The 69,992-nt window shown below is 38.1% G+C and overlaps 3 protein-coding genes across 3 annotated transcripts; 1 reads left to right on the plus strand and 2 right to left on the minus strand.

Moving 5' to 3' along the window:
- The first annotated feature begins 9,839 nt into the window (after nt 1-9,839).
- Nucleotides 9,840-37,006, plus strand: LOC118799002 (NACHT, LRR and PYD domains-containing protein 3-like). The gene is made up of 9 exons (XM_036558669.1): nt 9,840-9,963; nt 10,104-10,427; nt 16,246-18,192; nt 21,728-21,901; nt 22,402-22,575; nt 22,858-23,031; nt 29,513-29,686; nt 31,637-31,683; nt 31,831-37,006. The coding sequence occupies exons 1-9, from the start codon at nt 9,917-9,919 to the stop codon at nt 32,370-32,372; spliced, it is 3,603 nt and encodes a 1,200-aa protein (XP_036414562.1). The 5' UTR covers nt 9,840-9,916; the 3' UTR covers nt 32,373-37,006.
- A 6,943-nt stretch (nt 37,007-43,949) lies between these two features.
- LOC118799006 (cerebellin-3-like) lies at nt 43,950-48,682 on the minus strand. Its single transcript, XM_036558676.1, has 4 exons — nt 48,392-48,682; nt 47,558-47,623; nt 44,569-44,700; nt 43,950-44,477 (listed from the first exon to the last, which is right to left on the minus strand). The coding sequence occupies exons 1-4, from the start codon at nt 48,615-48,617 to the stop codon at nt 44,200-44,202; spliced, it is 702 nt and encodes a 233-aa protein (XP_036414569.1). The 5' UTR covers nt 48,618-48,682; the 3' UTR covers nt 43,950-44,199.
- Nucleotides 48,683-55,546: 6,864 nt separating this feature from the next.
- LOC118799005 lies at nt 55,547-62,617 on the minus strand. Its single transcript, XM_036558674.1, has 6 exons — nt 62,281-62,617; nt 60,427-60,492; nt 60,063-60,137; nt 59,700-59,753; nt 56,605-56,736; nt 55,547-55,895 (listed from the first exon to the last, which is right to left on the minus strand). The coding sequence occupies exons 1-6, from the start codon at nt 62,600-62,602 to the stop codon at nt 55,618-55,620; spliced, it is 927 nt and encodes a 308-aa protein (XP_036414567.1). The 5' UTR covers nt 62,603-62,617; the 3' UTR covers nt 55,547-55,617.
- Between the last annotated feature and the right edge of the window lie 7,375 nt (nt 62,618-69,992).

Below are 69,992 nucleotides of genomic sequence, written 5' to 3' on the forward strand. Positions count from 1 at the left end.
ACACTGATTTAACTGACTCTGCTCCTCATTCTTCTTCCTCAGTTCCTCCACTTGACTCTCACTGGCTCTCAGTCTGCTCTCCATGCTGTTCACTGCAGTCGTCGTGTGTCTCTGCTCAACTTTCAGCTCTGCCAGCATAGCGCTCATCTCTCTCAGTACAGAGTGGATGTCCGGCTGGCAGCTTTGTTGGGTGGAGGTTGTGGCTGGACGTTCAGTTCTGGGATCCTCAGCCTGAATCTGGTTGTCTTTGCCTTCATAATGACTCAGAGTGATGTCCTTCACACTGACCGACTGTCCGTCCAAAAAACTGCAGCACAGCAGCACCAGCAGAGAAACAGCTCTCATCCTTAACAGGCTTCCTTTGTCTTATTGGGATTAAGAGGTAGACGCACATATATATAGCATACAGTGGTTAGTCATTAACTATAATATGTTAATGCTGTGTGTTTTGAAATTCACTCTGGAACATGTAAATCTTTAATAACTGATATGTATTATCTCTCTCATCTTGACCTTGAAAACACCAGATAACAAAGTAAATGTGATTTTGTCAGGGTGCAAGCACGTGTTCTTGTGGGACTTTTAAAATCTTAACAGACTTTCAAAACAGAGAGCATCAAGTCAAGTCAAAGTTTATTTATACCGTGCTTTATACAAGAAGCATGGTCACAAAGCAGCTTCACAGAAAAATTGGGGTCCAAGCCTGCATAATGAATCCAGTGGTGACAGTGCCACGAAAAACTCCTTAAGAGCAAGAGGACGAAACCTTCAGAGGAACCAAGACTCAAAGGTAGAACCCATCCTCCTCTGGTCGACACTGGATAGCAAACAATAACACAAGAGCAATATGAACAGAGGATAAGACCATTCTTATCGCACACTTATGCCAATTTCTTGTTATTTTTGATGTGAGGGCGAGTGCACTGGACTCTCTGGAGTTACATTTACTGCATTTGGGAGACACTTCTATCCAGGGTGACTTACACAGACAGGCGAAGGTAGTGTTAGGAGTCTTGCCCAAGGACACTTATAGGTATAGTATAAAGTGTTTGCCCAGGTGGGGGATCAAGCCCCAGTCTAAAATGTAGGGCAAAGGTGTTACCCACTACACTATACCAACCACTCTACATAGTTCTAGATAGCTTCTGCTTTGAGTTACAAGCCTGGACCCTGGTAGCATTGATTGGTCAGGAAGTGTTGGAGTCAGATGAGGGGCAGGGGTCGAGAAGAGAGACTGAAATCCAAGACTCCAAGAGGATCTTCAGGTGCAGATCAGAAGGCATTGGAGAAAGCATAGAAAATCAGGGTTGAATAAAGAGAGGGTGAAGAGAGAGTGGGGAAACAGGTGGATGAAGAGAAATGGGGACAGAGAGAGAGAGAGAAAGAGAGAGAGAGAGAGAGAGAGAGAGAGAGAGAAATTTTGGAAAATGTACACAATTGGAGAAATTACGACTAATCCTTGGAGAGGGGCCCCCCTCGCTGCCAAATACGTAACAACATGCCACCTCATGAGAGACTGTGGGTAACAACCCCCCCATACCCCCACCCTCCTGACCCCCATCCCACATACCCCCACTCTACTTACCCACACCCTCCATACTCCCCACTCCACTTACCCCCACCCTCCATACCCCCACTCTACGGACCCCCCAACATTACACAACTTATTTCTGTTTGCAAAAATTGCAAATGTCATTAGTTTATTAATTAGTATGATTAGAATTATAAACAGTGATAATAATAATACTGTAATATTATGATTATAATAATCTTTTTATCTTATTCTGTTTTCATTATTGTTTTCGTTGTTCACTTCTACTGTTGGGATGCTTTAGCAATACTGTACCTCACAGTCATGCCAATAAAGCTATTCTGAACTGAACTGAGGGAGGGAGAGAGAGAGATTGAAGAGGGAGGTGTGGGATGATGAGGGGAGAAGGGAGGTTAAATTTGACAGTAGAACCTCAGAAGAGAGAAAACGAGAGGTCGGAAGGGAGCAGTCGTGCAACATGACACCAGTTTGGTTCACAACACAATATAAATCTATATCTATAGTTTTAGAAAGATCTGCAGGCAAACAAAGGAAGTTCTCATTATTAATGTCATGGCTAATATCACTTCGGCAGGGAACATGAAGACAGTAAAACTGAATAAAGCATTTTCTTTAAGCAAGTGGCTCATTTAACCGGACAAAACTAGCTACTTAGTTAGGTTTGCTGCATAGACCAGCTGAATGACATGCTAAATCAGATGGTAAATAGAAGGTTGAATGAGTGATTGTCTGCATTTCCCACTAAATAAATGCGAGACATTGGTTCCCCACAGACGTTGCTGGCTTTTGCTTTAAGCGAGAAGGCCAGACCCCCCCTTGAAGAACTAATAGATGTAGAGGTCAGGAGGAACAGAGAGGAGGTGGTGAGTGTGAAAACTTTGTCATGGGAAACAGAAGGTAGAGATGGACCTATGTAGGAAGTTAGATAAGACGGAGGATGAGTTTCAAGCTTTCATCTTTCTTCTAATGTTTAGTTATTTCATAACTCCACTTGTTTCAGCATTACATTTTGCCCTGTAGAGGCTACGAACACATCACCAATCATTATTTGGTCCATAGATCTAGTCCTTGAGGACCACAGTCTTGCACAGTTTTGTTTGACCTGTGTTTAGACAACTTAAAAAGATCTGATACTCAAAACTCTAACATGAGCAGCACTGTAGGATGTTGTTAATCCCTCCATTAAAGTTTAACTGATATTTTAGTATGAAAGATATCTCAGTATTAAGGGAAACACTTTGGCATCTCAGTTCAGGGAAGAAGTGCTATAAAAAACTCAACGGCATTGTTGTAAAACACTTACATTCATTTGAATATGTGACGCATTTGTTTACTAGTGGAGCTAAAGTGCTACAAGGGCATGAACCAACTTTGATCACGTGACAATCCGAAAGTGGAAAATCTCACTGATAACAGAAGTGCAATAACTTCTAGCAGTTACTTTTTAACTCCTGTGTCTTTAGTTAAGATAATCCACCATAACATCACGTTTTACAGTTCGCAAATTCATTTTTTCATATTTTTATGCAATTAGTTTGCCTTTCATAGTAATGCAAACAACTCAAAGGTCAAACTCCTATTTAAAGTTGAGAGATTATGTAGTTTGAAGATGGAAAATGGATACATAGGGAAGTTTACATTTTACTGATTGTGAATTCCTTATTTCCTTCAGTCATGACAACAACAAGACCATAGGCCGACATATAATATCATTTATCCTGCAGAATACATATTTTAAAATACTATCACACATTCACCTGAAGAGTATTCAGCTTTCCAAGAATCAGAAATTAGCTTTCTGTTGTCTGAAAATCAAGGTAAAGAAGAATTAGAAACAAATAAAAAACACCCAAGTAGAAAAATAATCATGAAGAACTGTTTTGCAGTCAGTTGATCATGTTATGAAGAACTGCTCAAACAGAAATAGAGAAAGTATTTGACTAAAGATGCAATGGTGACATGAATGATCATACATCCATGAATTAGCTCTGAGTTTAAAACAAATGGCTACTACAAATCTACTACCAGTGAAACTGCATCGTCGATTTGAGCCAACTTATTACAATATGCTTGCCTTGGCTTTTAGGTATTTCTAATTTAGATGTGCTTTTTTCCACAGTCGATCGCCTTATATCTAAAATGTTTTAACTATATCAAGGTTTAATTCAGCCGCATTAGTGCAATGTATATGTCTTGGCTTTTAAGTGGAGATTAAGATCCTGCTTTTTTTCACAGCCCTCGATCACTTTGTATCTAGAAAAATGGCATTCAAAGTTTAATTTAACCACGTTATTGCAATGTAAATGTCTAGGTTTATATGTGTTTCTCCTTCCTACCTTGCTTTTTTTCCAAAACCGTCGATCGTCTTGCATCTAAATAAATGGTTTTCACCATGGATTTGGGCAACATGATTGTCTTGGCTTTGAGAATTTCTACTTTAGATCCGCTTTTTCCACAGCTGTCAAATGCATCACTTCTAAAATGATGACATTTAAAGTTTAGTTTAGCCTCCTTAGTGCGATGTGTACTTCTTGGCTTTTATGTGGCCATCGATTGCCTCATATCTAAAAAAATGACATTCAAATTTTAATTTATCCACGTTAGTACAATGTATAAGTCTTGTTTTTATGTGTTTTTTTCTTTAGATCATATCTTAAAAATGGTGTTCAGCGTTTAATTTTAGCCACATAAGTGCAATGTATATGATCAGGCTTTTATGTGGTTCTGCTTTAGATCCCTTTTTTCACAGCCGTCGATTTAGAAAAATGGCATTCAAAATGAATTTAGTCATGTTATTGACTAAATTCTTTGCTTGTATCTGGTCTCCTTGCCATCCCACTTTAAACACTGTTCATTCATGAAAAACACACCCACCTACTTATGTAGTGTATCAGTACTGTGTTCTGTGCATACTGTACAAATATGAGCTACAGTGGATAAACACAGGCACACCGTGAGTGGTCTTCATTCTGTTCACACTGAAAACGTGAAGTAGGCAAAGCCAATACAGTCACAACACACTGTTCCACTTTAACCTGTAGTTATTACTATTACTATTACTACTATACTTTATAAATGTAGTTATGTAATTACATACTTAGTTACATAATGAATTATATTTACATTTCAGTTTACATTCTGTATCAACAAGTTGTAAAGAATGGATTTCCTTTCTACACAGCAGTGACACAGGCAGAATTTCATTAAAGGAGGGGCAGCTAGAAAGTGGCTCAGAGAAGTCACTATGGAGAAGCTGACAGCTACCAACTAGCCAACTAGCCCACTTCAGAGTAGCTAAGTCATTAGAAAAGCATTATTACCATAACCAAAGACAAAAAATAAATAAATAAACAAATCATATTGCTGCTGACCTTGCATTTAACTGTAGCTGAAAGCATAGGGTCATCCATATGTTCCCATTGCCCTATATTCCCAGGGCTCAGTGTTTTTAAAATCAATGTTCCCAATGTCCTATGATCCCAGGGCCCTATGTTCCCAAGATCCTACATTCCCAAGGCCCTAAGTTCCCAAGGCCCTATATTCCCAGGGCCCTATGTTGCCATTGCCCTATGTTCCCAGGAACCTGTGTTCCCAGGGCCCTTTGTTCCCAAGATCCTGTGGTTCCATGATCCTATTTTACCAGGGCCCATTTTTCCCAAGATCCTATGATCCCAGGATCCTATATTTCCAGGGCCTTATGTTCCCAAGATCCTATGTTCCCAGGGCCCTAAGTTCCCAAGACCCTATATTCCCAGGGCCCTATGTTGCCATTGCTCTATGCTTCCAGGAACCTATGTTCCCAGGGCCCTTTTTTCCCAAGATCCTATGATCCCAAGATCCTATATTTCCAGGGCCCTATGCTCCCAAGATCCTATGTTCCCAGGGCGCCATGTTCCCAGGAACATAGAAGATTGGCATATAATATAGGAGATTGACATCATAGGACTCTGGGAACACAGCACATTGGGAACAAAGGATCCTAGAAATATAGGGCATATAGGGCAACATAGGACATTGAAAACATAGGGCATTGGGAACATTGACATTAAAAACACTGGGCCCAGCGAACATAGGTACACTCCCATATTATTATTAATATTGTGTGGGATTATCATGCTGCCATTTAGCTAGTCATGTGCAACCTCCAGAGAGACTAAAGTTTAAATGATGGTTCAGTCAAAAATCTAATATATATCATTTTCCCTTTGACCCAAATGAAGTCAATCAGCCAAGATGTTTTCTCTCTGAATCACACAAGCATGTCTATATGAGATTACTTAAAGATGTCAGAGGTTTTTTCAAAAGTTCTGTATAATTCAGTCACTGAGACAGAGTCATTCAGAGAGGTTTGGTGTGGAATGGTTACTTTACCGACTCTGATTTCACTACAGTGGTGGTGAGAGGAACCAGACGTCACAAATATGGCTGTTTAATTCACTATCCAAAACCACCAGTGAATCTACATGTGTCTTCTGATTTTCCCATGTGATGTTGATGATGGTAGAACAGTAGAATCTCTGAAAATGAAGTTTTCTTTGAGGGTGATTTTGCCTCACAACACCCTGCACTGTCTACTATGAATAGATTTTGGATGGCCCAGAACCTTATCACATATCTATCGGAAACCAGTGTGTTTCTCTGTGTGTTTACACTGTTTCCAGACCAGCTTTCTAATATTAAAAACTGATTTTATTATTCATAATAAACACTTAAAGATGAAGTTTTTCACAGATAAGAACCAGATGTTCCCCTGAAAACGCTGCCTGATGTCGGACATGTTGTTGGTCTAAAATATATTTTAAGTCCATTCGTAGAGAATCTCGGGAACAATCAACTTATTGAAATAAATAAAAAATAATATTATTATAATGATCAAAATGTACACAGAGCAGCGGAAACTACGGCATGACAGCAGGGACTAAACGCAAAGCTGAACATTAGGAGGCATCATTATCTCCACTCTCATCTACTGGATATTCAGGGAACAGCAGCCGTTCTGATAAACTAACAGTGTTCCACATTCTGAGCTGATCAGAATGAAGCTGACTTTGACTCTGATTATTGATGGAGTGTAACAAAGCCAGTCACAACGCTCCTCCATCATGTTGTGTGTTTTGTTGTCCGTTATGGAGCTTCTCTTAGCTGCGATTGGCAGGAGAACCAGATGTGGAAAGTGGTTCCCCTAAAAACTCCACATCCGGATAAATATATAGACCATTCCTCAGTCTGTATCACACCAACAACAGATCCAGTTATAATATGTTTCTGGTGGCCGATAAAGCAATAATTATTATGAACGTCATTCTTAATCAGAAGGAAACCTGTCATTTATTCATTTATTTGTTTGCTTGCTTGTTTGTTTGTTTATTTAGACATGGTAAAGCAACTCAATACTGAGATAAACGCGGCATCATTGAGATTTCGTGACATACATTATTTTAATTCCACTAAACAGTAATCAATCGTACTGATCAATACTTTCTGTACTGTTCTTTGCCGATTGGATGAACACAAGCGGCCCTACAAACATTTTTGAACCTATTCGCTCTCCGTAGTTCAGCGTTGGTTGGCGCGCGTGCCCAGTTCAGAAGGAGCTAAATCGCATCAAAGGAGCTAAAGTGAAAGTGAAAGTTGAGCAGCGTCTGTTCAGTGACGAGATCATGAACAGAGAGAGAAAAGCTCAGAGGTAATTACTGAAGATCAACACTCACAGTTTACAGTTAGAACAATGAGAACTCACTAATCTGAGAGAAACAGCTGCTGTGTTCTGTTTTATGTTTTGCTGTAAGTGTCTGTTTGATCAAGTAAGCTAACTGAAGCTGAGCTAAGCTAAGCTAATGCTCAGATAGCCTAGCCAATGAACCCAGTGACATGTGGGAGCCTTTAGAGCATTAGAGCTTATTTCCGTGAGGAGAATGTTTAACTTATGTACAATACCACATTTTGGTAATACATAGTTCGGTATGCGAGCCTTCTTAAAGACTTTTATTCTGGGGGAAGAGACGCTTCATGCTGTACTCGAGCTGTGGACTTGAGCTAACATTAATGTTACTGTTCTTTTTGTTTGTGTTTGTCTGTTTTGTGTTTGTATTATTAATTTGTTTATTAATTTATTACCACTTTTATATTATTGGTATTTTTGTATTTATGTGTGCACGTGTCTCACTTAGTCTGTATGTATAGTATGTAGGACATGACCACTATTGTTCTATGAGCTAAATGACCATGAACAGTCTCATTGGTCCTCCATGGGGGGGGGGGTTAGTGCTCAGTGTCAGTCCCACAAAAATGCAAAAACATCTGAAATGGGAAAGAGCGGTTGTGTGATTGTACAAATAGATTCAGTAAGAATTCGGAGCTCTCTTTATACAGACTGCCGAAAGCTAAAGAAAAGAGTTTTCCACATAAAATTATATGACATACAAATATTTGTACAAACCTGCCCACTTACAGCCAGAATATCCGCTGGTGTTCTTAAGAGATTTTACATTAATAAACTCTTAAATTACAACAATTACAAACAATTTAAACTCCACATTGTATATTATCTATGTTTTCTGCACATATGACTGTATCATTTTCTCCATTGTTATGTTTCAGTCTGATTTAAAGAGAGAGACCAGACTCACCTGATCTCAGCTACGATTTCATGAAGAGCCAGTGATCCAGCCAGAGAGGAGGACGGTTTTACTGAGGTAAAGAGTGTTTAAAGTGTGAATGGTGTAGTGAAGTGTTCCTCACTTCCAGCCTCACCTGATTAACCTCAGCAGGTGGAGCAGAGTAAACTGTGCAGTGCTTGTGGTTCTACAGAACATGGAGAGAGGAGCTTCAGTTCCACACCTGGAACTCCTTTCATCTAGATATCATCAAACTTCATTAATAGAGTTGCAGCAGCATTAGATTTTCACAGTATGATAAGCGTATCAGAAAACGTCCTGGTGTCACAGTGTACGGTACTTCTGGTAGACAGAATGAAACCCCACTCCATCTGGATATATGGATTTCACAGCGCATGAAGCTACGGATGTGCTTTCAACCAAGTGCTGGACATGGATTTTCTGAACGATAAAGTTTCAGCATTACAGCAGGCGAGACTCTCTGTTCGGCTGCATTTCTTTTAAAAACCAGTAATAGGCAAATGTACGTGGTATGATAATCAATTTACATACCATAGTGTCAAATGTGTTCTGAGTTGGAAAGTGGGTTAATTAGAGCAGGTTTGTGTGCCTACTATTAAGGGAATTATGATTTAATTCTACTACAAAGTACTTTTACAGGGAAAAACATACTCAAGTACTGTAGTAAGAGTGAATGTAATTCGTTACTTTCCACTTCTGTCTGCCTGCTAACTGCTCAGTCGTGAGGTGCCGGTTTTAAAAAGGCAGTGAAACAATAGAATTGTCAACAAATTCGAGACAAATCAAATCATGTTCATTGTCACATCACACTTACACAGGTGTCAAGGTGAGTGAAAATCTTGTGTAGCCCTCTTGTAGTACTTAAATATAAAAAAAGAAAAATTATATATATATATATATACACATATTAGACTCTAAATGTATACACATGTCCATGATATACACATTTGTATGCAGTACAAAATATTGCACAGCACTGCACTATTCCAATGTACAGTTTTGTACAGTAATATAAGTTGTGAAATACAAGCTATAATATGTTACATACATTTCCATGTATGCAATTTGTGAGTCTGAGGTAGATGCAGGGTACATAGAGAATAGAATAATTACACACATATATATATATATATATATATATATATATATATATATATCGATAGATGTATATATATATATATATATCGATAGATGTATATATATATATATATATATCGATAGATGTGTGGATAGAAGATGTGCAGGTATAGATTTGCTCAAAGTTAATGTAAGATTGTAGTGAGATGTCTTTTATAATGTTTTGGTGTTTACATTTGGCTGTTCCATTGAAGTTTTTCTTATATCCGATCTCAAAATTCATATTCAAAGTGATCAGTTCTGTGTGATGGACAGTATGAGCTCTATACAGCATTCACTGATAGCAGATTAGTATCATATAATGACTGGTTATAGTTAATAAAGAGTGGTGCAGCAGAATATGCGATGGTGCCAGTAGATTCCTGTATCTGCTTTCACTACCTTTGTAGTAGAATTGGATTATTTTTAATAAGAAAAAAACATCCATTGCCCAAAGCAAATGTTATCTAGCATCATATAACATTATAGTTTAATATGTTCTAGTTATTATAGATATTTATTAACCAGATATTATTTCATGCTTCATTAATGAACTGTTCACAGAGAGCAGCGTCTCCAGTGTCTGTGTGTGAAGAGTAAAACCTCAGTGATGGAGTCTCATCACTCCAGCAGTGGAGAGAGACGCTCTGATTCAAAGTGAGTAACTTTATATCAGCTCTTAACCCAATTTAAGAAAAAGAAAGAGGAAATTGTGACTTATGCTCAAACTAAATGAGTCTTAGTAAAGAACATAATTACTCAGAACTTAAATCTCATTGTGGATTAACTTTTCTCAGAGTGAAGCATGCAGGATCTCCAGAGCCCAGCTGTGTGTCTGTGAAGAGGTTCCGGTCAATTGAGAGCCCTTCTGAATTCAGCAGAGGACGAGAACCCAGTTGTGTGTCGATGAAGAGTGACCAGTGCATAGAGAAACCTCCTGTATTCAGCAGTGGAGGAGAAGGAGAACCCAGCTGTATGTCTATGAAAAGTGGCCAGTCCATGGGGCAACCTCCTTTATTCAGCAGTGGAGGAGGAGAACCCAGTTGTGTGTCTATGAAGAGTGACCAGTCCATGTTGGAGCCAGCACAGTCCAGTGGAGGGAGAGGAACCTCTGACTCATGGTAAATAATTGCTACCAGTAACAGTTGTGACAGTTGTGATAATGAAGCATTTCAAACATATTTCTGAGTTCTGGGCTACATGTTGTAGATCAGTTTGTAAAGACTTGAGTTCTTCGCATATTTAATATTAGCAGGACAGAAACCCAAAAAATGTTTCTCCAGTGTCCAGATGTGTGTAAGAAGAGTGATGGTCCATGCCTGAACATTCAGTCCTGTGACCCACAAAGAGTTAAACATTCAGGACTCTTAAATGTGTCACATACCGGATGCCAGCTTGAGTAGCATTGCATAGCGCCACATAGATGAGCGCTGCTGTAGAATGCTGGCAAGGATAACCCAAAAACACATTCTACTCATATAAACTGAATTAACGAAAGGATTCAGCATCACTGATCCCTCTGAAAAATACAAGCTGAAAAAGGCTAGGCTAGTAGCGTTAGCTGATGCAACTTAACATTAGCATCTGTCTGTTCATCTAAAAGACTGGCTGCATTTCTGTGTAAATTTCAAAATACATGTGATCAACTGTGGCTTTCTGTGCTCTCGATATGGCTTTAATTTAATGTATTAATGGCAAAATGCTGTGTGGCGCACTGTAATGCGCTTAGAAATTGAACAGTGCTTAGTGACAATAGTCACATAGTGCTGCCTTGCATTATCGCTGGTGTGCGCGCAACCATTAAAACCATTAAAAAATAGTTTTAAAATTTTGGACGCTGTGCAATGTGACAGGTCTGCTGTGTGAAAGCCTCTATTTACCTTTTCATTTTATATACCATATATATACTTGGGTCAGCTATAACATTAAAACTATCTCCTTTTATCTACAGCTCAACTGACCGTATAGGAGCACTTTGTAGTTCTACCATTACAGACTGTGGTCCATCTGTTTCTCTGCATACTTTTTTGGCTCCCTTTCACTATGTTCTTTAATGGTCAGGACCCCCATGGACCCTCACAGAGCAGGTATTATTTGGGTGGTGGGTCATTCTCAGCTCTGCAATGACACTGATGCAGTGGTGGTGTGTTATTGTGTGTTACGCTGGTACGAGTTGATCAGACACAGCAGTGCTGCTGGAGTTTTTGGAAGACAGATACGTTTTGGCAAGTGGACTTCCAAAAATGTATCTTTCTTGCACTTATCAAAAATAGCTCATTATACAGTTTCAAATTTCAAAGAAACATTTAAAGTTTTGGCCAATTTGATACAGTATATTGATAATAGTCGTATTTGTCATATCCATATTCACAGCTTGCTGCATACGAAGTAAGAGTTGGAATTATAGAGCTAAAAGAAAATAAAGAGTAGGTTTATAAAATATATGGCACATTTTAATGTTTTGACAGGTTCTGCTAAAGGAAATAAGGTGAGGCAAGGGGGCCCATGCATTTTTCAGAAGGCCCAAACTTCCTTATCTTTGCCCTTTGCACATACTATTGCTATTATTATAAACATATGTTTATTGCAAAGGCAGTTAAGTTCAGATTGCTCCACCATGGAACTGTCACTGTTCACAGACACTCAGGTGGGCACTGGAGACACTGGATTTCAGTTCAGCCAATATTAAGCAGGGTATCAAGGCATCTTGGTGCTACCTGAGCTCTTACAGAACATCAGGGTTTCACAGGCAGGAGCAGAGGAGGCTGTGGTGGATCACATGCTCCGAACCTGGCTATGCTTTTTCCCCTCACACATAAACACACTGATCCTGAAGAACATCTCAATCACACATGGCTGGGTGTTCCTCACAGCTTGATTCTGATTGACCCCGTTCAGGACTTTCTTGTCTGGCAGCAGAGGGGAATAGCAGGCCACCTAGTCTTACAGAAGCTCTGTGTTCTTCATACATATTTTATTCAGACCAGGTGGTAGACACTTCAAAGCCACCAGTGGTGCTGTGTGTATGTGGTGTCATCAAACATATCTATGGCCAGAATATACTTATTTTTTTTAAATCACACAGAATTACTTTTACAAGTACAGTGAATACATTATACATCTGCATACACCAGGTTTTACGTTTTATTTACCTTTATTTTTTGAAGAGATGCAGTTGTGTGATTAGAAATTCATTTACAGTCAGTTAATTTATATCAGAAGAGTTCAAGTGTGAATGAATGGTTAACAGATTATACTAGACCAAAGAATTATTCACATATATTTCTGTCGAAATATAATAGAACAGCGTTTAAAATTCCTTAAACCAACAGTAAATGCTGTTTAGGGATCCGCTTTTGATTATTAGGCCTTGAAGAATTCAATAGGCAGCTGATTGCCTATGTCTGCAAACATCCCAAAGGGGGAGCTCTTACTAGTTTACTCTTCAATAAAATAACGAAGATGAAACACCATGCTTGACTTTCACTAGGAGTGGCAGTAGATTTTTTTTTTTTTTACTGGGGTGGCAAACCAGCTCAAATATGATCTGTAGTTTAAAAAAAACACTTATCTAAATAGTCATTAAGCTTGTTCAGGGGAGGAGCCAAAGAGTGACCAGTACTACTGAAGTATGAAAGGCTACTCATTAGTAACCATTTATCTTTGGCCCCATTAGTGACCTTTTATCGTTAGACCCGTTAGTGATCTTAGTGTTAGTGGAGGGGCCATGTTAAGAACGGCTCAAGTTTTATACTGTTATAGTGGTAGGGGAGGAGTCATGCTAATAATGCTCTAGTGCATCATTGAGCCACGATTTCAAGCCCATCCAAAAAACTCCGCAATTCAGTACTACATAGTTCACAGCTTTTCGACATGTTTTCAGTAATAATTATTTTCTAACATGTATAGTGTGTTTAGAAATAAATCTCTGAATTTATTTTACTGTTAACTTCATTGTCCGTGCTTCTTACCACTCATTTATGATTTAAGCCACTCCATCTTTCATCTTACAATTTAAAACGAAGGTTTTGAAAGAAGTATTATTTAGTAATTGGTACTGAAATATAAGTATCAGTATCGGTATCAGCAGTTTTCCTGCACCACAAGACAAAGTGCTCCACCAGCCTCCTGTACTCTGACTCACCTCCACTTTGAATAAATCCAACAATAAAGGAGACATTAGAGAACTTCTGCAGATGGCATGGGCTGGAGTGGTACTGAAAATTTGATGAGTGCTGGGTGAAGAGGACAGGAGACTGGACAGGTCCCTGGGGTGCTCCAGTGCTGCTTACCAGCAAACTGTAGCCTGTTGTTCAAGTAGTCCATGGTTGTGAGATTTGGAGCTAAAGTTTAATGGGAAATAGAACAGTTATTGAGGAAACAGTACACTATCTCTGTGGGAATTGTTTTATTCACACAAAAATGAATGTAGTCTTTAATACAGTGTTCAGTCAGTGTTCATCTGTGTTCTTCCCTTATGATGAATGTAGCAAATTCCAGTGTGTCTCCATCAGTCCAGCCTGCAGAGCCTCCTCATCCTGGTTTGTCCGTTTTCTCAGAGTCCTGGTAGTAACAGGCAGTCAAGTGAAGTGCAGGTTATCAGTTATCACGTTATCATGTATTACATTTATCACATGTAATCACATAAAACTCATATGATTACACAGGACTACTTGGGGTCACGTAATGCCCTAAATTGCTTACATGCAATTTAGGGCATTAACATTATGTGCAATGCCACATATTGCTCACATGACCACATGTGCTAAATATGTCGGTAACACTTTACATTAAGGGTAGCATATCAAGGACTAGTTATGCTGTTAGTGTTATTTACTACTCAGTATTTATATATTAACATAAAGTTAATTAAGCTTCAGTTATTATTTGGTAACTGATTATGTACTTACTAAATGAATACACTGTTAACTGATTAGTTTGTTATTAGTTCATAGCTTGAGTACTTATTAACTGTGTCCTAACTGCTGCTTATTACACTGATAATGAACAGATAAATTTGTTAAGTCATATAAATGTTACATGAGAATTAAATGATACTCATGTGTTAATGTTAATTATCTGTTCATTAATTTACTGATTTATCGTTATGTTCTTCTTCACTGTGCAGTCAACACAGTCAAGTGGAATACACTGCTTGGGCTTTACAGGACACTTCCCTTCACCTCCTCATATTCAGCTGTCACATTGTCCTCACAGCTTTCTTTACATTTCAACCATTAATTACTCCTTACTTGATTTTACTACTGTTAACTATTACTTTGTGTCCCTCCAAGTAAAGTGATGATCTTCACTACTAATAAACTAATTACTACAAACTCATGATTGAGAGTAGCTTGTACACACTTCACTGTGAATCAGAGTAGAAACTTATGAGAAACACAGGCTGCTAATTCAAAGATGTATGTAGATGGTTGTCCTTATGAGCAACAGAATTAAATATGCAAATATTGACAGTATCTGTCAATAGGGTGGGGGGAAAACATCACGATGTGGACAATTCTGAATCGATTCACAAATGTCAAAAATCGATTTTCTGTATTTTAATTTATAACGTAATGTTGACAGAACACAAAGGGTGGAACTTGGAAGTGCAGAAGTGCAGCGCCCGGACAGTCTGTGACGGCACATAACGAAAACACAACTGGATGAGCCAGACATCCAACCGGCACCCTCTGCATTAAAAGCTAGGTTAGGTCAGGAGTCACAACCCAAATGTTAAGAAGAACTATTTTGTCCTTTCAACAAAAATCAGAAAACCTTGGGAGCCACAACATTTAATGTCCCATATGTCTCAGTATTTGCTGATGTACTAGTATAGGCTAAAAAATATGAACGAAAACGCATATTTACTTTGCTCTGCTTTAAGCTTTAGCTATAGCCGCTTTCCTCCCATCTTTGGCGACTTTTCCTCAAAAGTAGAATAGTTTCTTGTAAAATGTCTCTCAATGTTCGACTGTTTTACGAGGCAGAAGTCGCTTCTTATTCACCAGCTTCTTGTTCAAATTTTCCCATTCCACCTTAAATTATGCGGGAGGTGCCAGAATGTAAATGCAGCACCATTTAAGATAGAACGGGAGAATTCGAAAGAGAGGCTGACTTCATGTTCGCCACTTTGTAGTGTTTGACAGTCTCTTGTGCAGGTTTAACATTCCAGGAAACCAACTGCAGTGCTTATAAATTTGAATAAGTCCATTCATCTCCAAATGTTGGTCTTGAATCTCTCTCTTTGCCTTTTCGTTAGCTACTAGCTAGGGGAGACTGTCTGCGTTGCTATGTGAACTGCAGTCTGCACGCCAGGGGAAAAGGGACCTGGATGAAGCCATACTATATGCAAGTTGTGTCACACTAAACTAAAATATTTTGGAAACAACATATTGATTAATCATATTGATTAATCATATTGCATATTTCCACCCGTTTTCCTACCGGTTGTACTTGCTGACAACCAGAGGACCAGATAAACTAGACTATCAGTTAACAGTGAATTCAGTTACTAATTAGTATGTATTTAATCAGTAACTACTAAATCTTAATGTGTTGACTAATATATAAATAATAATCAACATTATTAGCATATAATTATCATTAAATTAGTGACCCTTACTGTAAAGTGTTACCGATGTGTGTTTATAAAACTCTAACTATGGTCCACATGAATTTCTGCATGTAGAATATTTAGATTTTAGAGTTTAAACTATTAATGCCATATTACAGTTGTCTAGAAATATTTGTTAATATAGTAGTTTTTGACAAAGGAAATCAGGAGTGCAACACATGTAACATTAAGTTAATCTTGGGAACCTGAAGTAAACCATCTACTAAATTAAATATCTCAAATGTAGTATAGTAAATCATGCGAAGATTATTATGGTTATTTTTATTATTGATGTTTGTGTTAATGTGTTTGACCCCAATTAGGCGGCGATCCACAGAAACAGCATTGCAGATAAATGCTCCGGCAGATATTTACCAACCAGTGGATGATGTCCTTCTCAAAATCTTAGAGAGACACAAAACCAGCATGAAGAACAAGCATGAGAGTCTATTTGAGGGAATCAAAACAGAAGAGAATAAAACCCTCCTGAACAGGATTTACACACAGCTCTACATCATAGAGGGAGAGAGTGAAGGAGTGAATGAAGAACATGAGATTTTACAGATGGAGAAAACACCCAGGAAACAGGTACAAGACTTTCCAATCAACTGCTTAGATATCTTTAAACCTCCACAAGGTCCTGAAGGAGAAACACAAGAAGAGAACATTAGAGCTGCGATGGCTGACAGTCTCAGACACAAAGAAGGAAAAGAAGATAACAGACCAAAAGAGCCAGAGCTCAGAAGTGTTCTGACTAAAGGCATCGCTGGCATTGGAAAAACTGTCTCTGTGCAGAAGTTTATTCTGGACTGGGCTGAAGGAAAAGCCAATCAGGATGTCGAGTTCATGTTTGTGCTTCCGTTCCGGGAGTTGAACCTGATTAAAGATGATCAATACAGTCTTCATGGACTTCTGTGTGACTTCCATCCTGAGCTCAAAGATCTGGACCCAAAAATTTATGATCAGCTCAAAGCTGTGTTTTTATTTGATGGTCTGGATGAAAGTAGAATTCCACTGAACTTTGAACAGTGTGAGAAAGTATCTGACATCACCATGACATCATCAGTGTGTGTGTTGCTGACAAATCTCATCAAGGGAGAGCTGCTTCCATCTGCTCGAATCTGGATAACCTCACGACCAGCAGCAGCCAATCAGATCCCTCCTAAATTCATCAACCGTGTGACAGAAATTCAGGGATTCAGTGACCCACAGAAGGAGGAGTACTTCAGGAAGAGGATCAGTGATGAAGACCAAGCCAAGAGAATAATCTCACACATGAAGACAGTGAGGAGCCTCTACATCATGTGCCACATTCCAGTCTTCTGCTGGATCTCAGCCACTGTTCTTCAGCAAATCATAAAACAGCGTAATACAGAAATCCCTAAAACTCTGACTGAAATGTACTCACACTTCCTGCTCACTCAGACAAACATGAAGAATGAGAAGTATAAGGAGAAAGATGAGGGAAACCCAAAGAATCCGCTGGAATCCAACAGAACCATTCTTCTGAAACTGGCTGAACTGGCTTTCAAACAGCTGATGAAGGGCAATGTGGTGTTCTATGAAGAGGACCTGAAAGAGAGCAGCATTGATGTCACTGAGGCCTCAGTGTATTCTGGGATTTTTACTGAGATCTTTAGGGAGGAATGTGTGCTTTACCAGAGGAAGGTCTACTGTTTTGTTCATCTAAGCTTTCAGGAGTTCCTGGCTGCTGTTTATGTGTTTCTGTGCTATGAGATCAAGAACATGGAGGAACTGCAGATGTTTAAACCACTAAACAGAGAGAGATCTGAGAATGTTTCTCTGGATGAGGTGCTAGAAGGAGCAGTGACTGAAGCAGTAAAGAGTCAGAATGGTCATCTGGATCTTTTCCTCCGTTTCCTGGTGGGCATCTCGCTGGAGTCCAATCGGAGACTCCTACAGGGTCTCTTGACACCAACCCAGATCAGCTCAGAGAGGACCAGAAAGTACATCAAGAGATTAATCAAAAGAGAAGATAAACAATATCCCATCTCCACTGAGAGATCCATCAATCTTTTCCTCTGTCTGTCTGAAATGAATGACCAGTCTCTCTCCAGAGAGATTCAGGAGTTTCTAAAATCAGAGAAACACTCAGAGGGGAAGCTTTCTCCTGGACAGTGTTCAGCATTTGCCTGCATGCTTCTGACCTCAGAGGAGGTTCTGGTTGAGCTGGACCTGAAGAAATACAACACATCAGAGGAGGGTTACAGGAGACTGATCCCAGCTCTGGCTGTCTGCAGAAAAGCTCGGTGAGTCTATATCTACATTAATAAAACAGATTAATATTTGATTGTTGATGATTAGGGCTGACCACGTATCAGACAGCCAATTAAAATAAGTTCTATTTAATTATTATAGTTTTAATTATTATGAACTGCTGCATGTACATTACTTGGCCACTTTATTGGAAACCCCTACTTTAGGAGTTATGACTGAATGATATATTGTCAATATTGGTATACTATGATATTGACATTGCGATATAGCTCTACCCGACTGGGTGACCAGGGTTCTTTCTGTGTGGAGTTTGCATGTTCTCCCCATGTCTGCATGGGTTTCTTCGGGGTGCTCTGGTTTACTCCCTCAGTCCAAAGACATGCAGATAGACTGATTGGAGATGCTAAATTGGCCCTACATGTGTGAGTGAGAATGTGTGTGTCTGGGTGTTTGCTCTATGATGGACTGGCGGCCTGTCCAGGGTGTAACATCACATCATCCTTGTTCTGTATCAGTTGCACTGGTTCCGCATTTCCTTATATGCATCCACTTAAACGTTCTTCTGTTGACTTTTAAGGCCCTGAATGGTCTAGCACCCCCATTATACAAGTGGTCTCCTCTTCTATACTCCTGCTCGTACTCTGTAGCAGGCCTCTTGGTGGTCCCTGCCTTTAAATGCTCCACTTTTGGTGGATGACTTTTTTTTTATTTTTTGGCCACTAAACTATGGAACTCTCTGCTATATCTCTACAACTGCTATATCTCTCCTCCTTCAAGGTCTACCTCAAAACCTTCCTGTTTTCTCAGTATCTTCATTATTCTTCAGTCTTTTTTTCTTTGCCTACTGTGATTATGGAAAGTTCTAATTGTAAAGTGGCCTTGGATATGTGAAAGACTTTATATAAATTATTATTATTATTACTATGAATTCTGTAACTCTTTAAACCTGTTTGGATCTGAAGCTAAAGATAAATGACACTTACAAAGCAAGCGAAGACCACAAAAGATATGTAATAATAATAATGTTTATTACTTTTCATGCTGGTGGTAGCTCAAAGTGTTGTACAGACAGGTAATAACACTTAACAGTAATACAAGAAATTCTGAGTACTAATTTAAATATCATATATATATATATATAAAATATAAAAAAATATAAATACTAGGAAATGTAGAATTTTAATTAAATGGTAACTTAGAGAGACATGTTTTTAAATGTTTCTTAAAAGTGCACACTGTGCCCAACTGTCTAATGGAAGGTAGAATTGAGTTCCACAGTATAGCAGCATAATAATGGAAGGAGGCCTCTTCACTTTATCTGTATTTTACAGAAGGTGTTTGCAGAAGTCCAGTATCTGCAGATCTAAGAACACATGTTGGAACATAGACGAACAGACATTCTGTGATGTAAGCAGGTGCTAAGTCATTTAGAGCTTTAAAAACTAGTAGCAGAACTTTAAAATATATCCTGGAAAAAACAGGTAGCCAGTGCAGTGCTTTCAAAATGGGAATGATATGATCTCTCTTTTTTGTTTTTGTTAGAATGCAAGCTGCCGCATTTTGTATATGTTGTAGAAGATGTATTGTTTTCTTAGGAAGTCCAGTAAAAAAAATTACAGTAATTAATTCTGCTTGTAACAAATGCATGAACAAGTTTCTCTAGAAAAAGGCTGAACTTTAGAGATATTTCTCACATGATAAAAAGCTATGTTAGTGACTGCATTTACATGCAGGATAAAACGGAGGTCTAAGATTACACCCAGGTTTTATACTTCAGGTTTAGTGAACTTAATATGATTAAAAACATTCTAAAATGGTGTCTGAAAGGCCTACCCAGTGTTTAAGGCAGTGGATTAGAATCTTGTGGTCCACAGTTTCAAAAGCTGCACTACGAACCAGTAAGACCAGAATAGAAGGATTTTGTTTATCAGTGCTGAGCCTGAGGTCATTCACGAGGCAAACCAGTGCGGTGTCAGTACTGTGGTTAGAACAAAAACCTGGCTGAAACTTCTCATATAACTTGTTTGATATTAGTTATGCATTTGATTGTTGAAAACAACCTTTTTTAGGACTTTACTTACAAAAGGAAGGTTTGAAATTGGTCTATTTGAAATTGGGTTTTATGGATCTAATGACGTTATTGGACCAAGTTCTCCTTTCATAGCTAGCAGAAGCTTTAGACTTATGACAAAGAAAAAGGAGGAATGGTAGACATTGACATGGCATTGTCCATTTCATAAAAAGCACTTGCTTGTCTGCCGCTGTTACTACTTACCCGTCCATTGTGTATTGCCATTATGTCCAGTCAGGCCTGGTGCTGTACCTTCTCTATGTTCTCAGACAGGATGATAGACCCACAGTGGCTTGGATGTAATCCGTCCCTGTGGTAAAATGCCAGTCGCTCCCAGAAAGCACTCCAGTTGCTCACATAACCAAGACTATTGTTCTCGCACCAGCCTTGGAGCCAACAGTGAAGTGTGTAGACCCTGCAGAACACCTTGCTTCCTCTCCTGTAGGTGGGCAGAGGTCCTGAGATGATGATCCTGACCTCTGTCCTCTTTTTAATGCTGTCTAGAAGTAATCCAAAGTGGTCCTTTAGGACTTCACTCTGACAGGATGAGATGATGTTCACCTCTGCGTAAAGTGCTTGGAAATATCCAAGACCTGGGCAGCTGGAAAACAAGAGATAGCTGCATTATCTCTAGAGCCAGCTACTTTCAGATATCTCAAAATGGAATTTCTGATAATTAGAACAATGTCCTGAGTCGTTGTCCGAGGTGCTGAAGCAGGCAGAGAGCTGAGGGCTTTGAACCGGTTACTGGAGGTGATGTCCAACAGAGGAGGAATTGGCGAAGAGCTTCTATTTCCATGGCCACACTGGCGTTCCCGGCCTTGCTCCACTGCGGGCATGAAGTTGAGGAATCCTGGTGTTAGCCATGGATGTAGCACTCTATCTGAAGGGATAGAAGTCACCGCCAGATTTTTTGGACATGAAGCTGCCGTATACAAGGTGTCCCTAGGCTGCTTCCAGATGCATTTTCCACTTGTGGAGCTCGTGCTTCTCTAGGAGAGCCCTGATCTGCCAATCCAACTACTGCAGCTCTGTGCTCTGTATCTGGAGCTCGTGTTCATTTTCTCAGGGAAAAGTAAAGGTTAGTTAAAAACAAGAAAAAAATAGGAAAACTGTTATAAAGAGTTATTAGTGAATTAAGGTAAAAATGAAATATTCAGTGAAAGTTACTTGAAAGATTAAGAACAAGATTAAAAAAGCAAAATATAGCAGTGAACAAGCAAACACAAACATGCAAAATGTGAGACCTGTTTAGTCAGAAATGATGTTAGCACTTCACGTGGGCAGTCCAAAATAAAACTCGACCCAACCACTACCTAAACACTGTTTGTACTTTTCACTGCAACAAAACAGTTGAAAAACCAGAAACATTTTGGAATTAAATACTGTGTTAAGTACTGGGTTGTGTGGCAGCCAGTGGCAGAGTGAGCTGAACTAGTTTGTTCTGATTCATTCTTAGTCTCTTTCTGCATCTGTGCTTTGTTTGTTTTTTGCAGACTAAATTGCTGTTACATCACCAAGGACTGCTGTGACACACTCTGCGCAACTCTACAATCTGTAAACTCCTCTGTGAAAGAGCTGGACCTTAGTAACAATGACTTGCAGGACGCGGGAGTGGAGCTGCTCTCTGCTGGACTGAAGAGTTTACACTGTAAATTGGAGATACTGAGGTAAACTTTCTATGAATTCATTTTGTCATTAAAACATAAAGAACAAACCATAATAAATTGTTACCTTACAAAAAACAGTATTATGTATAACATTAATATTTATTTTGCATGGTTTTAGAATTCTGCTGAATTTCTTTATCTAGCTGTACCTGAAATATAAAAATGTACCATGTAATGCAATGTATCATGTGCTCTCAAAACAACATCTTGTTTTCCTCTTAATCAATTTAGAAATTTTTCTTTCAGTAATTTTGTGTGATATGTTCTAAGTTTAACTTCATCATGTGTTGGCTGGATTGTTGTGGCAGTTAACTTTCTATGCTACTAAACAGAAAAGACAACAGCTAAGTTTGCTGTTTTAAACGGAATCACATGGATGAATTATAAAGCTATGAATATCTAATGTACATATTTCTATTTCTAAAGACAAAGTAGAACATGAAGAGAAAAATAATTTGATTTGATTACACCATGTACTGCATTTACTCTAATTCTTACAGACTAACCAACTGTAGTCTTACCACAAACTCCTGTGAAAATATATCATCAGTTCTACAATCGGTAAATTCTTCTCTGAAAGAGCTAGACCTCAGTAACAATGACCTGCAGGATTCAGGAGTTGAGCTGCTCTCTACTGGACTAAAGAACTCACACTGTAAACTGGAGATACTCAGGTAAACTCTCTGATTTATTCCTGAATTGAAATAAGTTAAGATGACAAGGAACTGTAAACTGTGAATGTAAAATAACAGTTATTACGGTTTCCTGTATTTTGATTTATTTTATTCATATTTATATTTAGAATTTCCTGTGATTTTAGAATTATATTTTTTCTCTCACTCTAACCATAATAGTAATTTTAAAAAATGTAGTGTGTTATCTAAATAATATCAATCACTTTTATGTTATTCTATTCATAAATTCTTCTTTGAGTACATTGTAATTCCTACTTGCAGACTGTACAACTGTAGTCTTGGTAAGAAAGCTTGTGAAAATTTGGGATCAGCTCTACAATCAGCAAATGTCTCACTGAAAGAGCTGGACCTCAGCAACAATGACTTGCAGGATTCAGGAGTGGAGCTGTTCTCTGTTGGACTGAAGAATTCATATTGCAAACTGGAGACACTCAGGTGAGTTTTCTGTGAATTCATTCTCAAATGGAAAAAAACAAAGAATTCAATTCAATAGTGTCTCTTTATTTCCATCCCATGTTCCTTAAATATGGCATATGAATAATCCAGACCCCGTCCCAAACCAGAGAACTAGCCGTATGTCTGGAGAATATACATAAATTTCTTGTGCGCAGGTACCAGACACCTAGCCAGCCTGTAAAACAATGGACTGACACACTTTTATAGCTGGACTGATGCCAAATGACTGGTGTGACAAACATGACCATGTAAGGGAAAACAAAAATAGGCAGCCTAAATACACCTTCAGCATGTGCACACACAGTACTGGGTATAATAATGTATAACACGACACTAAACACATTAAACAATAGTTTCCTTCACATATGTTCTCTGTCATTCAATTCAGAAATTTTATTTGAATATGTTGCAAGAAACTAGATTAAAGGCCAGTAAAAACAAACACAGGGTGTTAGATTTTGTCTGTTTTCCTACTTCCACATTTAAACTCATTGAAGTTACATACAAAAAACATGTAATGTAATAGCTAGTGTTTAGCATATGCTGAGTATGTAATGTTTGCACATGAAACAACTCTTCATTTAGCTGTACAGTGACATGTTTTGGCACTGAAACTTATTAAAACCTACCTCAATTGTGGTAGGAGTAGAGCAGGAATATCTCCATGGATTGAAAATAATAAATGTCAGTCCTGAAGAACATTTGAAGAAGATGTGAAGACACCATTGGCAGCTTTGCTTTTAAGACAAAGAAGTAGATTTTCTAAGGACGTGTTTCACACACTATTTAAACCCACATTGTCATTTATTTATTTATTTATATATATTTTTAAATTTAATTTTTACAAGTTGACAATGTTCCTCAGACATCTCTTGAAAGGGAAGTCCCAGAATATTCATGGTTTTTTTTTATTTTTCATGCTTATAGCCAAAATACATGATGAAGTCACTGTTGAGATGATTGATTATGAAGTTTCAATATTAGATCACACATCAAGTGGGAGATAAAAGTATCTTAGATTGAGAAGTTAGAGTTTTGTATACCACAAGCCTTGCACAATGTTTTTCCAAAATAAATATCTGAACACCATGGACAGTGTGATGCTACTGCAGTTTTGGGGTGAGCCTAGCAGCCTTAGTATATAGTGTTAGAAATTCATCAGGAAGAGTCAGGCTTCAGACGAGATCTTTATCAGTCTGGCACCAGTCCAGTGAATATGTAGTCTGATGTGGCTTGAGTAACGATTTCTATTTATTTCTGTTAATTTTTAAGATCCCCTGCTATCATGATAGCCGCTACTCTTCCTGGGGTCCAGTAGACATACCATACACTACAAAACAGTGCAATAACAATTAATGAAACAAGTCATACAAAAACAAAACAGTAAAAACAAAACAAAAAGAACTGAGAGAAAACAAGACACATGAAAATAGAAAAAACACAGTAGGATCATTTAAAACATACAGTAACAGTAGAAAGACCATGAAACTCCCCATAGTGTTGTTCCAACTGCCAAGGACCTATCTACCTAACAGATCTTTAAATTTGTCAAATAGTTTAAACATTATTTTGCCCTTGATTTTAGGCAGAGAGACCGGTAAGGAATTCCACATCTTTATAAGATGCAAGATTTACCTTTTTACGCTCTGACACACATCCATTATAAAACCCTTTGACTTCAGTACAAGAGATACTGTAACTGTTGATTCTAGCCCATAACAGCCTAGCTTCTTCAATAATAGATCACGATTCAATGCATCAATAGCAGCACTCAGTACTCTAAAAGTACTGCTCCAACAATCTTATTTCCAGTTTTTTTTAACTAGTCATCATTCATCTGTTTTAATGCTGTACATGCCCTTTCCTATAAGCATGCTGAAAATTTGTGATTAAATTGTTTTCTAATAAGTAGCTTTGCAATCTAGATGTCATTACTTTCTCTAACAGTTTGGCTAAAACTGCCAATAAGCTTGTAGGTCGACTGTTGGGTCCACTAAAGGAAGCTTTTTTGTCTTTTGGCAGTGAGATTACTTTCGCTTCCTTCCACAACTTTGCATATAGACCCTTTTGTAAGCTTAAATTGAAGATAAAAGATGGCAATGAGTTATCTTCCTTACAAGATACAATTCAACATCTAGGTGTCCCTATTACCATCTGACACTTTATCCAACATTTCTCCCATCAATTCTAAATAACGGCTGTCGGCTAGGTGGTCTATAGCAGCATCCCACAAGCATAAGTTTCATGTACGGTAGGTGAATTTGAAACCATCAGGCTTAAATATCATTGAAGATCAAGTCCACTCTAATCTGTACAGCAATGTGTGACTTAATGTAGATCATTATGCCACCACCATAGCTATAGTCTAGGTCTGTTTCTGAGACTTTTAAAACAAGAATTTTATATTCCTTCGGCATTTCTAACATTTCATGAACTTTATTTCTTATACTACATACATTCAAGTGTGCTATATTTAGCCCCTTCTTTGGTAGTTTGTTAAAACATCTCATATTAATGTGTTTTTTATTTTTTCATATTATCTGTCTGTGTATGTGTCCTGATTTGTGTATGTATGTCTGGACTCACACCTCTTGTTCTCTGTACATCCTTTAAATTCTTTTTTTTGAGGGAGGATGGACTACTATTTTGTCATACTTGACGTATGCTCTTTCTCTCGCAGCTCTCAGTGCTGGAATAAGTTCTTTCCTCTTTTGACCTACAGCCTCTGTATAGTCCTCACTAATGTAGATACTTTCTTTCAGGTATTTGCAGTTAGTTAAGATGGTTGTTTTGTCTTTGTACCTGATAGACTTTATCACCACAGAACGTGGTCTGACCTCATTGTTTCTGACATCTGACATCTGACATCTTTATTTTGTCCTCTGTTTTCTTTCTCGTTCAGAGTTTCTGGAATGCCATCTATAACCACATTATTCCTTTTAGACTGACCTTCCAAGTAGTCTATCTTCCCTGTCATTGTTAACATGGACTCACGCATGGTTTTATGTCAGATTGCGTCACAAGTCAGTTTTAATATCTTTGGTGTCCTCTGTTTATTTCTTCGATTTCCTTCTTTAACCAGTTAATTGACCCTTTTGTTCAGTTTCCATGACAAGTTGAACAAATCCTTTAAAGTTAATTCCTTGTTGTGGTATAAGCTGTACATAAAAGTCTTTTTGCTGTTGTAACAGTTCTCTCACTTGCTGAAGTGAAACATTTTCCTCACCTGTCATTCCTTGTCCCTTGGGCATGGCCAGAAATTCATACAGTGTACACAGCACATAGTGCAAAGCACAAGTGGCATCTGCAGCTCCCCAGTCAGCCTCAGTGTAGAGCGCGAGCTTTGAAAAAATGCTTTTAAAACAGTGTACCAGTGAACTGGAATACGTTACAGAAAACTCTAAAGCTCTGCTTGCTGGTGTCACTCAACCATTTTAAACTTTAAAACTTAAACTCTAAAATTTAAACCTAAACTCTAACCTCCTCTATTCAGCCTGCTAATGTTTGATTTTAGTTATTTTACTGTTTAGTTACATTTTATTATTATCACTTAATTTGTATAGTCTGCTGTAGATGCCTTTAGATGCTTATCTTGCATTTAACCCTTGTGTGGTGTTGATGTGTGCGGTACTTGGTGGTCTGGTGGACCCACTGCATTATTGTTTTTTTAAATCAATATAGCCGTAACAATTTATGTAAAAATACTAGATGTTTAAAATATCACAAATGTCCAGCGGTGGGGTCCCCTTTTAGCAGCTGTAGCCAGTCAGCAGCCTGTCCATGTTGTCCAAATACAAACACACACACACTAACAGGAGGTCATGTAGGAATGAATCAACAGAGTGAAGGGACACAGCACCTCCACACTTTTATTCCCTGTGGGTTCACCCCAACACTATATGTGTAATACAAATGTGTAGGAGGTGGACAGTGTGAAGGCACTGATAATAATAATAATAAAATCACATATTTTTTTCTTTTGGTAAACATGATGACATAATGAACTTATTAACATACTTTAAACTAATTACCTTATGTTAAACTAAATATCTACTGAATTCACCTTAATCCTCCCTAAAACTAATCCTGGCCCTAACCTTAACCTTAATCTCACCCCAAAACCTGAACTTAACCCTTGCTCTGGTTATAAACTTAACTCTTGTATTAACCCTAACCCAAATCCTAATACTGTTGAGAATCAATGGAGGTGATGAGGGTCTGTGCGAGTCCTTCAGCGATGTATTCTCCGTAGCTTTTTGCCCAGTATTTTTTTATTTACTGTCTGTTCTGTATTTATGTCCTGTTCCACACAGCAGACATTTAAAATACTCTGTTATATTCTAAAAATGCTCCTCACAGTTGCATGTTTGAATAATGTGTGTTTACAGCACCTCTTTAGCAGAATAAATGTGGAACAATTAGGTAAAACATCCTTAATTAAGATCAGAAATTGATTTAATAAAAAAAATGGATGGATTAGCTCTGATCCAAGTAAAGAAATACACACACACTGGCCTCATTCATGAAACCTTTGTAAATAACTAAATTATGAATCCAAAAATGGGTTTATGTTAACATAATCTACACTCATTTAGAAATTAAAAATGATCACCATATAAGGAATCCATCAGACTATCTGACAAAGCTGTATAATAAATTTTCACATTTTTAACACTGTAAAATGATTTGTTGTTTTAATTTGTTAACATGACTGCTCTAAAACTGATTTTATTAAACTTATAATAAAAAGCTAACAATGTAAGATATAAAGTATTGATCTGTAAACTGTTTGAGATTCAGCACACTTAAAAAGGCAGGCAGGATGCTTACTTATGGTAATGTTAAACCCCATTTCAACAGTGTGAAACTGGACAGATCTCTAAAGAAACTGATGGTTGTGCATACATACAGTACTGTAGAAAAGTATTTTCTGATTTCGAAGAACGCAGTTAAAAATAAAACTCTAAAATAAAACTCTTTTTAAGTGATCATTTCATTTACTGAGGAAAAAACAGTGAAAAGGTAATGAATCAATAAATTAACGCAGTTGATATTTGGGATCAAATAAACTAGACACACCCAGGCTTGATTACTGCCAACCCTTACTAATTGTGGAATGGTGTATGCAGCACTGTGAATGTCTCATCAATTGGCACGATTTGTCACAGTCAAAAGAAATTCCAGAAAAGATGAGAATGTTAATGAAACCAGTCTGGAAAGGGACATTTCCAAGGGTCATGGACTCTAGTAAGCCATTCTCTCCAAAATGGAGAAAATTGCCTGCCTACCAAAGCTCCTCCAAGGGCATAATGACAGCTCACCGAGAAGGTCACAGTAGAACCCAGACAAACATCTAAGAAACTGCGGACCTTGGTCACCTCAGATAAGGTTAGCGTACACAATTCCACCATTAGAAAAAGACCAGAAAAAAATGATATGAATGGAGGAGCTGTAAGGCAAAAATCATGGCTAACCAAAAAGACATCTTGATCACCTCCAAGCATTTTGGAATAGTGTCCTGTGAGTTAATGAGTAAAAAGTGCAAAATTGTGGAAGACAGGGGTCCCATACCAATAGCGAAAGGTGGAGATGGAAGTGTGATAGTGTAGGGATGCTTTGTTGCCTGGGAGACTAAATTCATCATTGAAAGAACCATAAATTCTGTTCTTTATCTCAAAATCCTGCAGGAAAATGTCCAGTCATGACTCATGATCTGAAGCTCAGTCTTAATTGGGAAGGGAAATGAAGGGAAATGAACAAACTTAAACATTCTCCAAACAACAGAAACTCAGGGTCATCCAGAGACAGATTCAAACTGTGGAACTACAGTGTCAAAAGCTGCCGTGACACAGGGTAAACTAGAGAGAGCGGCAGAAGAAGTATAGTGTAACATTGTTACACTACAATTCAACAGAAACAGTGAGATTGCTTTTTCCAGGTAGTAATAAGTAATGTAATCCTATATAATTTTGAGAGAAGTAATTAGCAACGTGTACTGTATTATTACTCAAAACACTGGTGGCCATAGAGTTCAATTTTTTTTCATTCATCAGCCAACAGCACTTGATCCCAAAATACCTCTGGTTTATCGAGATGTTATCTAAAATATCTCAGATAGTGACTTGTGATGACATCACAGGTAATGTTTCTTTCTGATTTAGATTCAGTTTACTTTAATGGTATTTCCGTAACTTCCTCCATGCCTATTTCTTTGTAATGATTCCAGGAGGAACATAGATTCTGCTTTGGAGTCTTGGTTCTTCTTCTTCTAATCATGTCCTGGAGCACTGGATTGGAACGAGATTGTTATCATGTTGTAATTAGTAGCATGAAGATGTTAAGTCTGTTTATTGTGTTTTTGTTCCATCTCATTTGATATCAGAGTGTTGAGAATATTTCTGTCGCTGGATTTTGCTGAACACAGATGCCATCTGTCCCTCTTTTTCCTTCCTTTCTGCAGATTATCTGGTTGTATGGTGGCAGATGATGGCTGTTCTTTCCTGGCTTCAGCTCTAAAATCAAACCCCTCCTATTTGAGAGAACTGGATCTGACCTATAATCACCCAGGAGAGTTTGGAATGAAGCTGCTCTCTGATTTACTGGAGGATCCACACTGCACACTGGAGAAACTACAGTGAGTTTCTGACTTACTGTCTCTACACACAGACTGACTTTAATTATATATATTATACACATTACTGACTGTGTTTTACTTTAGATGTGTTTTTCTTTGAATTGTTAGTCTTCTCAACATGACACTGAGGTCCAGAGCTTGGTAGTTTTGGAAGGGAACATTTATCACTTACTCAAGATGCAGTCAAACATCCAAGACATATTCGGTATCTGACATGTTCTTCTTTAGTTTACAACAGGAGTTAGGCTAGTGTTGCTAATAAACTGTAGACTCAGGCTGTCACCAAACTCATCACCATAAATACATGCCCAAAAATGTATATCAACCCACTCAAAATGCACACAGATAGCCATTGTTTCATGCACACTTTGATGTGGTTTAGAATTCATTATGACTTTAATTTATAAAAACAAAAATAAACTTCATTTTAAAGGTTAATGCTGGGCAGCCACTGTGAATAACCTGAAACAGTTTTACCTCAGCACCACTTTATTTCATTTTTAATCAATGTTGTGCTATAACCCAACAGGCCATTGTTTATCCAAAATACACAAAAACTTAAGCAGTAAAATATAGGCATTTATAATAGAAATATTCAAGAAATATTCAAAAATGGCTGTAATTGTGATTTGGAGCAGCAGTGTTCTGTAAACTGGTAATGGAGCTAAAGTGCTTAAATATCTAATGTTAGTTCACTGTATTAATGTGAAGATGGTGATTTAGGGCAGCAGTGTTCTGTAAACTGGAGTTCTGAAACAGAAAGCTGGTTTCAGTAAATGATACAGAGGATTCTGCAGAAACAAGAAAAGCTGAAATAACAGCCCTCAAAACCTCCAAAAAGTAATGACCAACCATGACATTTAACTTTATTCTCTTTTGTAGTGTTTAAACATGATTGTCTCTCATTACAGACAGTCTGTATTACCAGTGTAATAATAATAATAATAATAATAATAATAGTAATAATAATCAAACCCCATTTCCAAAAATGTTGGGACGCTGTGCAAAGTATAAATAAAAACAGAATGATGTGCAAATAATTTAAATTCTATATTTAATGAAAAGATATTGAACACATGATTTCTACTACAGAATCATGTCTGTTATTAATACAGTGCTGCCTGAGGGCCCGAAGATCATGACCAGCCAGTATTGGTTTTCGGTCTTGTCCCTTGCATACATAGATTTCTCCAGAAATCTTTTAATGATATTATGTACTGCAGATAATGCAATCTCCAAGTTCTTTGATGCTTTACATTGAGAAATGTGATTCTCAAATTGTTGCACTATTTACCCATGCAGTCTTTCACAGAGTGGTGAACCCCCCCCCCTCATCTTTACTTCTGAAAGACTCAGACTCTCTGGGATGCTCTTTCCATACCCAATCATGTTACTGACCTGTTGCTAATTAACCTAATTAGTTGTGAGATGGTCCACCAGGTGTTCTTTACCTGGCAACAATCACCTGGGATTCCATAGCAACTGCATAGCAACCATCAGGGATACCATAGCAACAACCTAGCAACCCTTCAGCAGCCACCTTGAATAGCATAGCAACCTCCTAGCAACATCTCATTAACCATGTGGAATTAGCTCTGATCCAAGTAAAGTGGAATTCTCAAATTGCTTAAGCTGCATACTGTTCAGGAAATGCACTATTCTTGTTATTATTATTATTATTATTATTAAAATATTTTTTAAAGATTTTTAATATTTTATACTGTAATGATCTGTTTTTTTTATTTTAGTTTTATCTGCACTGTAAGGTCTGAAGGATGTTTCATGCTGTAATGATGTTTTATTCTTCATTTTATTTTAGTTTTATCTGGATTGTAAGGTCCGATGGGTGTTTTATACCGTAATAATCTGTTTTATTCTGTTTTTTTTTATTTTATTTTTGAATTGATTTGAAGTTTAATGAATGTATAAAAGTGTGTGTTTGTTCTTCAGGGTGGATCATGGAGGGCAGATCAGGATGAAACCAGGACCACAGAAATGTAACAGACACATACACACATACACACATTCACACACACACACACATTCATTCAACACAAATAATACAAACACACTAACTAGAAACACATTCTCTTTGTTTTCTCTATTCTATGTCTGTATGTTTGTGTGTGTGTGTGTGTGTACAGATGTGTGTGATCTCACTCTGGATCCAAACACAGTGAACAATCGTCTCTCTCTGTATGAGAGGAACAGAAAGGTGGAGGCTGTGAGAGAAGGTCAGCGTTATCCGGATCATCCAGACAGATTTAAAATGTATCCTCAGGTCTTAAGTGTGGAGAGTCTGACTGGACGGTGTTACTGGGAGGTTCAGTGGAGCGGAATTGGAGTTGATATATCAGTATCATACAGAGGAATCAAGAGGAATGTAAACAGTATTGACTGCGTGTTTGGATACAATAATCAGTCCTGGAGTCTAAACTTTTATAATAACAGTTACACTGTCAGACACAATAATCAGAGAACTGACCTACCTGCCCCCACCTCCCTCTCTAACAGAGTAGGAGTGTATCTGGACTGGGGGTCCGGCACTCTGTCCTTCTACACCATCTCACCTAACACACACACACTGACCCACCTACACACATTCACCACCACATTTACTGAACCGCTCTACGCTGGATTCTGGATTTATCCTGATTCGTCATTGAGTCTGTGTAAGATAGAATAATCTCTACGCACAGAGACAGAGAGAGACACAGATGAGAGAAGAAGATATATAGAGAGAGAGACAGAGGGAGAGATATAGAGAGAGACAGAGATAGAGATACACTATGGGCAAAAGTATTGGGACACCTACACATTACACCTAGAGGGGTTTTTGTGAATCCCATTCTGAATCCATAGGCATTAATATGGAGTTGGTCCCCCTTTGCAGCTGTAACACCTTCCACACTTCTGGGAAGCTTTTGACAAGATTTTGGAGAGTGTCTGTGGGAATTTTGGTCCATTCTAGTTCATCCCAAAGGTGTTCAATGGGGTTGAGGTCAGGGCTCTGTGAGGGCCAGTCAAGTTCTGTTTCCACTGTTTTCACTGGAACTGAGGGGCCTAAGCCAACCCCTGAAAGCACCACTCCATTAGATGCTTGGCATTGTACTTGGTGATGTAAGGCTTGCATGCAGCTGTTCGGCCATAGAAATCCAGGCCATGAAGCTCCCGGCGCACAGTTTTTGCGCTGATGTTAATGCAAGAGGACGTGTGGAACGCTGCGGTTACTTTATGCGCTACGGTGGCGTCCTATTACAGAAGCACGTGTGAATTCAGTGAGCTCTTTAGAAGGACACATTCTTTCACAAATGTTTGAAAAGGCAGACTGCATGGCTAAGAGCTTGATTTTATAAATCTTTGGAAATGGGACTGAATGAAACACTCAAATTCAGTGATTAAGAGATGTGCATCAATGCTTTTGTCCATATAGTGTACAAAGAGGGAGAGACAGTGCAAGAGATGAGAGAGAGTCACACAGAGAGACAGAAAAGGAGAGAGAGAGATACTGAGAGAGAGACTAACAGAAAGTGAGACAGAGAGGGAGAGAGTTGGCTGGTGAAAAAAAAACATTGTTCTCTGGTTTTCTCTAAAAGATGAATCCAGAAAAAGAACAGACATACACGGCCATGTGTTCATATATGAGACACATATCGGATATATTGTTTCATTACAAAATACCAGATTTAAAAAAACACATTGCCTGAGGGAGGATATATAGGTGGTGGGCAGAGTCTTGGAATCCTACTCTGGAAGACTGAATCCGAAAGTGGAAAGAGTTCCAGAATTTGACGGAACATGAGGGACATGAAGGACAAGCTTGTTCAAGGAGGATCTCTCTAAAGGGGACCATGAGAGGAGATAGAAGCTCTGGCTGGAGGTTGAAAAGGCATAAGCAGCAGGGAAAATGCTTCACTGCAGTACTTCACTGGACCTTCACTGGACCTAGAGCTTTTATCCAAGGTGAAGGAGATACTCCTGGTTGAATAACTTAGGTTGCTTGTTTAAAAATAACTTTGGAGGTGACATTCTTTGTTCTGATTGTGACTGTCATGGTCATTTTATATGTTTGGTCATGAGATGTAATAATTTAACTTTGATTGTAGTTAACATATATGATTTGAGATGAACTTCAGCCTGAGCTCATATATGTGAACTGCGCTCCATCCATTCTGGCACACAATGCTTCTCCAGCGGTGTGCGGTATGGTTTACTCTGTAAAACCATCACCAAAAGTCAGACATCAACCAAAGTCCTCAACAAGCTGTAGTCCATTGTCTGATTCAGTGGCATAGGAGAAGGTAAACTTTTCCAAATGCACAGAACCAAAGAAGACGACATGAGATAAAATCAGACAGCAGAGGTGTGCAAAGACAAAGCAAAACAACGCTGCAAACTCAAAAATCTAAACCCAGTTATTGTAGGTAAAGCACACTGCCACGGTGGGCAGGAAAAATATAATTTAGTCCATTCATGTCTTACTTTTAATGTATTGAAGTAACATTAGATGTTTGCATTGATATTTTCACAAAGCACGTTTCAGCTATTGTAGTAAAAGAGCACTGTAAATACCACAATTCACAAAAAACTGGTGACACCAGTAGAAATTGACGTGCTCTACGGACGGACTCTGACGTTTAACTGTTGTCAGCTTCAGATTCAAACACTGGCCACTAATAACAAACTGAAAAAGATGATGGCGGGTAGCAATGGATAGAACAGTGACCCTCCAGAACAGGATCAGCACACACTGCTCTTCACAGATAGGATGGAGATCCCCCAGAACAGGACCAACATGCACTGCTTATCACAAGTGGGACGGAGACACCCCAGAACAGGATTAATACATACCGCTCATCACAGACATGCGGAGGAGGTGTGTGTGTTTACACCAACACGGAATGGTGTAAGAACTCTGTGCTTGTCGCGAAGTACTGCTCTCCGCTGGTGGAGTTTGTGAATCTTAAGAACGATGAGTCAGCACACAGAGAGGAGGTGCGGCGACTGACAGACTGGTACAAAGTCAACAACCTACATCTGAATATGACAAAACAAATGAGATGGTTATTGACTTCAGGAGAGCACAGAGTGATTTTCTTTTCAGGTCTTTCATTTCAGTACCAAATCTTGCCTCCATGGCACACAGAGCTACAGATAAAAGTATGGAATAAAATGTATTGAATTCATCATGTGCTAAAAAGATCACTGTGATTTCAAACCAATTTCTGAGATTATAGGGGAAACCATGGAGTGTTGTCACATGGCTAAACTGCAAGTTGGAAGACTTTGCGTGACCTATTTATGTAACAACAACAAAAAATGAAGTAAGACAGTTCAACAAAGTGTAAAAAAGAGCACAGATTTGATGCATTGAATGACATGCAAACTAATCTGCATCTGATTCAAGAAACTTTTGTATGATGCACAAGCAAGAGGAAATCTGAGTGCAAATGAATCAGCTTTAGCATGTGAAATCAAGTGCCAGCCTACCAGCACCTCATTTGCATATCATTTACATGATTGATGCAGATGTTTTGCTAGGGAACCACTGAAATGACAGCATTCAGCAGTGCATGAGCCAATGGCTGTACTTGTATGCACATGAGTAGTTTGTGCTGGAGCACTTCCTGAATGCACTGCTGCAGAGAAGCTGAGGCGACATGTACAACTCACCACACCAGCCAGCCTTCAAGCAGCCTTTGCTGATGCAGAGAGGGTAGAACTGATCCTTGGTGTGACAGAGGCCATTGTGAGCAACACAAAGCTATGTGGTGGAGGAGCTTGAGAAGGAGATGACCTACTGAGTGGCCCTGGAGCAAGTTGCGACAGAGCGACCAGTGTGCTGGGCTGACATGACACCACACAGGCCCGCTGGTAAAGTACTTCAAGCCGGCTGGGACAGCCTCCGGATGCACAACGAGATGCTGTACTGTGTGTTGGAGGAGCTGGTGCCAGAGAAGCTTGTGTGGCAGCTGGTGGTGCTGCATAACCTGAGGAAAATGGTGCTGGGCACTGTGCATGAAGTGGCTAGCATGGGGCACTGCGGTGTGGGCAAGACAAGGAAACGATTGTGGCAGAGGTTTTACTGGCTGGGCTATTCGAAGGATATGGAGGTGTATGTGCATTGCTATGACCAGTGCACAGTAAAGAAAGGACACTACAATATTTTCTCTTTGTAATATTTTATTCATCACATTTTTTTAGAAAGCACATAGAATTGCTTCTAGTTCAAAATGAGTGACATATCAAGTAGGTTATAACCATAATAGCTGCTTAAACATTAATTGTCAAAGGCTTAACATATAGAGAACAGATTAAAAACTCAAATATATATTGAAAAGAACCCTAGGCATAAATCACAAATACATAGATAGAAAAAAAATGGCATCGTCAGTTGAAAAAACTGCGTATTTGACTGACTAGTGGAGAAATCAAATGTGTTGCATGCCAATTTGTTTTTGAATTTGCTTGAAAAGCTATCAAATTTGCTTTGAGTAACTGTCAAGTTGAAAGGAACTTATGTTTCAGCATCTCACAACATGCAACTGGATACATGAACGTTTCTCAGTGTGAATCCAGCCTGAAAGCATCAAACGTTCTCTCACTCACGGGTTTCACCGAACTAAATAAAACTGTCACAGTCTGGTGGTTTTGCTGGGTCACAGTGTTCGTGATGTGTTTACAAGTGATAATCACCCCATTAATGCAGCGACGCACAGCTCCAGTCCTGGAGGCCACAGTATTTTTTATTGTTTTATTATTTTATTGTTTTATCTGCTTGTAGACAGCAGACTCAACTCAGTAGCTACATTAAACAAGGTCTTGTACTGAAAACTATTGTGTCCTGTAGGATGTTGTACTCTATTAATAGTGAACTGATATTTTAATATTAAAGAAAAAAAAAAGTGTTAAGGGAATCACTTTGGCTTCTCTGTCCAAGGAGGAAACACTATAAATAAGCTCTGTAAAATCTATTTTATAAATATGTGACGCAGGTGTTTATTTAGTGGAACTGAAGAGTCTCATCAGCATGAGCCAACCTTGATCACATGAGAACCTGAAAGTGGAAAATCTCCCTGATAACAGAAGTGCAGTAACTTCTATCAGCTCCTTTTGAACTTTTGCATTCTTGGTCAACATAATCCACCGTAACATCACGTTTTACAGTTCACAAACTCAATATTTATTTATTTATGAAATAGTAACATGAATTACTTGAAGATCAAAAACTAAGAGTGAAAACACTACATAAACAAGGTTTATTATGAATGAATTTCTTTTTTTTTCCTTTGACAATGACAGGACAAGAAGAACATTGCACACTAGTTAAAATGAGAAAAAGTTATAAAAAATAGTATTCTGTTATTAGTGTCTAAAATCTTAGTGAAGAACAGTTGGAAATGAGAAACAAAGAAAATAAACAGGTGATAAATAATAATGAATACACACTGTTTCATGTACATGGAAACACAATTTCTACTCTCTTTTCCATTGAATATTTAATAATTAATTGCTCAAATAGAAAACAGCATGTGACCACTAAACGTGCAATGATGAAACCTGCTATCATATACCCATGCTTTAGAGTGGAGTTTAATACAGACGACGTCTCCTACTTCCAGTAACAGTGAGACTCCATTAGAGGAACTCACACTGTGCTGGTCCTGATAAGCATATGTTCCAGCTACCTGATGTCCATTCTTATGTAGGATCACTGATACAGCTCTTCCACTATATCCGTAGATGTGGAATCTGAACTGGTAGACTCCTCTCACAGGCGCAGTGAAAATTCCTGTTGAAAGGGTAAATATTGGTAAAAAGAGCATATAATATATGGTGGGAATGGAGGAAGAACTCCCCCTTAACACTGTGAAATTACACCATATTTATAATTTATCTGTATCATATTCAAATCCTATCAGCAAATCATCACAAATGGGATAAAATGTTTTCTATTATAATGCATTTTTTGACTGTGAATGGTTATACTATACATGTACAATATAATCATTTAGACGCAGATTACCTGTAGCTGGATTGTAAGCTTTGCCGATGTTGGTGAAGACGTGTTTGTAGACCAGAGGAAATAAAGTGCTGTATGGCCCAGTATGACCATCTCCATCTACTAAAAGTGATGCTGAAAACGCCACTTTTCTCTCTTCAATGAACAGAACATTTTACACTGTTAGTCAAATAATGTGAAAACTGACATTAGTTCTTGTTAAGACAAGATAATTAAAACATTATTTAAATGTTGATGACGCAAATCCATTACATGAAAAGCCATGATCTTCAATTAATTTCACACTTTGTGATTTTTCTTTGAAGGAAAAGAACAATATCAAGTTTAGCTCAGCTTTTTCAACGTTTGCCAGAATAACCTGAATGTGCTTCTGTTCCAGTCAGTCTGTAAAGCTTTTTAATTGCTAACTGTAGCAATAAGGTAGGTGTATCTAATAAAGTAGCCAGTGAGTGTACCTGATACACCAGCACGAGCACAGACTACCATGCCATCGTCATGTCAATGTCACTTCTGTGCTGAGAATGATCTGATACCCAAATAGTATCTGCACAACAGCTGTCATGTGGTCATCCCTTTTCACTGATCAACAGGGTAGATGAAGGGGCTAATCAATTGTAGCAACAACAAATTGGCTACATTCTGTAACTATAAACCTACAATATACTTGTGGCATGTGCCCGTCCCCTGGGCCCTGCCTTCCTGCTGGCTCACGCAGCCGTCATTGGGGCCCATGGGATGGGCGCATACCACAGTGCTCCTCTGTGGTATGTGTTTCTAATAAAATGGCCAATAAATGTGGGGGTCGATTGAATTATTAAACTCAGAGCACATACATATCAGTACAAACCTGAAACTTATGATACAATCACACTTTCAAATATATTCTCCTCTATCTAAATTGAACATTATCCACTCGACACGATACAATGTGCATTTCCTTTTCACATTTTGAATGTTGATCTATAACACTAATTCAGGTTGCCTTACCAAAATATCCAATACAAACCAGCAAGCTTTGTCAAATGGTTGTTTAGAGATTTTGTCAGTTTAAGGCTGCAGTTTGATAGCTAGTGCTGGTATATAGAAACACAATTCCAAAAAGATTGGGACAGTATGTGAAATGCTCATAAAAACAGAAAACAGTTATTTCTAAATTCTTTATTAAATTGAAAACACTAGTACTCTTTTTAAATCACCAGTATTAAAGCTGAAATGTTTTTTTTTGTTCTTTCTTGTTATCCTTTATAATAAGTTGTACAAGTCTGTAGCTGCGTAAACTGTATGGGGCCTTCAGTGTCATGTTTTGCACTTCAAATGTGTCACATGTTTTCAATGGAAGACAGGTTTGGACTGCAGACAGGCCAGCACCCACACTCTCTGATTATGCAGTCATGCTGTTGTAATGTGAAGTATGTGGCTTGACTTTGGATAAGCCTGGATGAGCCTGAAGAAGATGTCATCTAGAAGGCAGCATGTGCTTCTCTAAAATGTGCATATGTCCTTCAGCACAGAGATTTCTATGGGATGCTAATTCCTGCAGTCACTCATTGAGGAATGTTGTTCTGAAACTATCATATTATTTGCTGATGCATTTTTTTGCAACACGCCGAGCCTCAACCCACCCTTACTCATAAACGACTAGACTTTATATCCAAGAATGATTACATCACATGTTTAAGGGTTATTTTTTACATTTCACAACGTTGCTAGCATTAAATTGATCCTGTCTCAACATTTGTGGAACATCAATTTCTAAATTAGCATATATTTAAAAAAAACAATGAAGTTGATGAGATACTACATCTAAATACAACTATCTTGCCTTTATACTGTATTTGTTTATATACAGATACTAGCAGCTGAATCTGAATATCTCAAGTTAGTTAGAAAGTGAGTTAGATTGTACACATTAATTATAATCTAGTCTAAAAAAACAACAAAATACGTTTAAATGCAATGATGTCAGCACCTTCCTCACATTTTATATTCTAAATCCTCTTCTCACATCTTTCTCAACTGTTTGTAGAAATTTGAATATATTTCCTTGATTCTCCTGTTTCAGGCTCTCCACTTGGTTCTCTGTGATATTGAATGAGGTTTTCAAGTCTTTTATTTCCTCTGAGTAACAATGCATACAGTAGATCTGTTACAACCATTCATATCTCAAGTGAAAGCACATTTATTTTCATTAAACTTTATTCCAAATCCAACAATTCATACAAAATGGTTAACATTGAGTACATATACATTTTTTTTCTGAAAGGTGATATGGGAGAAATGAATGCTGGATGATGCTTTGTTCTTCGCAAAATGCTGAACACTTATGTCTACTTCAATAAATCTCACGCGGAAATTCATAGAACACAGTTACACTCACGATATAAGACAATATTCCTCCATTTCACTTCTAAACAAATGGATTATAAATAATTACCATCATTTTTTCTTTTCAGCTCCTCCAGTTCAGTCCCAAATCTCGCCTCCATGGCACTCTGATTCACCACTTGAGCTTCAGATGAATCTTTAAAAACTTTGATATACAATAATTGGCTGATTTTTAGTACTTTTAATTTAAGAAATGTGTTTGTGTCTTTTCTTTGGTTTATAAAAGAAAGATATATAAAAGGTAGAAAGGTGTAAAGCATATCACAGAAAGTCTACTTATCATTTGCTCTATGAGTTTGATTACAACAGAAACAAGTTCAATAACTTACACTGATTTAACTGACTCTGCTCCTCATTCTTCTTCCTCAGTTCCTCCACTTGACTCTCACTGGCTCTCAGTCTGCTCTCTATGTTGTTCACTGCAGTCGTCGTGTGTCTCTGCTCAACTTTCAGCTCTGCCAGCATAGCGCTCATCTCTCTCAGTACAGAGTGGATGTCCGGCTGGCAGCTTTGTTGGGTGGAGGTTGTGGCTGGAGGTTCAGTTCTGGGATCCTCAGCCTGAATCTGGTTCTCTCTGCCTTCATAATGACTCAGAGTGATGTCCTTCACACTGACCGACTGTCCCGTCCAAAAAACTGTAGCACAGCAGCACCAGCAGAGAAACAGCTCTCATCCTTAACAGGCTTCCTTTGTCGTCTTGGGATTAAGTGATAGACTCATATGCATAAATATATAGTCTACAGTGGTTAATTATTAACTATGTTGGGTTATTTGCTCTGGAACATGTCAGCATTTTAACTGATAAGTAAACGTGATTTTGCACGTTTTTGCAGACATTTAGGATACACGTGAATGTTGATTGATTAGTGTCACTTATAGGTCTACAGTAATATTTATGTTGCTGCTTTCTATATTATTTTCACTAGGTGGTCAGAATCTGCATTTTCCAAGCAAGCAAGCCAGAGATTTCAGTCAAACTTGTCCCAGAATTCCAAGACACATTCAAAGGTTACAGGTTAATAAAGATAAATTGCAGTGAAGTTTGAAGTTGGCAGTTTTGCAGTGCACAGCATTGCTTGTTTTTAATGTGACTGACAGGACTTTTTATAGCAGTGTGTAACGTTTAAGGCATGTAGGCAGGTTGAATATGTGGAGTAGCTTTATTGGGGCAATCCAGACATCATAGTCCATAGAACAGGCAGGGGTCAATACACAGGCAGACATCAGAGACAGATCCAATAATAAAACCAGAAAATAAAGCTAGGGTACAAAAATGAAAAATGTTTATATTACTTAACAAATATAAGTAATGTAAGTAAATATGAAGCTGAGTCAGTTGTGTCCTTTCAGTAAAATTCAGTGAACTGTCAGATTTACTGTATAAGTGTTTGTTTGGTCAGTGTAATCTGGTTGAGTAAAATTCAACGTCTTTCCCATTGGCTTCTACATCATCTATTTCGGTTAACTGCCGAGCCACTTTGATGTCTATAAATGCAATTTGCCAGAATCTTACTGCAGAGCGTAATTCTACAACAGCTCAGTACTTAAGTTACAACTGCAAATCTAACTTAAACCTATTAATTTTGTTCTTTTTCTACTGTGATGCATTTGAATTCATTTTCAGTACAGGTTAATCAAATGAACATCTTAAAGGCTACTTAACCCAGTTGTGTGGAACCACTTGACATAACAGTTTTAAGTAAATGCAACATTTCATTTTTAATAAAAAAACATAAAAATAATGAGTCCAGTTAAACAGAATTTATTCAAATCACTGTAGTGTAATTTACTTGACTTGACTTGACCAGTGATGTTCAACTGGCAATTCGTCATCTGGCTGCATTTCATGGGCTCACATTTCAACAATATTAACTGGGCTTCACTCTGCATGTTTTCCCAGAACACCTCAGTGACATTTAATGAGATAAACAAACTATAATAGAAAAAGTAAACACACATTCTTTGAGTTTGCTGAAAACTAATAAACAATACTTCTGTTGCACAACTAGATATTTCAGCCATATTCTCAAAACAGAGGCAGAGAACCATTTTGCCTTGACTTTTTTGATGAAGAGACTGTAGCAGACTCAGAGAATCCAGCTTAAAGCATTAAGACTGTAAGCTGTGTGGGTGTGATTCGCCATTAGCCTGTGCGCCTTAATCCAGGTTGAAGAATATCACTATTCCATTTCAAAGTCAGTGAGTTTTGCTCTGAGTTTGAAAACCAAGCTCAGCATTTTTTGAAGGGGTTTTTCTTGAGCATTTTAAGCTCTAATGGACTGTTCATTTTTCTACAAACACTACAGCGAGCTGCAGCAGCCGGCATTTTCTGTGAGCGTAATGCGGACATGTGATGTGCCTTAGGCCCAAAACGTACTTCACGCAAGGATACGAACACAAATGACGGTGCTCGTTCAATGCTCGTTCAATGCTCGTTCAATTCCTTCTCTACGAACTCACTGTGCGCTCTTATGTTGCTCTGGCGGTTAAAACACTCAGCACTGAAGGGGGGCGATAGAGGGCAAACCAGAGAGGGATCTACTGTTGTTCCAACAGCCTCAACAGCTAAACGTGGACAGTAGAGGAGAGTGAGCTGCTTTACCTCTTCTCTTGAAATGGAAATGCGATAAATGTATGATATTTTTATGATTATGTAAGGCGTCTTTGCGTGAGACTCGACTGCTCATCTGCTATGGCAGTTAAGACAGCACGTTGGCGGTGCGTGACCGCTTGGTCAGGCTTGGCTGTTGTTATAGCGCCCCCTTGCTGTAACACTTATATTGCAGCTTGTGCTTATGTTGTGTTATGAAATGCGTCGTGACACATTTTTCAACGCAACTACACACGAAACCCCATCTGCGTAGCTCGAAAGCGTCTATGTTTGCGTCCTTGCCTGAAGTATGTTTCGGGCCTGCAGCTTTGTTTAGGAGGAGTTCTCCATGACACTCAAAGACATCTTCCAGCATCAATCCCTCTGCTTCAGACTGGTAATTGAGTTCCATTTTCTACTTACTATCAGAGACTGAGTCAAGTTCCATAGAACAAAAAGGGTTAAATTCTGATGGTTTTATTTGATGTTTACATTTATTCTTATCCTGAAAAGAGGCAAAGGTTGCTACTGTATAATAGCTTAAATCTACAAGTTTTACATGGTAATTGTTGCTTATTATCTCGTATTTTGGTATTGATTGCACAATTTTATTTTTTTTATTCAAAAGAGCTGAAACTAAGAGAACAAGAACTTATAATTCATTTTTTAAAAATAAATATTCCCTTTTTTTTGGTAACTGCTGTCCATGTCTAATTCTACACTTGTCTAGGAGTATGGGCGTCTCACCTGTCTTGCTATTTCTGGGGAGGTCGGGTCTAATGCTAGATCTGACTAATACATGTCTGGCTTATGCTTCACACTTCATGTTGCTACCGTGATCCACATAATTCCTGAGGCCCACCTTGCCACATCTTTAGCACACATACACACTGATCATCATGTGCAGCAAGATAGGTACCAGCATACCACATGGATGAGTATTGAGACTGAAAGTATCGGGGTTGTGGACACAGATCCTGTCACTTACTCCATTTAGTGTTACATATAACTCCTACTGGGCGGAGGCATCACTGCCTGCATACATCAGTATTTGAAATGTCCTTGAAAGTTGCTCAATAATGTTGTCATAAAACACTTGATCACATGATAATCTGAAAGTGGAATATCTCTTTTGTCTATTGGCTACCTTTTTTAACCCTTGTGCTCACTTTTATGAAATCACATTTAATCATAATACAAATGACTCAAATCAGAAACTCCTCATTTCAGCTGAGAGATGATCTGGTTTGTAGAAAATGAGGTTATCTGAGCAAGTTCACATTTTTTATTTGTGAATTCACTTTTTTTTCTGAACAAAATGACACACTGATGAAAATACTGAGATAGTATTATAGTAGAAGAACCTTCACCTTCCTAAAATTAAAAATTGCTATTTGCTGATAGTCTTGATGAGGAGCAGACAGGAAACGATAAACACATGCAAAAATACAGTTGTTCTTCACAAATACAGGAGTTCATAGTTTCTTCTCCATTGACCATGTGATGATGAATTGCTCAAACAGAAAACAGCATGTGACCACTAAAAGAGCTATGATGGAACGGATCATCATATATCTGTGAATCACGCTCAAGTTTAAGATTGACCACGTCACCTACTTCCAGTAAGACAGAGACTCCATTAGAGGAACTCACACTGCCCTTGGGTTGAATAGCATGTGTTGTGGCCATGGGAAGTCTGTTCTTATATAAGATCACTCCTACATTTCTTTCAGCGCCTCCGTGGACTGAGAATCTGAAGTGATAGACTCCTCTCACAGGTGCAGTGAAAAACCCTGTACGGATGTAAAAATAGGCACAATTTTAAATGTATACTCGGAATTATATTTACATGTATAAACAAATGAGTGTGTATGGACAGTCTACCTGTAGTTGGGTTGTAAGCATTGCCGATGTTGGTGAAGACGTGTTTGTAGACCAGGGGAAATTCAGTGTTGTATGGTCCAGTATGACCAGTCTCACCGTCTGAGAGTGAAGCCGAAAACGCCACTTTGGTGTCTTCAGTAAACAGAATAATATATATTGTTGCTCAAATCAAGAAAGAACATTAAGGTGACACTATAGTCACCCAAAAGGTCCTTTTTAAATAAAATGATCAATAAACAGACTCTCAGTAACATATCAACAATATATCAGTGATGTAGCAGCAGTGAATACATTCAATACATTATCAAGAGACTTTAAATTAACTGTGTAAATAAAATTTGTTTATAGTCTCAGATAGTATAGTATAATATAGGGTTAGGGTTTGGGTAAGGTTTGGGGTAAGGTTAGATATTGGGTAAGGTTGGGTTTTAGGTAAGGTTAAGTAAGGTAAGGTTTGGTTTAAGGTTGGGTTTTGGGTAAGGTTGGGTTTTGGGCAACGTTGTGTAAGGTTGGGTCTTGAGTAAGGTTGGATAAGGTAAGGTTTGGGGTAAGGTTAGATTTGGGTAAGGTTGTGTAAGGTTGGGTTTTGGGTAAGGTTGTGTAAGGTTGGGTTTTGGGTAAGATTGGGTTTTGGGAAAGGTTGGGTTTTGGGAAAGGTTTTGTAAGGTTGGGTTTTGGATAAGGTTGGGTTTTGGGTAAGGTTTGGTTTTGGGTAAGGTTGGGTCAGGTTAGGTCCCAAGACCTACTCTCTATGCCAAACAGCAAGTTTCCCAGCAGTAGAGCTTTTGCTCCTTAGTCGATCCTGTTATCCAGGGGTATCGTGGGGTACTTGCTGGAGTTGAAATGCTTCTCAAAAGCCTTCTTTGCACCAAATTATGCTCTGGTATAGGTAATCGTTTGCCGATTAACTCCAACTTTTCTGTTTAATCTATAAAACAGTATGGATAAATTTGTAACAATGTCCTCCTCACTAGCAGTAACGCTACTCTTGGCTTCCATCATGAGCCAACAAGCTAGCAGGCTCTTTTCGCTAACTTCGTGTCCCCACAGCAGGCGGAACTTGTCATAAAGTTAACAATAACAAAGTCCACCCTTTAGTGGAAAGATATGATTACTATTGCTTGGCCCTCTGTAAATGTATAGCTGGACCACCAGTCACCAACAGTCTTTCCAGCAACAGCAGAGGCAACAAAATCAAACAAAGGCTTCTTTAATTTATCTTTTCATTCTAAAACAAATTGAATGGGCTGGTTTGAATTTTAAAGTATTATTTTTAGAATATCTTAGGTCCTCTCTGAGGGGGTAGAGGGCCATAATGATTCCCCTCTGGTTTCGGGTAAAGATTTAGGAAAGGCTGGGTTTTGGGTAAGGTTGGGTTTTGCTATTGAAATAGTATATTAAGTCTACTTCATGTAACATATTAACAATACATCTACTTAGTCTAAGTAATGTATCAACAGAAGATCTTCAACATATTTCGCTCAATGTATTTAGATGCTGCATCACTGCTACTTCACTGATATGTTGATGATGTGTTACTGATAATCTGTTAAGAGTTTAATAATCATCTACAAAGGACCACTCAAAATAAAGTGTTACTAACATTAGAGACATGTGCTTTTTTAAAGGAGAATGTTCAAAGCTGTGAGAGGGAGAAAATGACCAGAAAAAAGACGTCAGAGCTTATGAATGAGGTCTGATAGAAGGTGCCAGACTGGCTGGTAACAGTGAGTTGACTGCAGTGCTGAGTCTTTACAGTTTATAGTGTTCTGTTTGAATCCAAAATTGCCCACCAACAAAAAAAAAACTTCCAGCCAACAGTAAATGTGAGCCAGCCATTGGTGCAGTCGTGTGAATATGAATACATATGCAACATACAGGCCTTTTTTACAAGTTGCATGACTTGTAAAGAGGAGTCTTTTTGTATACTCCATTATATTTTTTATTCCAAGACTCCTCATAGGTCAGGGAGTTTCCATATCATAATGTGATTGGTCAGTTTCATGATCAGTGAATCATTTTGATTGTTCATTTTGTCTGTTTCTATGTATACCACAACAGGACACCACAGTGTTTGAGTCTCTTGCAGTCAGTCACAGACCTGCTGATATGACTTGAGGTAAACATACACATTTCATTTGAAAACTTCTGTGAATGTTGATCATGAAAAATATTAGAGTGATGTGCTAATCTAGCGTACTAGTAGCACAACACATTAACTCACCTTGGATAAGGTTTGCTAACATCAGCTGTGAGAAACTGGACGCGTTGCAGAAGCTAAGTAGGCTATTAGCAATTTTGTTAAAGACACAATTGTTGTTCTGTTGCTTCACAATAAGGCCAAAATACTCAGAAACGTTTATAAAGAAGAGGGCTGTCACTGATATCAGGACTGAAAAAGAGTGTGTTAAAAATGGAATTCTCAGGTATAACCATTTATTTTGCAATATTTTATGCTAAGTTTATAAAGAGGCTCATACAGAAATATGTTCAAGAAGTGTGTAAGGTTTCATACACTTAATATACTTAAAAGTTAGATCAAACATGTTAATTTTGGTTGATTGTTGAATAATAATGATTTAGGATGTCTAATGTTCTGTGAAAGATGGGTGTTTTTTACCTTGATTCTCGTTTTTAAGGTTCTCCACTATGCATTTATAAGCTGAAGACATATTTCACTGGCTCATTTTTGTCTGTTTCTATGCAATACCACCATATTCCAGTCTCTTTCAGTCAGTTACAGACATACAGAAATGATTTGAGGTAGAAATAAGCCCAAAATAAGGCCAAAAATAGGTAAAATGTTTACAAACAGGAGGCCTGTCACTGATCATGTATATATAGTATATATAGCGTGTTTTCCACACTTGCCCCAGTGAACTGGTACTGTTAGATAGGCAGAAAAGAGGCACAAACAGAAAATGTTCAAGAGGTGTATAATATTTTGTACCCTAGATGTGAAGTTAGTGTAAAAATGTGCATTTCGTACCTTGATACTCCTGTTTTAGGTTCTCCACTTGCTTGTCGAATGAGGTTTTCAAGTTCTTCAGTTCCTCTGAGTAGCAAAAATACAGCATATGTCTCAGAGAATGAATATTTCTTATGAGAAATCATTCCAAATGCCACAGTTTCAAAAATCACATTGCATGGAGATGACTACATGGTTAATGCTGAGCTTGTATATGAGAATCAGGGGGTTGGTGAGCTTGGTGAAAATATTTTTTCTTCTTTTCCGTCCACTTTAATGCATCTCTCTACTGCAAATTCAGTTTTTAACCCCACAGTAGCATTCATCTAATCTGTTTATGACCAAATCGATTCCTCCAATTCAGCCCCCCTTCTTTCATCTATGGCACTTTGAATCACAATTAAATCTAGTCAATATATCTAATGTCCCATTTTCAGATGGTTGCGCACTGATTCTAAGATTGTCTAGCTTATTTCTAGTAATGTTGTATTTGTTGTAGGTAATTTTATTAAGTAAATATTTTTCACTATACTGGCAGATAATTTTGCTGGTTTCAAGCTCATTTCTTACAGCAAGCAAAATTATTTGCCAATACAGTGAGATAATTTTACTTAAAAATTTTACTTTAAAATGACCTAAAACAAGTAAAAATGATTAATGAAGTTAAATAATCTTGAATTAGGCTTACAACAATCTCAACTGGAGAAATAATGGATTTTTTGCCTAGAATTAAGACAATTTTACTTCACAAGATCACATTTTTGCAGTGTTGAGTTAAACTTGAGTTGAAGTTTATTGAACATTGTTATTTCAAACCAGTCTCTAACTAAGACACAAACATGTTCAGTGACTTACCTTCATTTTTCTGACTCTGCTCCTCCAGCTTCTTCCTCAGTTCCTCCATTTGACTCTCACTGGCTCTCAGTCTGCTCTCCATGTTGTGTCTCTGCTCAACTTTCAGCTCTGCCAGCATAGCGCTCATCTCTCTCAGTACAGAATGGAGGTCCGGCTGGCAGCTTTGTTGGGTGGAGGTTGTGGCTGGAGGTTCAGTTCTGGGATTCCCAGCTTGAATGTCGTTCATGATGATTAATCAGAGTAATCAGATTCACACTGACTGCAGCTCAGAAACAGCAGCAGAGAACCTGCACGATCCTTAACACGCCTCCTTTGTCTTCTTGTGTTTATGTGGCAGTCTCATATATACAGTGCACTCTGGTTAGTTATTAACTGAAACTTATATGTGCTCTGTAATTGCTCGTGATAAGTATTATTTCACGTAGCCGGTGAAAACACTATAAACCTCATTTTGAGTGACTTATCTGTTTTTCTGGCAGAGGCAGCAGAAAAAAGCATTTAATGACGTTCACTGAATCGACTACATTACTGACTTTAGACTAAAATCCTTTTGCTCTGAGTGACCCTATAATTTAACTTTGTTTATTTTATTAAAACTAATGATTGAACATCCCATTTTGCTACCACCAAAACAATCATAACATTAAACTTTACCTTTTCAGTAGTGACTGTTTTGGTAGTGACAACTGTAGCTCATTTTGAGCAGAACCCAAAAACGCAGCCAGTGCGTGGCTAACTAACACAGCTCTGAACAGCTGTTCACACATCATCATATTTTTCATTAAAACACTAAAAAGTACTGAACTGCAGAAAATATGACAATTCTTAGTGTTCCAAACTGATTTTCAGAGGGATTCAACCACACTTCCTGCTCTAAAATGCAAAGGCATGGCTAAAATAAGGTTCTGCCTACGGACTAAAACTCTGTGTACATGAAAACTCTGGCCTTTTTTTTATGTTTTTATGAAAGATAATAAAATCTTTCATCTTCACTTTAACATAAGCTTTTTTTAATATGTTTTTGATTTAAGTATTATTTTCAGAAGCCTAAATTTAGAAAAATAGAAAAATAGAAAGTACCCTATAAATGACTGTGTATATATTTAGCTTATTACTATCTCTATTCATGCCCTGAGTTTATATAGATTACAGTGAAACTGATACTTTACCATTGTGGGAATCTCAGTGTCAAGGGAAGCACTTTGGCAAGTAGATTTAAAAATAAGCTCAATTAAATTTTCATATTCACTTTATGAATGTGTGATATAGTTGTTTTTTAGTAGAACTGAGGTGCCACATCAACATGAGCTAACTTTGATCACATGATGATCTGAAAGTGGAATATCTAGTTAAAATTTATCTTTTCATGAGTCAGTTCACATTTCACGGTGACATGAACTGCTTGCTGGACAATAAATCCCTCCCTTAAGTCCAGAGACTATGTGATTTGTGAAAGGGGATCAATCACCCTGCCAGATAGTTGTCCAGCCCTCTAAATAAACATATAGAACAATAATCAAGCCATTTTTGCGGTACAGTTTTGGAGATACTGAACTGCTTTTTTCCTAAAGCTAAAATGCTTAATTTCTACATCTCCTTTCTGCTTTTTCAGTTGCTGTTAATTTGGAGATTTGGGAGAGTTCACGGTAGACTGATGGACTTTTGGGCCTCTTACTGTGAGCTAATCTATAAACTCATGCATATAAGCACAAGAACACTCAGAGAAACTGTAGTAGTTTTGGAAATATACCAGCGTCTCCCACCTCAAGTGGTACCCTGGCCCTGGTTTACTGATTGTAACTGACTGACAGTGGATAGAGATTAGATGAGGCTCAAGTAATTTCCCATTGTGTCTTAAATGATGTAGCAGTTACATGTAGACCTGAACACCTGTACAGGAGCTAGCATGTAACTGCTGCACTACTTAAGGTGGGAACGTAAATTCAAACGACGACATGAGAAATTAGCATATCAATGTCAGTGTGATGGTGTGAATCTGTTGCTGGCTGACACAGCAGGCAGCTCTACAGAGTTTATTACCTTTTTACAATACCAACGCAGCAGATTTTACACATGAATCACATGAGGATGGACAATAGCAGCAAGAACTGCAAAAAAACAAGGTGTCAGCGAGAAGACAAATAAAAAAAGCTATTTACAGGGGATGAGGACATATCTGAGCAGGTGGGCAGTGAGAAACGCTGACCTGAACTTAATTAGATGGCATTAGTTTGTGGCATTTTATCACTATCTAGTCACCTCGGTTATCCCAGTAAATTAATAAAAGTAAGAAATGGAGAATTGTAGAAAATATATTTTATAAAATGAACGAAGGCAAAGCTATGTGTGCATGTGTGTGTAGAGTTTGGGATGGGCTGGTCAGCGTCATGTAATTCCCAGGCTGAAACACGTCCCACTCCAGCCCTGGATGAGGCGTGGCTGTGTTTTTACTGCACTGACATGGACACGCCCCACCAACCCAAGACAGCACACTGCTGGATCTTCATCCTTTGCAAGTCACTAATTTAGTGCTGCTGATTCAGTAAAGTGATACGTTTTCTGTCACTGGCTGCTCCTGACCGATATGAAAGTCCAATCATTTCAAGGGGCTAATAATTCTGATAGCTGATAATATTGTCTAGATTTTTTTATTCAGTTTCTGCATGTAGCTGTACAGCACAACTGCAGCAGAGAAAGTGCCAGTCAAACTAGATCAGAGGAGAAAACTGCACCGTCATCATAAGAGAGAGAACCTCACTGCTTTTTCATACACTACATTTCATTTTTTATAGTGTTAACTTAGACATGTAGCTAAAGCATTGAATGTTTGCTGTAGTTGAAGCATTTTAGTTAGCAAACAGGCTAACATAAAGTCATATATATCGCTGCTGTCGGAACAAAACCTCATATCTCCAATTTTCATTTTCTGGCGTAATTTGAAAATACCTGTTTGCCTTTATTTTGTGTGCAAATTTCATGATCAATGGACCAAAACAAAAAGCCCAAAATGACTCAGAAATACGTCTGGTTCCACTGACTTACATTAAAAGTAAAGTAGGTTTTTTGCTTCTCCTATAAAGTTACTATTTTGGAGATATGAGGTTTTGTTCCGACAGCAGCGATATGCATTAAATATTCTTTTCCTGTGACTCTTTACAGCAATGTTAACTGCCTTAATGAGTATCCGCACGAGCTACAGTTTACCGGAAATATTAATGTTTTGCTCATAAACTACACATGAAAGGAGTTCAAGTGTATGAAAGCCAGCTAGCTACGTTGGCTAATGTTAAGTAACAGTGGTTACTGTTAGCCTCACTTAAAAATAAATATAAAATATTTCTTGTTAAAGGAGTAGAATGCCTTGTAAAAACATAGCTAAAATGAGAAAATAAGGAAACATTAAATTGTAATGAATATGTTTATCTTTCATTTTTAATAGTAGAGATTTTATAACGTGTGTTCTGTTTTTATTGCGCCACTGAGGCAGGGCCAGCTCCAGCCTCTACGCAGGATTTTGTATGGGCCCCTATCTTTCTAGCTGATGTACATTGTTGATAACACTCAACTACAGTCTGGAAAGGCCTCCAAAAAGATCACTAAATAGGTCATTCTACAGAAACGTCCATTTTTGTGTCCCTAGCAGTTATAGATATTTTTACAGATTAATATCTGAAGATCTATGAAGAAAAGCACATGGTGAGTCCACTGTGTCTTTTCAGTTATCAGAGATTTTCTCACTTAGCTCCTGATTTCATATGAAGCTTTTGGCTGAAGTCACTGGTGTGACCGACTTTATTCTTAGGTAATTGTGAAAAAATTTAATTACATAGTCACACATTTTATCTGTTAGATAGTTTACCAATATATCTGTGTTTTTTTTTATCCTTTTTTAAAAAATATTTTAAAAACCATAGTATAGGCCACTAGTGAATATATTACAGTTAAAAATATTACTTTGAACTGATTTAAAGAATTGATTTATGTAAAAAACTAAAACTAAAAACACTCCCCTTTGCATATTTTCCATAATGTACAATTGTACCCCAAATTGTAGAATGACTCAGTGACAATGAAATACATACATACATAATCTAAACCGCTTATCCTTCTGGGTCGCGGTGGGGTGCTGGAGCCTATCCCAGCTGTCATTGGGCGGAAGGCAGGATTCACCCTGGACAGGTCGCCAGTCCACAGGCAGACATACATACACATTCACACACTCACACCTAGGGGCAATTCAGCATTTCCAATTGGCCTGACTGCATGTTTTTGGACGATGGGAGGAAACCGGAGTACCTGGAGGAAACCCACGCAGACACGGGGAGAACAGGCAAACTCCGCACAGAAATACCCCTGGTCGCCCAGCCGGGAATCGAACCCAGGCCCTTTTTGCTGTGAGGCGACAGCGCTACCCACTGCGCCACCGTGCCACTCATGACAATTAAGTAGTTAAGTAGTATACACTTAAGCAGCAGATTCCCTGAAGGTCATTGGTTCATTTTGTTCTTTGTTCCTTAGATTGATACATGTTACATCATGCAATTACAGGTAAATGGAAAGATCTAGTCAAAGTAAAGTTTAATTTCAGTTACAAGGCAGTAATTATATTGTATTTCCAAGCATATAAAAAGATCTAATTTTAGTTCATATAAATGAGTGAAAGGTAAACAAGGACATTTTCAAATAATTACTCAATAAATCTCATCAACCATCAATTTAACAAGAACAAAAGCTAAATGTTAAACTGTCCTAACTAGAACAGCAGAGTGGAGCTGGTTTGATTCCTGCTAAGTGCTTCAGTGACGCTAGTTTGAAGGATAAAGACCCAAATCTGCGTGAGTGAAGCACATCCCACAGATGCGCCATCAGAATGAGACCTGGTGAATTTGGAGACCATGGCAACACCCTGAACTCTTCATCATGTTCCTTAACCCGTTCCTGAAGTGTGCAGTGTGGCAGGGAGCACTATTGTGCTGTAAGAGGCCATCAGGAATACCATCACCATGAAGGGGTGTGCCTGGTCCACAACAATGTTTGGGGAGGTGGTACTTTCAAACTGACGTCCAGCAGAATATCACCCAGTGCATCGCACTCCCTCCACCAGCTCCACCAGTGCGTCCTGGTGCGTCATCATTTATGCCGCACCTGCACCCCCGGCTGACCACATCATGTAAAAGAATATAGGACTCATCTGACCAGGCGAGCTTTTTCCATTGCTACAAAGTACGGTTCTGATGCTCCCATGGCCACTGTAGGTGCTTTTGATGGTGGACAGGGGTCAGCATGAGCACTCTGACTGCTGCTACACTGCCCCATACACAGCAGAGTACAATGCATTGTGTGTTGTGACACATTCCTTCCATAACCATCATTAAAAATGTGGCCTTAACAATTTGGACCTTGTCAAAGCCGCTCAGGTCTTCATACTTTCCCATTTCTCTCACATCCAGCAGAATGACCATATATATGACGTATATGAACATTCCACCTGTATTCAGGTCTACATCAAACAGCTGAACCAGTCCAGCAAAACCTGCGGGTCTTGGTCTGCTGAATCCTGTTGAACGCATTTTATGATCAAATGAGGGAATTCATCAATAGAGCTGGCTTTCCTCTTCTTCCAGCACCACGTTAGCGCTGTATACTGTCAGTTCAATCTGCCTGTTTTAACGTCGGACTCTTCACAGACTCTCATTGCACTTATATCATTCCTGCAGCTCGAGCTGCAGCCGATAAAAATGACAGACGAGCCTGAAAATAATATCTGCGTTTGATTTTTGGTCATCAGCGACCTGAGAAGTCAAACTCAAACTAATAAACCTATGACAAAGAAGCAGATATTAAGTAAGTTTATCATTATTGTTGGCTGTGATGATGCTAATCCAAAAGCCCACTGAGTGGTGTGAGGTTTATCTCAAATGAGGTGCAAAAAACCTTCAAAACTAAAGAGACATCTCATGACCAAATGTCTACTCCTGTGGGGAAAAAAAAAACAATTAAAAAAGGTTGATTTTAGTTCTTCTGTGGACTGCTATGCTTTTCTAAACAGGCGGGACTTGGAGTGGAAAAGGTTGAGAACCCTGATCTATACAAAGTGTGTTGAGTGTTTCACACAGCCATAATAAAAGAAAACTTTCCGTACATTTTATTATAAAAAAAATGGATATGAAACCAGTCTTATCTTGGAAATTGAAAATTTCAATAAGTTGAAATTGAAATACTTGCTGTTATAGGTGTTTTCAGTATTCTGAACCTTGTGGCCGCTGTTTGTTCAGTGAAAGTTAGTTTAGTCTTAGTTTAGTCATACCTAGAAGATCATAGTACACTGCTCAAAATAAGTTAAGTGACCCTTATTAGTCCCACAACAGGAAACTTTCACCTCCACATTTTAACCCATCCATGCAGTGAAACACCACATACACACTACTGAATATATATATATGTATATACATACATACATACACACAAACACACACATACACACACACACACACACACACACACATCAGGCATAACATTATGACCACCTTGTTTCTATGCTCATTGTCCATTTTATCAGCTCCACTTACTATATAGGTGCACTTTGTAGTTCTACAGTTACAGACTGTAGTCCATCTGTTTCTCTGCATACTTTGTTAGCCCCCTTTTACCCTGTTCTTCAGTGGTCAGGACCCCCATGGACCCTCACAGGTGGCTCAGACACAGCAGTGCTGCTGGAGTTTTTAAACACCTCAGTGTTGCTGCTGGACTGAGAATAGTCCACCAACTAAAAGTATCCAGTGAACAGCGTCCTGTGGGCAGCATCCTGTGACCACTGATGAAGGACTAGAGGATGACCAACACAAACTGTGCAGCAGCAGATGAGCTATCGTCTCTGACTTTACATCTACAAGGTGGACTGACAAGGTAGCATTGTCTAATAGAGTGGACAGTGAGTGGACACAGTGTTTAAAAACTCCAGCAGCACTGCTGTGTCTGATCCACTCATACCAGCGCAACACAAACACACCACCACCACGTCAGTGTTACTGCAGTGCTGAGAATTATATATACATATACATACATGTATGTATATGAATATATATTGCTGCCAGTCACTGAAAATGATAGTGAAGAGTAGATGGAGAAAATCAGGAAAATGAACAATAATGCATAAGTGCTGTTTCATTTACATAGCAATTTGTTTTCGTCAGTTTTGTTCCACGAACGATTTGATGTTGAAAAGCTCAAACAGAGAAAAGCATATGACCACTAAATGTGCTATGGTGAACCCCACTATCATATACCCACGAATTAGCTCTGAGCTTAAGAGAGACGACATCTCCTGCCTGCAGTAACAGTGTGACCCCATTAGAGGAACTCACACTGTGTTGATCTTGATAAGCATGTGTTCCAGCCATGTAATGTCCATTCATATGTAAGTCCACTGCTACCAATCTTCCACTCCCTCCATGGATGTGGAATCTGAACTGATAGACTCCTCTCACGGGTGCAGTGAAAAATCCTAAGTGAATGTGAAAATATGCAGATTTTTAGTGTAGTGAATGGTTTCTCATAATCAAACAATTCATAAAAATGATTAAATTAAAATCATAATCTTACATGATTGGTGGGACACAAAACGTTTTCAGCAACAGGAGAAACAGGCAAAAATCCAAGCAAAATACTGTGAGAAGCTTGTGGAAGGCTTCCCCAAGTGTTTGATTCAAGTTATAAAATTAAAAGGCAATGACACCAAATACTAACAAAGTGTTTGTAAACTATTGACCCACTGAAAAGCTGATATTTTAAACAAAAACAAAAATAAACCTCTTTCTTGGCTATTATTTTGAAGTCACCTCTTATCTTAAACAAACGGTAAAATGTGTAGAGTTGTAAAAATGAGTTTTAAATGTTTTTAGCCAAGGTGTATGTAAACATTTGGCCTCCACTGTGTATTTCATGTACAGAAAATTTTGTTAAAATGAAGCCTTATTAGCATGTTTAAATGTGTATCATGAAGAGTCAGTAAGATGCTCTTTGGTAACAGGTTTGGATTTCTCAATATTATATCCCAACTTTGTAACTTATTATGGAAGTTAATATTAAGAGATTTTTTCCAAGAAATTTTAGACCATTTACATTGGCCCATTTCATCATGAAATGTTAACCTGATGCAAAGGGTATATAATGTACAAACAGTGATGCAATGTTACAGTTTATAAAAAGCCTACCTGTAACTGGGTTGTAAGCACTGCCGATGTTGGTGAAGACATGTTTGTAGACTAGAGGAAAGTCAGTGCTGTATGGTCCAGTATGACCATATCCACTTGCCAAGAGTCCAGCTGAAAACGCCACTTTTCTCTCTTCAGTACACAGAGGAAATTATATTGTTGGTTACATCAAGTAAAAAATGACATTTAATTTTAGACAATGCATCTCCAGAAACATTTCAGTGGGTCCAAACATCTTTCACGTTTCATAATTACATAACATACATAACGAATAAGACTTAAACTGTAAAAATGAAATCTGTCAACAGTTTTGTCAACTATATTTTCATGTTGTCACAAAATAAAAGTGAATGTAGAAAATGTTAGTAAAGGCTGCTTTTTAAATTCACTTAAAAATGTGCAGGTGCAGAAAAGAAGAATATTAAAGAAGGAAGTTCAAGATTCGAGACATCTGAGATGTATATCTGTGATGGAGAATGGGCAAGAAAAAAAAAGACATCAAAGCTTTTGAATGGAATCTGATTTGAAGGTCATAGATAAACAAGCTGGTAACAGGACATTGACGGCAATGCTGAATATGTCCAGTTTAATAGTGTTCTTTGAGTCTCTGAAATGGTTCACCACCAAATGTTTAAAAATGGCCCAGTAATAAAACGTTCAAAAGCTGAAAGAAGTCTGACATGAATTGTTCAGCCAGTGACTCAAGGTCAACCAACAGTCTAGTGCAGGACTAGACCAGCCAAACAAGGACATACTGTGTCAGTGATGCAAAGCACCACCCTTATGAAACAGCACTAAGCTACTTGAGTGCTAAAGTGCCTCCTTGTGGGGAATCTTCAGCCTGCTAAACATGAGTGAGTGAGTATATATCGACACATTATTTGTTGCTTCAGAGGTTTCCTTGTGAACTTTGCAGTAAATGCCAAAAAACTGTGGATCGATTTAATGTTTAAATATATTCAATGGAAAGAACTGCCACAACCTTTCACTGTACACTCTCAGAAAAAAAGGTCATGAACTGTCACTGGGGCAGTGCCCCTCTTGTCACTGGGGTGGAACCCTCAAGGCTCCATCTCAGTACCTTTAGTCAGGGAACATAACTGAACCATAATCCACTGAAATGATATGTTCTAAGCTGTACTGACTCCACACACCCCGTCTCGTCTCCAGGACTTTATTTTACTGTTCTGTTTTAAAACATTCGGTTATGAAAAGGTACAAATACGAACTTTTCACCTGGAAAAACGTATTTAAGGTTCACAATCAGACCTTAAAACCACTGTTGTACCTTTAAGTGAACATTTACACTGTTTGTACCGTTATGAGCAAGAAATGTACCTGCACAGCACCTTCATTTCTAACAGTGTAAAAAACTCACCAATTTCAGAGATTTGTTGAAGTTGGTTGTCCTAATAAAAAAAGTAGTGAAGTGCTAATTGGTGGGAGAAGCTACCAGTAGTTATGGAGTTACAGTAAACACCCTAGAGCTGAACCAAAAACACCTAAGAGTCTAACTAAAATTAGAGTTACATTTGAATCCCAGAGTCTTTCTAAAGGCCATCTGCACAGTATGATGCTATGTTCTAAAGTGGTTTCAGACATGATTTCTCAAACAGAACAAATTCATCTTAAGGCTGTGATCAGATGGTGGAGCGTGTTCCGGAAAATCTGCATCTGAATCCACCTGTGATAAGTTTTGCAATGAGAACAAGTGGAGCAGATCTTTATAGTGTTATTGGTGGGAAGCTCAACACCACATCAGAGACGACAGTAGTAAAGAGATGATAGACTAAAAAAATTCAATTCTTGCACTCGTTTAGGAGCAGAAAGAGAAAAAAACCTTCAGCTTAAATTCTTCCTGGTCATCCCATAGCAATCTCATAGTTCTACAGTCCAGTATACTGCTTATCCAGCTACAGTGGTGAAGGGTACTCATCTATTTTCAAAGCTTTTTTTTAGCAAACCTTGATGATAACAGTCTACAGAATGGTATATGCACCATCTTGAAACTGAATCCTTTTTTTAATCACAACCGCGAGCAAACCTCTTCTACCATACAGCCACGTGTTTCTCACAGGCTCAGTTTTACTCTTTTTTGATTGGCTACCTCATTAAAAGTGACCAATGAGGGGAGCTTTTTGGCTGAATTTGAACATTTTCAATTCAGTTCCTGAGGATCCATGGTGGAAACAAATGTGTTTCGCAGGGGGACAAGAGCCCACGATATCCATGTCCTGCAGTTGGATCTAATGGCATTTTGGGCAGAACAAGCTCTGCTGTCTGAATGCAGCGACCTGACTAATCACCAGATCGCAATTGAACAGATGATCTGTGAAATTGTTTAGAATGAAGATCTATTCCCACATTGCAAAAAATGACATCTTAATGAAAATATCTTAAATGTAGTCAATATATCTAATATTTCTCATTGTAAGAAAATTCTAAGATTATTTAACTTATTACTAGACTTTTTTTTACTTGTTTTAAGTAGTTTTATACAATGAAACTGTCTTATTCCATTGGCAGATCATTTTAAGCATGATTTCTTAAAATAAGCAAAATTGTCAATTATTTCTCGAAACAAGTAAAATGTTTTGCCAATGGAATCAAACACTTTGACTAGATAAAATTACTTAAAACAAATAAATGTCTAGAAACAGGAGGAGTCATCTTATAACATTATTAAAACAGTCTCATAATGAGAAACATTAGCTATATTAACTACATTTAAGATGTCTTCACTTGCTGAGATATCATTTTTTGCAGTTCAGCCAACTCGGCACAGCTGTAGGAGGCACCACAGTCAGCCAAGCTAGCAGAACTGTGGAATATTTCTGTCTCAATTAGCTGTTTTGTGGGCTGTAGTGGCACAACACCATAAGAGAAAGATGTTCAAGTGTACAATATTTTGTAAATTGTAAGCTGAATGTAGAGTTAGATTATACACAATGATTATGAATTAGTGTAAAAACTCAGAAAGAAGCAATTAAATCTTTATTCCATTCTTTTTATGTCTGAATAAAAACAGAAACACAAAATCACATTTTCTCTTTGTAATTTGCTCAGATTTTTTCTGTAAAGTCAAAATTTCTTACCTTTATTTTCCTTTCTCAGGTTCTCCACTTGGTTGTTGAATGAGATTTTCATATCTTTCAGTGAGAAAGTTTCACAGAAGCTGTTAGTCATTGCAATTTCAAGTTAATACACATTTGTTTTCAGAAAGCTAAATTTCACATCCTGCTATTCCAAGGAACAAACACACTGTTTGAGATGACTGGTTAATGTTTGGTCTTTCCTGAGAATTACTAGAACTTGGTGAATATTGATTATTTTTTCGTCTTGCACAAAGTCACATTCTTGTATCTATTTTCATTAATCTTGCAATCAGAACTTCAAAAGGTAACATAAGAGAATATTCCTCTAATCGATTTATAATCAAATCAATTACAGCTGCTTACCATCATTTTTCATTTTCAGTTCCTCCAGTTCAGACCCAAATCTTGCCTCCATGACACTCTGATTCACTGCTTGAGCTACAAATGAAGGATTAAAGTGTATTGAACAAAAACAAAGAGATTATTTTTTAAAGTAAACATTGCAGGAAGCACTATAGTCAGCATCAGTCAGATTAACAGTGGGATACTTTTAACACCATGTTGAGTTCATGCACCAATGAAGTGATGTTCTCTGAGAAAAGGGGGCACAATATGAGGAAGATGTGTACAACGCTTCACACACTGAATGAAATAATAAACATTATAAATGTTACAAAATATGAGTTTCTCTTTAAGTTTCTCAAATATTCTGTGAAAGAATTCTCACCTTGATTTTCCATTTTCAGGACGTCCACTTGGTTGTCAAGTGAGGTTTTCAAGTGTTTCAGTTCCTCTGAGCAACAAAGAATACAGCATATCTGTTATGGTTATTAATGTCTCATGTGAATGTGCATGTGTTTTCATAGAACCTCATTCCAAATTTCACAATTAATGTCTTTAATTAATTATCAGGGGATTATAGAATAGCCGAATGTGGAGAAGAAAAATGCACACCAATGAGTTTAGACTAAGGCTGTTAGATCAATTCATGTAAATGATAGATATGTTCATATAAACAGCATGGCTTGATTGTTGTGGTCTAACTGATCTCCAGCCATAATTGGCCAGAGTATTCGGCCGGACTACTGTACAAACTTAGACAGCTCCACTGATTGAGTTTTTGTGTCATTTTGCGGCATTTCCTGCAAGACTACATGTGATGCAGCTTTGTAACACCAAAACGAACGTGACAAAAGGCAAAAGTGCTTGCCAGGTATGAATTAATGTACATTCTACATTAAACACAGACATTTGAAGCTTCTAAAACACATTTAAAGAAAAGCTTTAATACTAAAATTTCATATTTGTTTAACAAATTAAAAATAAAAAAATGGTTTAACAAAAAAAAGTGTAGAACATGAATACATCATTTTGAACAAACATAACTTTGATATGTGCAACCGTTGTAAATATTTTTTTCATGTAAATCAAATCTGAATTTCCAAGCAATCCTGCAGTAAGCAATTGCGTCACACCAATTGTCAAGCTACAAGCTGTAGATTCAGTACTGCAGCGCACACCAAGTGGGAGACATAGGCCCAGTCCCATTTCACTACTCGCCCCTACCACTTAGCCCTCTGTTTTGCGTGTTCACGTCTAAGGGTAGGGTGTCCCGATTCTTGTTGGGATAGAGGGGTAGGACGAAGTGTTGGGGCTACATGACCCTTCAAACGGAGGTTTTTCAGAGACTCCAAACAGAGAGTTATGAGGAAAAAAGAAAAACTGGCAAGATGGCTGAACAAGAGACCAAAGACACCCACAAATGTGAGAATTTTTTTCCGTTAAAAGTTAGTTTAATGTTGTTTCAATGTTTTATGGTCATTTTCTTCATAACGAGCATAAAAAAATCACTAATAGCATGCTAATGTCTTGGTAGCTAGCTAGCTAACTTTCCCGTTCCACCTTAAATAGTCCAGCAGTTCTGACACCTGAAGTGCCAGAATGTAACTGCTGCACCATTTAAGGTGGAATTCGAACAAGAAGTTGGTGAATATCTGACTTAAGCTTCGTATCACCAAAGAATTAGTGGTGGGTGATAATAAATAATTGTCCCCCTCTTTGAAGTCATATGATGCCCTAAATGTAACTAAAGCCCAGCAGTGAGGAGCTGAACTTTACCCTCCTCTGCTGTCACTGCAGACTGGCAGGGTCACCTACAGAGCAGCGCTGGTAGCTGTTAATGAAGCAATGTTTTTTTGTTTTTTTTTGGTTAATTTGAGGGTTGTCACATTTCGTAGGGCAAGATTTCAACCACTCAGTTCCAAGGGGTTAGGGTGACACTCAAAAACAAGGGGTAGGGGTAAAAAGAAGAAATGGGATTTAACGGCTAAAAAAAGAATAAAACTGTATCCTAAACAAGCACACATAGGTGTATATTATGCTCAGATTATTTTAAAATGATTGACCTTTGTATAATATATTTATACAAATTATATGTTAATATATGATAATATATGTAGGGATATTGTGTGGATGTAAACATAGCAACAGCTATTTCAAACTAATGTCTCAGGTAATACATATTCACTTTGTCTTTGTTTAAGTTATAATTTGACTAAGACAGACCTGTTTAATGACTTACCTTGAACCTTCCTCTTCAGTTCCTCCATTTGACTCTCACTGGCTCTCAGTCTGCTCTCTATGTTGTTCACTGCAGTCGTCGTGTGTCTCTGCTCAACTTTCAGCTCTGCCAGCATAGCGCTCATCTCTCTCAGTACAGAGTGGAGGTCCGGCTGGCAGCTTTGTTGGGTGGAGGTTGTGGTTGGAGGTTCAGTTCTGGGATCCTCAGCCTGAATCTGGTTCTCTCTGCCTTCATAATGACTCAGAGTGATGTCATTCTCACTGACCGACTGTCCGTCCAACAAACTGCAGCACAGCAGCACCAGCAGATAAGCAGCTCTCATCCTTAACAGGCTTCCTTTGTCTTCTTGGGATTAAGAGGCAGACGCACATATATATAGCGTACGGTGGTTAGTCATTAACTGTAATATTGTTGTGTGCTCTTTAATTTGCTCAGGAACATGTAAATCTTTAATAACTGATATGTATTATCTCATCTTGCCAGGGAAAACACCATAAATGGCACGGCAGAGGGAACTTTCCTCTGTTTTGTTGTTACACCTGACAGCTGCAGCGACAGCTTTCTTCTTTCTTTTAGCTGTGTTTACATACACCAATCAGGCATAACATTATGATCACCTCCTTGTTTCTACGCTCATTGTCCATTTTATCAGCTCCACTTACTATATAGGTGCACTTTGTAGTTCTACAGTTACAGACTGTAGTCCATCTGTTTCTCTGCATACTTTGTTAGCCCCCTTTTACCCTGTTCTTCAGTGGTCAGGACCCCCATGGACCCTCACAGAGCAGGTACTATTTGGGTGGTGGATCAATATCAGCACTGCAGGGACACTGACATGGTGGTGGTGTGTTAGTGTGTGTTGTGCTGGTACGAGTGGATCAGACACAGCAGTGCCATGGACAATGAGCGTAAAAACAAGGAGGCGCTCATAATGTTATGCCTGATTGGTGTATGTGCACCTGACAGCACTCTGTCATCGTATTGGTTAATGTCAGGAAAATACAAAAAATCTGACATACTAAATGTTTCACCGGGTTGTCATGGGGCGCCCCAGACGCCCCATCACTGTTCTTTGATTATGTTGCACTACAAGACCTGTTTATCATTCTCAATGCTCATATTTGGGCCTGACGGTGGTAATTTGTTGGCTAAGACAAAATCATGTCAGAATCGGGCTGAATTCATGTAGTCTGATCCCGGCATTAGTGGTAGCCAGAAATGAACCCAACACCATTCGCCAAACAAAATGGGCTGTAAGGTGCTTTACAGACTGGCTGTACCAAAACAACATTAATATTGATCTGGCAAAAATTGACAAAACTGAGCTAAACTTGATATTGTGGAGTTTTATGGATCAGTCAGATTTGGTCAGACTCTGAAGATCAGACTAGACGTTTGGCGAATGGTGTTTGGTTCATTTCTGGCTAATTCCAGGTTGCTTAGCTGTTCTTCTGTCACAGCTGCTGACTGAAAAGCTGCTCAGTGGTGATGACAGTTTGGGAATTTAGTTTAGTCTCATCTTCAGTGTCTGACCAAATCGGCTGTTGGTCAAATGTGATCTTAAAATATCCAACTTCTGTTGACAAAATAAGAAGTAAAAACGTTCAGATGGCTTGAGCGTCTCCTACAGCGGTCAAAGTCGTTGCTTAGCAATGGCGTCTCAGCGGAGTGTTTGTGAAAAAAAAACGCTTCTCAAGCAATCAGCTTGCATGGCCGGAACTAACTGTTGTACATTTTTCTTTGCAGCATACCATATTGTTTATCCCACACGCCAATGCTAGAAATATAGAAAACATGTCTTTTCTGTTGGGACATCCAGTCTGTCCTCCACAACACCCAGATTAACTGCATATCCTTCTTCTCTATCAGGATAGGGTTGTGAGTGCGGACCACACCTTTAATCTATGATTAAATTGAAAAGAGGATAATGCAAACTTGGGCTGCAGTGTTTGGCAGTGAGAAGGTCCTCAGTGCTGAGACTTAAGGTTAAAGATCAGGAGAGATAGAGAGGAGTTGGAAAGGTGGTGGATGTGAAAACTTTTATATAGAAAACAGAAGGAAAACATAGGAACTTAGACGGGAAAAGAAGAAGTTTCAGGCATCTTTTGTCACGTAAACCTCAGTTATTTTGGTAACACTTTATTTGGATGGTCCACTGTAGATTCTTTGTAAATGTTCATACATACATACATACATACATACATACATACATACATACATCATCTAAACCGCTTATCCTTCTGGGTCGCGGTGGGGTGCTGGAGCCTATCCCAGCTGTCATTGGGCAGAAGGCAGGATACACCCTGGACAGGTCACCAGTCCATCGCAGGGCAGACAGACAGACAGACATACACAATCACACCTAGGGGCAATTTAGCACGTCCAATCAGCCTGACTGCATGTTTTTGGACTGTGGGAGGAAACCGGAGTACCCGGAGGAAACCCACGCAGACACGGGGAGAACAGGCAAACTCCACACAGAAATGACCCTGGTTGACCGGCTGGGAATTGAACCCCGGCCATTCTTGCTGTGAGGTGACAGCGCTACCCACTGCACCACAGTGCTGCCCGCTGTAAATGTTCAGTATATATTTAAGTAACTTCAACTGAATAGTCATTAAATGCCACTGAACTTGAAGTTGAATGTTACTTAGATGTTTCACTATAGATGCTTTGTAAATGCTCAGTCAGCCTTTCAATAACATTCAACTAAACATCCATTAAATTCAAGTGAACTTGAAGTTCAGTGTGAAAGAGTTTATTAAATCTATCCCTAACCCTAAACTTAACTCTAACCTTAACCTCAAAGCAAAACCTACATCTACTCCTAACCCTAACCCTAACCATAATGTTGTTGATAATCAACTGAGGATCGCCAGAAAGTTTGTTAATCATTTAAGTAGCTGTAGAGCATCTATAGGGGACCATCCAAATAAAGTGTGACCATTATTTCTTAACTGCACTGCTTCAGCATTGGGTTTTGACCATACAGGAACTATACACATCACATTTATTAATCTACCCATTAATAATGCAGGTGTCCACAGCTCCAGTCCTAGAGGCCATAGTCTTGAACATGTTATTGTTTTCCATTGGTTCAGACAGCTGACTGAACTTAGAAGGTACCGCAAGGTCTGATAGTGAAGTCTCACTATCATAAAATGAGCAGCATTATGGCCTGTAGGAAGTTCTTCTTCATTAATGGTTAACTGGTATTTTAGTAAGAATGATATCTCAGAAACAAAGAAAACAGTTTGGCTTCTTCATCCAGGAAAGAAGCACTATAAATAAGCTCTATGATACTATCATAAACCGCTCATATTCTTTTCATAAATATGTGTGTTATCAGTGATAACTGAAGTGCAGTAAGTTCTATCAGTTACTTTTTACCTCTCGTGTGCTTCCTTATACTTCATCGTATGTCATAGTGTCACGTTTGAGGGTTCACATTTTCAAATCTCAAAATTTTATGGCGTCTGGTCACATTTCATAGTAATATGAATTACTCAAAGGTCAATAACTCCTCATTTCAGTTAGGAGATTGTCTGAATAGTTACATCAGCAACTTCACATTTTACTGAAACAAGAAGGATAAGAAAATAAACAACAACAACAATAACTCAACATCTTACTACAGTAAATGCCTGAGTAAATACCTTTACCTCTAGTATTTGCTCAGGCATTTACTGTAGTATGCTATTTCATAGCTAGTTAGCTTACCCAGCACAACCTGTGCCAACATAAAACAAATAATAGAAAATTCAATTGAGTTCGTTATTGTTTCTCTAATATGTCATTATATGGCAGACTTTAATGTACAAACTTTGTAAATATGCTTTTTCTTTGTTTGTATCTGATTGACATGCTAATTACAGCTAGCTATGAGATTGAGTCTCTATGGGATTTGCAGTGGCATGTTAGGACCAAGCTAACGATGGTGTCACTAATAAGGGCACTTTTTTTTAAACTCATTCACGGTCTTTGTTCTATGAACCGGAGACTTCGGGGAAATTTCTTCTAAAACAAATTCCAAGATTTAATAAAAATGCCATATTTAGAGGCTGTAGATAAATAAGGACGAATTGCAGGCAAATACTTTATATTGCTGTGCTCTTGTTGCTCAGCATATCAAGACAATCAAGAAATTCAACACTGCTTATTCAGAAAGCTTTCTCATTTAACAATATATTTGACAATAAAAACTCTTTTCAAAATAAATTGGTACAATTTGGTACAGAATTTCCATAACTTCTAAAATATGGTACTGTGTTAAAGCCACTGTGATAATGTAAATGCATTTTACAATTTTGTATAACAGCTTGCGTTGAATTCTGGGAAACATTTAGAGTACAACCAGATTGTACACTAGCAAACACTTCATTGTATGGCTACTATAACATTATTGTAGCAATATTGTAATAATACATCAAAGCATTGTAATACTATATCAAAGCATCAGCTTCACTGTAAAAGTAGTAGAAGGATTACTGCCTTCACTGAAATTTAATTTAGATTTTCAATTTTCCTTTATTTGAACGTTAACCGAACTAACTGTTAATTATTAACTATAATCAGTTAATGCCTGAGTAAATACTTGTAGGTGTCTGATTAGCACTGCTATAACAATGCTAATTACAGCTAGCTATGCGATTCAGTCTCTATAGGATTTGCAGTGTCGTGTTAGGACCAAGCTAACATTGGTGTACATTCACTTTCAGTCATTGTGTTTACTACCGTACAGCTGTAGCTTAAACACTGACTTCTGTTGCCTGAAACACGTGCATGTTACAGTCTTATTTTGTTTATAGCAGTTCTTAAGTGAAAGCTTTAGTACATACTTTAGCTTAAAGCTTAACTATGAATATTAAGAGGAATGTGGACAAAACAAAGGAGATGGTTATTGACTTCAGGAGGGCACAGAGTGACCACTCTCCGCTCACCATTAACAACTCCCCTGTGGAGTTCCTTGGTGTTCACCCAGTGGAGAACCTCACCTGGACCCTCAACACCAGCTTCATAACAGAGAAAGCCCAGCAGTGTTTCTATTTCCTGCAGAAGCTAAGGAAAGCTCATCTCCCACCAACCATCCTTACCACCTTCTACAGAGACACTATCGAGAGCATCCTGAGCATCTGCATTACTGCCTGGTTTGGGAACTGCACCACCTCCAACCGCAAGACCCTCCAGCAAATAGTGAGGACAGCTGAAAAGATCATTGTGGTCTCTCTCCGCTCCATCACGGATTTTCATTTCAGTTTTTTTATTATATAACTATGCATAATTCCTAAATTAGGAAAAGATTTGCTTTAAAGTGGCACCAGTTTAACACTAGAAAGTCAGACCCCCTCTTGAAGGACTGAGAGCAAAGTTTAGAGGCCATTTGTGAGGTCAGACACTGATGTTGGACGAGAGGGCCTGGCTCACAATCTCCGTTCTAGTTCACCCCATAGGTGTTCAGTGGGGTTGAGGTCAGGGCTCTGTGCAGGCCACTGGAGTTCTTCCACACCAAACTGGTCAGTCCATGTCTTTATGGAGCTGCTTTGTGCACAGGGGCCCAGTCATGCTGGAACAGGAAAGGCTCTTCCCCAAACTGCTGACACAAAGCTGGAAGCGTCTAATTGTGTAAGATGTCTTTGTGCTGCAGCATTAACAGTTGCAGAATGTCACCTTCAGTTTACTGAGATTTTCATGACATGTAACATTAATGTTTAATGTTTACAATTAGTGGTAAAAGTATCCTGATATTTTTTTGGAGTATGAAAGGAGCTAATTATTAACTCTTGTGTCCTAGTTAACCCTTTAAATGGCCACCAGTGGGCCCAAAGTTTTATTGCACACTTCTATAACTTAAGAATAGCTCAGCCAGTTTGCACTGAAGCCCCTGTAGTTACTGAATAATAAGCCTTAGTATGTAATTGGCCAGAGATTTTAAGGGGTTCAGAAAATCCACCACGACATCATGCTTCACAGCTCACAAGTTCATGTTTATTCTTTAAAAAACTTCAAGGCATTTAAAAAAAGATAATATAAGCAAGTTTATGTTTTATGTGTGAATTCCTTTTTCTTTTTTTTCCCATTAGTCATGGTGAAAAGAACATGGTACACTGATTAAAATACTGTTACAGTGAAGAATCTTCAGTAACCCTTTCTTTTACAGTCCCCTAAGTTCCCCCCCCAAAGTGGTATTAACCAGGTAAGTGTGAGGTACAAACTCCAAAGTACTAGGTAGTTATTTTAGGTGAGAAGATATTAAGTGCCAGGATAGTCTAAATGAATTATTATGAAACGTCTCACAGGTTCTAGATCAGGCCAGTGGGCCTTGTGTTTGACACATGGGTACTAGATTGTCAATATTAGAGGGAATGTATCTATGTGTTATAATGTATTTACCTGGAACTTCAAAAGAATAAATAGGATGTGAGTAGGAGCTCAGGTCACTCAAATCTGTAGAGTCTTAAATGGAGTTTAAGGTCTTCTATGGAGTTCTTACCACAAAGTTCAGAAAAATTGCCACTTGTTATGCAATCGTAAACAGAATTCGTCATAATGGTAATACCTGTTTATTAAAACGTTTCGACAACTCTTTTTCGACACAATAACTTCTGTACATTACAAAGTACAATATTGTACAAGAATGTCTGAATTCCTACACCTTGCTGTTTAGTTCTTTTCACATAATTTGTAGTATATGTTTAAATGGTATGATTTTCACTTCTCAGGACAGAGTGCCTAAGTGTGAATAATATTTTGTCTGAGATAAAAGATTTCTTTTACAGGGCGGGTTGTCTGCACTTACCAAATATACTGAAATGTTCAGTTATGTATGTATGGTTTACATAAGAAAAGCTTCATGAACAGAGTAAAATCATGCCCATAGATACCTGGTAAAGTTTAACACTGCACATTGTAATGAAATTATTGTGTCAAAAGGTCACAAAAAAACAGGTATTACCATTGTGACGAATCCTGCTTTCTCTTACAGTCCGTTTACACTTGTGTTACAAGTGGCAATTTTTCTGAACTTTGTGGTAAGAACTCAGTAAAATCATAGAAAGAGACTCTGCTTTCTTTTACAGTTCAGATTCAGTTTAGTATCTAGGTAATAGATACATACTATTTAAGACTCTACAGATTCGAGTGAGCTGAGCTCCTACTCACATCCTGTTTATTCCTTTGAAGTTCCAGGTAAATACATTATAACATGAAAATACATTCCTTCTAATATAGACAATCAAGTATGAAGCTGTAAGAACTGTGTTCCATTTACTATGTAGCTTTCAGTTTTCTAATTTAAATAGAATGTTTTATGTTGGTGTAACTGTAACACAGTGAAAGTAACTCCATTTTCAAAAGCTGTGCAATACAATATTCTACACTAATTTTGCATTTGCAATTTAATTAGGGATCATATATATATATATATATATATATATATATATATATATATATATATATATATATATATATATATATATATATAATTGCAAAATTGTGTGCATGTTTGTAAGTATCCTCTTTTGTTCTGAATAGTTTTCCAGTTTAGTTTTCAGGTATTTATACATTGAGCCTGATGGGCATCATGTTACCCATTTTCTACCTCACACTAACCTGGGTAATACCTAGAACCTCTGCGATATTTCAGAGTAATTTATTTAGACTATCCTGGTACTTACCATCTTATTACTTAAAATAATTACCCAGTACTTTCTAAT

This window comes from Colossoma macropomum, unplaced genomic scaffold (genome assembly GCF_904425465.1).
Source record: "Colossoma macropomum unplaced genomic scaffold, Colossoma_macropomum, whole genome shotgun sequence".
Lineage (NCBI taxonomy): Eukaryota > Metazoa > Chordata > Actinopteri > Characiformes > Serrasalmidae > Colossoma > Colossoma macropomum.

What these genes read in the sequence shown, in the direction of transcription:
- LOC118799005 (XM_036558674.1), bottom strand. Translation starts at nt 62,602, where the DNA reads ATGAGAGCTGCTTATCTGCTGGTGCTGCTGTGCTGCAGTTTGTTGGAC. An exon ending in ACTGAAAATGAAAAATGATG is followed by an intron (nt 59,754 to 60,062) that starts GTAAGCAGCTGT and finishes TCTCACTGAAAG; the next exon opens with ATATGAAAATCTCATTCAAC. An exon ending in TGCTTACAACCCAGTTACAG is followed by an intron (nt 55,896 to 56,604) that starts GTAGGCTTTTTA and finishes ACATTCACTTAG; the next exon opens with GATTTTTCACTGCACCCGTG.
- LOC118799006 (XM_036558676.1), bottom strand. Translation starts at nt 48,617, where the DNA reads ATGAACGACATTCAAGCTGGGAATCCCAGAACTGAACCTCCAGCCACA. An exon ending in CCTAAAACAGGAGTATCAAG is followed by an intron (nt 44,701 to 47,557) that starts GTACGAAATGCA and finishes TGTTTACTGAAG; the next exon opens with ACACCAAAGTGGCGTTTTCG. An exon ending in TGCTTACAACCCAACTACAG is followed by an intron (nt 44,478 to 44,568) that starts GTAGACTGTCCA and finishes ACATCCGTACAG; the next exon opens with GGTTTTTCACTGCACCTGTG.
- LOC118799002 (XM_036558669.1), top strand. Translation starts at nt 9,917, where the DNA reads ATGGAGTCTCATCACTCCAGCAGTGGAGAGAGACGCTCTGATTCAAA. An exon ending in GAGAGACGCTCTGATTCAAA is followed by an intron (nt 9,964 to 10,103) that starts GTGAGTAACTTT and finishes AACTTTTCTCAG; the next exon opens with AGTGAAGCATGCAGGATCTC. An exon ending in TGCAAACTGGAGACACTCAG is followed by an intron (nt 23,032 to 29,512) that starts GTGAGTTTTCTG and finishes TCCTTTCTGCAG; the next exon opens with ATTATCTGGTTGTATGGTGG.